Source organism: Lepidochelys kempii, chromosome 3, assembly GCF_965140285.1.
Source record: "Lepidochelys kempii isolate rLepKem1 chromosome 3, rLepKem1.hap1, whole genome shotgun sequence".
NCBI classification, from domain to species: domain Eukaryota; kingdom Metazoa; phylum Chordata; order Testudines; family Cheloniidae; genus Lepidochelys; species Lepidochelys kempii.
Window position 1 is genome coordinate 207,505,851 of NC_136382.1, and position 72,089 is coordinate 207,577,939.

Below are 72,089 nucleotides of genomic sequence, written 5' to 3' on the forward strand. Positions count from 1 at the left end.
ACTGCCTGTTAACGATTTGCATATATACAGATGTCTCTCTTTTCTAGAGCGCTCTCGTCACAGCACCAGCCCGCTGAGAATCAGGACCCTTCAAGAGGTCTTGATACGGGCACCCAAAAACCGAGACACCCCAAATCATTAGTCACTTTTGAAAATGTAGGCCTATGTTTACCTGTAGTTGTATGGAGGGCTGTCCGGAAAACAAGAATTCTGTTTCATAAAAAATGTAGAGGGCTCGATATTTGTTTTCATTCTAATGAAGAATGAAACTAGACCTTTTAGATTTACTTTTTTTTCCAGAAAGAGAGAGAGCAATTGAGAGAGTCCAGAATAGCTAGTAGCCCAATGGTTTGCACACCCATCTAGAATGCGGAAGACCGAGGTTCAAGTCGTTGTTCTGTGGGATTCAGAGAAGGAACTTGACACTGGGTCTCTCACATGACGGTTGAGTGCCCTAACCACCGGGCTACAGAGTCAGTCTCGCTTTTTCTCTGTGGTTTTTGCTAAAAATTCCATCCTGGACCCGAGAAACCTCTGCAATAAAAATTTTGTCCAAACCAATGTGTTTCTGTGAAAAGTGTTGATTTCAACAAAGTGGTGTTTTCCAGTGTCAAAAAAAAAAAAAAATCCCAACCAGTTCTAGCTGCCTAGTCTGTTATAGGCTAGCCACAACTTATACAATATGGCACATGGCCCAATTTTCTCCATACATTAAAGAACAAAACAGTCTCAGAGCCTTTGTTATGTTTACATTGTAAATAATCTATAAAGCTTCGCTCATGCAGAGAAAAAGTCTGAAAGATTATTGTCTTTCAAAACAGAAAGATGACAGAAGAGGAGAGGGAACTATAATTAGAGCCACAAACTTAACTGCACTTTAATATGCAAGAATATTACTGAAAGGCTAAGTGTTGGTTATGCAAATTATATTTACTCATATGATTCTAGGAAATCAGATCAAATGCAACTAAACATGTAATCTGTTATTCTTCGGCAAAGATATCCCCTCCCACCCCCCACCCCAGCTGGCAGGCTCTCTCAGACCAACAGTCTGGAATCATAAAACCACAAATACTTTTCTATTTTGGTAGCATTTCTTTTTTAAAACTTAGGCTTGATCCAGGCCCTGAGTCAGGTAAGCACATAACCACGAGTTTAACTTTAAGCATATGCTTAAATCCATCCCTACTCAGCAAAGATTACTTGTTCTCCGACGGGATAAGAACGGCCATACTGGGTCAGACCAAAGGTCCATATAGCCCAGTATTCTGTCTTCCGACAGTGGCCAATGCCAGGTGCCCCAGAGGGAATGAACAGAACAGGGAATCATCAAGTGATCCATTCCCTGTCACCCATTCCCAGCTTCTGGCAAACAGAGGTTAGGGACACCATCCCTGCCCATCCTGGTTAATAGCCATTGATGGACCTATCCCCCATGAATTTATACAGTTCTTTTTTGAACCCTGTTATAGTCTTGGCCTTCAATATCCTCTGGCAAGGAGTTCCACAGGTGCATTGTGTGAAGAAATACTTCCTTTTGTTTATTTTAAACTTGCTGCCTATTAATTTCATTTGGTGACCCCTAGTTTTTGTGTTAAGAGAAGGAGTAAATAACACTTCCTTATTAACTTTCTCCACACCAGTCATGATTTTATAGACTTCAGTCATATCCCTCCTTAGTCATCTCTTTTCCAAGCTGAAAAATCCTAGTTTTATTAATCTCTCCTCATATGGAAGCTGTTCCATATCCCTAATCTTCTTTGTTGCTCTTTTCTGAACCTCTAATACATCTTTTTTGAGATGGGGCGACCACATCTGCACACAGTATTCAAGATGTGGGCGTACCATGAGTTATATAGAAGCAATATGTTGTTTTCTGTCTTATCATCTATCCCTTTCTTACGGATTCCCAACATTGTTAGATTTTTGACTGCCACTGCACTTTGCATGGATGTTTTCAGAGAACTATCCACAATGACTCCAAGATCTCTCTCGAGTAGTAGCAGCTAATTTAGACCCCATCATTTTATATGTAGAGTTGGGATTATGTTTTCCAATGTGCATTACTTTGCATTTATCAGCATTGAATTTCATCTGCCATTTTGTTGCCCAGTCACCCATTTTTGCTAGATCCCTTTGTAGCTCTTCGCAGTCAGCTTTGGACTTAACTATCTTGAGTAGTTTTGCATCATCTGCAAATTTTGCCACCTCACTGTTTACCTCTTTTTCCAGATCATTTATGAATATGTTGAACAGCACCGGTCCCACTACAGACCCCTGGGGGACCCCATTATTTACCTCTCTCCATTCTGAGAGCTGACCATTTATTCCTACCCTTGGTGTCCTATCTTTTAACCAGTCACTGATCCACATAAGAACCTTCCCTCTTATCCCATGAGTGCTTAGTTTGCTTAAGAACCTTTGGTGAGAATCCGACCTATTCAAATGCCCACATCATGTGGATTAAAGTCCCCTTACATCTACCACAATTCCAGCATCTACATGGGAAGCAGAATGAATGCTGAGCTTTGAAGGTACTATAAATCCTGAGCTAGCAACTACTTTAGATGAATAAATGAAAACAAGGTCTGGGTGCAGCCTTTCCAAACTGTGCTTATATTTTCTTCTATGCCATATAAGTTCACTATATTTTAAATGGAGACCAAAGTAGCTGATTGGCCCAGCTGTCCATGAAAGTCTCCCTCCAGCATTTCCAAACACAGAGGAACCCCCAGGTTAATAGCATATAGAATCTCATCGGCATCTCTCACAAAGCACAGGACAGGATAGTGTTTTATCGTTATCCGCCTGTCACAGGACATTACTAAGCCACTCCACTGGAAGGGGTACAAGGAAAGGAAGGCCAAAGATAACTGAGGGAAATAAGATGGTCGCAGAAGATGTTCCATGTATAAAAATACTTATTGACATGGAGACCAATGTTTGGCTCCATTCTGGCTCCGACTATAGGCAAGGCAACAGTAAGACTAGGATCCTGGGGACCAGGACTATAGGAGTCAGCAGCCAAGGTGATGCTTTTTTGGGCACCAAGGGCTGTGAATCACCTTGTTACTACCTGCCTCCTGCACCAGCTGGGTGTTCGCTCCCTAACACAGCCAGCCACTCAAACACTCTCCTCTGGGCTGCACCAGCCCTGCCGGTTGCCACCAGATGCAGCCCAGCCCCTGAGTCCCTTCAAAGCAGCCCCTTGATCCCTGGACACACACGGAAATCCCAGTTCCTCTGTTCCCAAAGGCACAGTGTACCCCAGATTGCCTGTTTTACCTTAGGCAACCATTTCTGTACGACTAGGGCCCTACCAATTTCACAGCCGTGAAAAACATGACATGCACCATGAAAGAAGCCCTTCCCCGTGAAATCCAATGTCCCCTCATTCCTATGAGTGCCCCAGCAAAGGGGACTCCTATCTGAGGCTGGGCTGGGGAGGGACAGGACTTGTCCATCCCCTGCACAGCTGCTCTGGGGGTTGCAGGGGCAGGGTGGAGATCAGACCCACCCTTGGTGCCTCCCCTGCAGCAGGACGCTCTGGGACTGGGCAACAGCCCCAGAGGTTCCTGCAGCAGGAGGAGGCTTGTGGAATTGGATCCAATCTTCTCTGTGCTGCTGGGAGCACCCCAGCAAAGGGGGCTCCTAGGTGCTAGTCCAGGCAGGACTGGGGCAGGACAGAACTTCATAGAATCATAGAATATCAGGGTTGGAAGGGACCCCAGAAGGTCATCTAGTCCAACCCCCAAAGGACTTGCTCTTTCCCTGCAGGGCTGCTCTTGGGTATCTCTCCCGGCTGCAGACAGCTCCATACCCCCTCCTCCCCACTCTGCCCAGCTCTGAAGGCAGCACAGAAGTGAGGGTGGCAATCCCATGACTCTCCTACACCTCCCAATCCCCTTTTGGGTCGGGATCCCCATGGTCACAACACCTGAAACTTCAGATTTAAACATTTGAAAAAGTGAAATTTACCAATTTTCCACTCCAATGGCTGTGAAATTGACCAAAAGTGACCGTGAATTTAGTAGGGCCCTATGTATTACACACAGCACTTCATTCAGTTATGAAAACAAAAGGAAATGTATTTGAGAAAGAACAGAGATTCACATGAAAGCCGGTGCAAGAGATGGGAACAAGCGGTTACATCCAAAACCATATAACACACATTCTAAACCCAAACTTAACTAACAACGTATCCTCTTGTCTAAAGACCCCCACAATCTGCTCTCCAGCATTTTCAGCCAATCCTGGCTGAGATCCCTTTTCCATGAAGCAGACTTGCTGTCTGTTTATGGGTGCAAAGAGACACCCTGGCATCCTGGGTCACCTTACTTCTTCCTCAGAGCAGGTGAACAAGGAGTGAGCAGGGCTATAGCCCCATTCCCCCTTCTCACTGGCCAGCTTAGCTGAATGTAGAAGAGGGGTGTCCCAATTTGCTCCTAGTATAAGCCAGCAGCACATTACTGCCTCTTGGAGAAAGGAAGAGGAGAAACTGGGACACAGAAGGGTGTCTCTGAAGCACATTCCCCCCCGCAGAGCTACTCCTGGGATGGGGTGTTCAGCACTAACCCGTATTCAGGACTGTGCCTAAATGAGTAATCTAATGCTTTGAGGTGGTGTGTGTGTCAGAGTTGGTTCCAGAGGGTCATCAGGCACGCAGAGAAAGATCAGACAGACCTTCAGTAGCATGCCTATGCATGGTTCCACATTGCGTCAGCCCCTGCCCAGAGCCTAGGTACTGATTTTCCAGCTCTCCCCAATCTCATTCATCTGCATAAACATTGCCAAGCTTTATGCAGGAACAGTGACTCGACAGGCGAGTTCATTGTACAATCCGGAGTTCAATAAGACATGTCCTGGAAAGACTGAGTATTAAACCTACACAATTCCAGAAAGAGATGCCAGGGGACAAGGAGGTAGGAAGAAACGCCAGGAGGTAGGAATTTAGGACTAATCCATAAGATCTAAGAATGGGGATATGACCTTGTGGGCAATACACATTGTCACCGATCCTAGCAAGTGCCACTCTCTGCTTTGGATCCCCAGGATGTTGCAGGCTCCTGGAGTCTGAACAGAGTCCAGCCACTGTCCCAGTCTCCAGGGTCGCTTGACATGCTTGCAGAGCACAGACCTATTGACACCCTCCTCCCCCAGGTGTTGGAACTCCAGCTCTCCAGCTGCCTAGCCCCTCTGAGCACGGCATGGACCCTTCAGACTCCCTGGTACTTAAACACACCCTTCCAGCCAACAAGTGTGAAGGTTCTGGCTCACAGTTTAACTCTCAGAGGGCCACTCAGCAGTTGTGAAGCCATCAGCTCACACACATACTTAGACTGTACCATCTTTATATTTAATCGTGTGAAGCACAGGTCATACCGCACCATAAAACACCTTACATGCCATGTCTCTCGCTAGCTCGTCCTTCCCTTGGGAGATCACCTGTGTTCCATCCATCAGGGTCCTCCACCCCCTTGCCTACGCTGCTCCTGCAACAGCCTCCTTCATCTTAATCTGGTGCAAAATGGCTGTTCCCCCAGTTCCTCCAGAGTTCCTTTATAGAACAAAACAAAACAAAACCAGGAACATTTTTTGATTTCAAGGGCGGGGTGTTGGACTAAAACAACTGTAAAAAACTAGAGCTTGACATTTTCATTGACACTTTTGTTTGATGAAAAGTGGCTTTTCAACCAAAGTGGACATTTTCTCTGAAAATTTAAACCAAAACGATTTTTTTGCAAAAAAAATTCCGATTTTTCTTCAGGCAAACGGTTTCCATGAAAAGAATGACTAGCTCTCTCACAGCTTTACACTTGGGTTAGCCCTGCCGCTGGGAGGCAGAGAGGAGGACTTGAGAAATGCCAAGTGTCAGACATCAGCAACAGAATTAACTCGTTCTTATTATTGCATGTGTGACTGGCCTTTGTGTGGCAGCCATCACTGTAGTAGCTGGTTGCGCTTTCCAGGACTTTTATTAAGGCAGAAAACAAGACTTGTGCATACGAATCTAATATCCTGCCACTCCAGTCAGCACCAGAGTTGAAATTCTGGCCCCGCTGAAGTGAATGGCAAAACTCCCACTGAGTTGAATGAGGCCAGAATTTCACCCCAGGAGTGGAAGGACCGAGACCTTGAACTTGACTTAATAGTCTATAGCAAACCAGTGTAGAGAGTGGAGGACAGGTTCGATGTGCTCTTGGTTGACCATGTGCATGAGAGGTGCTGCAGTGTCTTGGAAGGCTTCGTACCCAGGTATAGTGCACTGCTATAGCCCAGCAATGACAGAGGTAGAGGAAACTGAGTCAGCATTTAGACAAAAGCCTGGTCAGTTAGAGGAGTCTGATACCGCTTTATGAGGGAAGCTGGGCTCTGCCTTAGAGCACATTTCCACCAGAAGCCTGCTGTTGCAAATGCCCCAGACTCAGCTGCCTAAAGCTTTCTCCTTGGAATGGCTATTGCCATGGGAGTGCAGGGTGTGTGTTGGGTCACAGGGAAAGAGACAGCCCAGGAGACAGCTGAGCCTAAGGCCAGATCCTGCAAGGTGCTTAACTTGAGCGGTCCCCTCAAAATCAACAGGGCTGGTCATGTGTTGAAAGGCCTTTCGTGGAGCTGGGCCAGAATGCTCAGCACCTGGCAGGATTGAGCCCTTTGGGCTTTGTGTATAGGGACCGGCATCTTCAATTTCATCCAACGGTTTGCTGGCCACCACTGCCAACTGTGGCATGAAGGTATAATGGCTTCCTTCATCCAGCTCCACGCCAGAAGCAAGAGGCCATGTTCGGCACTACCCTTAAGCTGCTGGGGGGTGCCTATAGTTGACTGCAGGTAAAGCACAATTCTGTGGATAACACAAAGGCCGAGATACCTGAGGTGAGTGTAACGTATGGGCATCATGCAAAGCTTTTGTTTTTCTCTCGCACGTGTAGAGAAAAGCCCTGCCCCTAGAAGATTATTCCAGTCTGAGAAATTCAGACCGTGAAAAGCTTACTGGTATAAAAGCAACAGCTTCCCAAAGAAATACACCATAACTGACAACATCGTGCCTCTAACAGCAGTTCTGGTGGCTCCCGAAGAAATTACAGAGAAGTTCCTATCAGAGAGGTGCAGCCATTTGGCCAGCTGAGGGTGGAGAAAGGTCTACTGTTATCTGGTTAGGTGCACCCCTGCACGCAAAGACCTCAGGTTCACAAACCACTATGTTAGTGGATGGCTAGGCACCCTTCCATTGATAGGGTGGCCAGTTCCTCACTATGCTATTCCATCCCCACCCTGACTGGGCTGCATGCGAGAAGTGGTTTTCACCCAATTCCCTATTTTTGCCCTGCAGCACCACTGAAAATCAGGCCTTCGGTCTCTCAGGTGCACGCACGCACACACTCAGCGGACACTTTTGACCAGCCTGTCTGTAAATAGATAACAGGGGCTACTGCACTGATCTTATTGCTCATTTTTGTATTTGCTTAACAAAACTCCCAAGCTTTTCGCTCAGATTAAGCTGCAGAATAATTCCCAGTCTGCTGTATCAGAGTCCATGCTTCAGACTTTAGGGACAGTTTGGGATGATTTATCTGCCTCTGACAGAGTCACCCATATTGCTGGATACTGCTAAATTATATGTGCCGGAGATGGCTTATCTCCAGAACTCAAAAATACTTCCACAGAGCAAATGCTGGCGGATTGCAATGTCAGATAGTTTTAAAGGACCTATTTCTAATGCTCTTGCTCACATTGAGTAGTCCCGGATTCCACAGGCAGTGCAACTGACTTTCACATGAGTAAGGGTGATCCGAATCTGGCCCAAAATATGTCCCCCCGAGGTAGAATATTCCCTCTCAAGTCTACAAAGCCACACATATATCCACATCCTCGCCATTCCAAATGACGAGCTGAACATCTGCCATTGCAGCATACTCTACTCAATATATTTTTCATGTGCAAATTTCCAGGGAGGTAAGACTTGTTTGCCAACTGGTGCTGCCTTCCTCCTTGCTTAGAGTTATGAGAAAACTGTTTAAATAAGAAAACAAATTAAAGAGTTCCTCCCGCCTTCTGTCTGCAAGCACAGGGTTTCTTGCAGACGCAGGCCCTGATCTTGCGAAGACTTCTAGCTGTGCTTGAAGTTAAGCACATGTGTGAGTCTTTGCCGGATTGGAGCCTAAGGGGAAATAATTTCTGTTCTTTTCTTTCCTTTTCTGTGAGTTCAGGGACCGATAGAATGCCCACCGAAGTCAATGGAATGTTAGTGGACCCTGGATTGGGCCAGTTATCTAATTGTAACTAAGGACCTGATCCTGTAAGGGGCGTTGCAGCTCCTGTGAGGTGCTGAGCACCTCCAACGCCCACTGATGTCAACGGGAGATGAAGCTGCTCAGCATCTTGCATCTATGCTGCCAGCGTCCTCGTCCCAGCATTCAAAGGTTCTCATGTAACATTTGGGGTGGATTATTTTGGGGGAAGTGAAGAAGGGAAGGGATCTTTCCAGATGATTTCAAATGCCTCAACATGGAGAGAAAGAAAAGAAAAGAAAAGAAAAGAAAAGAAAAGAATCAGGAAAATAAATGAAAGTGAACAGGGAAGCGAGAAATGGAGCTAGCAAATGAAGATGCCCTAAATCCAGAGAGCCAAATTCTGCTCTCATTCACACCCCTGAAACCGCATTGAAGAACATGTATAACACAAAGGACGCAAAACACACTTCTCCTAGGTGGAGCACAAATCCACCCTCTCACTACATGGAGAAATACAGAACACACTACCTGGGATATTAGGCCCTGATTCAGCAAAGCATTTAAGCACTTGCATAAACTTTGATCATGTAAATAGCTGTGCTCAAAGTCTGGCACGAGCTTTAAGGGTTTGCTGGATTCGGGCTTTAAGAGTTTGCTGGATCGGGGCCTTATACTATACTAGTGATCATTTCTTATGCCAAATTGTGCAGGCCTCACCTAGGGCCTGACCCAAAGTCCACTGAAGTCAGTGAAAAGACTGATTGCAATAGACTTTAGTCTTGATGCAAACAGCGAGAGTTTTGCTTGAGAATAGACGAAGAAGGAGTGCAACATAGCGGCTGTTATGGTTCATCTCCTTTATTCTCCTCCCTGTGTACCCGTGGCTCTCGGTACCACTCTGGGGTAGCATGTGAGTGTTTGGAGAGGAAATCTTGCCCCACAGTTTGTACAGAATCAAGGTGTCCTAGTTGGTTTTAAACGTGGGCTTGTGGCATCCTGTATTTTCTGTTTCCTTGCCTGGCTTCCACCGGAAAGTTCTGAGATGTCACTTGACACCTTTGCTTGCACACACATGCCCCTACTCTGAATGTTGCTCTGAGGTTGGGGGAACGGTGGTGCTTTCACAAGGCCTGAGCCTGCTCCCTTTGTCCTTAATGGAGAAACTCCCATTTGCCTGCTGGGAGAAGGCCTGGGGAAATAATGGGCATGCAACTCTTTCCCTTCATGATGAAAACAGCTTCACACCTGCCTGCTCATCTCTGGTAGGTGCCCATTGATGGCCTGCACATGTAGCTTTCCCACCTGGAATCCTGGAAGTGCAGTGAAAGAAAACTGCTCTCTTGAAAATGCTTTTTGCCAATGATTTTTCCTGTAGGAGACAGTGCAGGTCAGCTCTTCACAAGTCAACCCAACTGCATCTCCATATTAATGATGCCTTTTAGTGAAACTATTTCTGTAAACAAGCCCCATCACGTCCACTTGACAGATGTGCCTCAAAACCAAACATTTACAGAAGAGAGGCTTAAATCCATCTCTTCCTTACAGAGGCTTCAACACAGAGTGGTCATTCCAGGTCCTGCACTGGGTGTAGTGATGGACAGCTTGGAAAAGAGCAATTACCCAGCCCCTACAAAGTCTTGTGCACATGCTGGGCAGAACACCCTAGGTAGGAGAAGTCACTGAAATCAATGGAACTACTCACCTTTTCTAAAGTGAAGCAGGTGCATAGGTCTTCTCAGGATCATAGCCTACAACTGCAGTTGTCTCAAAACCCCAGCTGTCTAAAAAAGTTCTAATTTCATTACCTGGGGTATCTAGATCTGTGTACCTTTAAGCTTTCAAATAGAGCTGAAAATATTACTTTATTATCAGTAAAAAAACCGACATGAGATCACCATTGATTTCTACAGTGTTAATGCTCAAAAACTACCACCAATGGCCTGAGATTGGATGGACCAATGGTGGATTAATTAATAAATCAACATAATAAAGCAAAACAGATTTTGGTGGAAAATCAAAAAACCCTAATTTGAAATAAACAAACTGTTAAATATTAGAACTGTGCCGGTCATGTTAGTGACAGAATATTCTCTTTAGGAATATGACTGGCATTGTAATCAATATTTAATATACCCAAAAAATCGATCCATTGTTTCAAAGGGCGGAATTTAACTGTCTCCTGGCTTGAACTCAGTATATTTGATGTAGCTACAATTGCCTTTGACAAACGAAGCTAAGCCACGATTAATTACTTAACCCGTGCTTTTACCAAAATGAGATCTCTGATTAAGCAAAATGAATCAGACAATATATTAAATTTTGCAGAACGATTTTACTTTTTTTGATCTGTCAGGGGCTAGTCTTAAGAAAAGAGAATATTTTCTTTCATGACAGCAAATTAATTCAGCTCTCTAAATTTGGCCAATAGTTAATTGCTTAGAAAATGCGTCCAAACTAATTTTGAATTCTTTTCAGAATGCCAAGACAGTCCATAGCCTGTTCAGATACTATACCGCACTGCATTGTACCAAACTTTAAACTTTCTATGAGCACACGCTTATCTTAGTGTGTTCCAACAGGATTTTAAAACTGATTTCTCATAAAGGAATGTGAGCCCCCTTAACCGGGACTAAACTCGGAATAAATACCAGTTATATGAGCCATATCATTTCTATATGATTAATGAGCAACCAGAAGAGGAGGACTTGTGCACCTTGGAGACTAACCAATTTATTTGAGCATAAGCTTCTGTGAGTTACAGCCCACTTCATCGGATGCAACAACCAGTAAGTTCCATTGAAACACATGAAAACTCTCAAGGGGGTAACTGACCGCTGTTCTGACAGATCTTTTGTATAAAGATCTAGAATATTCAAAGATGCTACTTTTCTGATGTAAGTTTTGCCAAAATACGTTTTAATAGATAAATGCAAAAATTGCCCACCAAACTTCTGATGTTTAACTCTTTCTCGGAATGCACCATATGAAAACCCCTAACCCTCTGACAACGATTACAATCAGAGATTTGATTTCCCCCCACCCCCCAGTGATGTGGGGGGGGGTAACAAGAATCTGCTGTGGGTAGTGCCTGAAATTAACAGAAAATAAGGACTTTTTTACTGGATCTGTTGATCCACATGGTAAATATGAATCGTTAGGAGATGAATACGATTCGCCGCCCTGTAATGCACCATTCATAGGAGCTGTAATTTCAGCCGTATGGAAAGACTTTTCGGACACCCTGACAGCGTAGGGAAATGCCAGAAGACAGATGAATTAGCAGTTGCTTTGGGAAAGCAAATCGCTAGGGATCTACCCTCTGGCTGCTGAGCGAGCCCCCAGGGAAATGCGTGCAGCCTCCATGCCCCTGGGGGTTTCAGGGTCGCCTTCAAGCCGACAGATTTACCCACCGTTAGGCAGCGTAGTGAAGCTACACCAGGGCTCGGCGGGTGTCTCTCGTTCGTAGCAAATGGTCCGTCGCTCGATCGGCTCTCCGCCCGCACCTTGCCTTCTCCTGTTGAGCTGGATCCGGGCTCTTGCGTTTCCTTCTGCCCAGACTTCTTCCAGTCCCGCCGCTGCGGGCACTTAGCTGCTCCGCTCTGATCGCCCGTGGGACGGTCAGGAGGCAGAAGCCGCGGGCGTGGAACAGGCAGGATGAGAGGGGAAGAAGCAGGCGACGTGTCTCTTGCAGACAGTCCCTGCTCCCCTCTAGTCAGAAATAAAATCACACAGCAGATTCGGTGCACTGCGTGCGATCCCCCAGCTGTTCGCGGGGGGCAGCTGGCTGGTTTCGTGGCAACGCGCTCCTGGCCTGCCCTTTGGAAAAGGGGGGAGACAGGGGGCTTTCCTCCATTCGGAGCAATGAAGTGAACCCCAGCCGTGAAGTCTTTTGCTCGGAGAAAAACCCCGTTGGCCTCAGGATCGGGCCCCGTAGATTTGGCTGTAGGGGGCGCGCGACCATGCTAGACCCTGGCTAACAGTTTCCAGGCGGGGGCAAGGAGATCACAAACTGGCTAAGGCTGCATCCAAACCGGAGGCACGACGGGTCTCCAGTAAAACGCCCTGCCCCGTAACTGAGGAGGGTGGGGAGGAAGAAAAGCCCGATTAAACCCGTCCCAAGCCAGAAGAGCAATGACAGCGTCCGCTGGGCGCGGGGACAATTAGAACTCAGCGCGCAGAGGGACTCGGCAGTGATCAGCTGGGACCCAGTGCAAGTGACAGGGGAGGGTGAAAAGAGGAGTTCCCTGTGACAAATCGTGTAAGGGGGTTTGCTCTAAAGCGATGATCAGGAAGAAGGTTTGTAAATACAAATACAGAGGCGGAAATAATCCTTCTAGCTTCAGAAACAGTTCCAATTCCCCCCAGGGCTTTGGGAACAATTTTCCAAAGTGCTCAAGGCCCAGCTCCTTTGGAGGGATCTAGGCTCCTAAACTCAATTGATTTCAGTGGAAGTTAGGAACCTAAATACCTATGAGGATCGGATCCGAAGTGATTTGGGGGCCTGGGCACTGTGGACTTCTAACCAGACTTTGACACCCAATCTAAGCGACTAAGTCACTTTTGAAAATGGGACTTAGGATCTTTTGACATTTTGACCCTTGGTAACCTGAAGAAAGAGGAAGCTGCTTATTCCCCAAGTCAATCAGCCAAGCACAGGGTGCTGGGGTGAGCTTCTCAATAATGCAGTGGGGGATTGATTAGGCTGAGTTAAAATAATTGCCAAAGCTTCTCTGTCCATTGCAAGTAACCCGGGGAAGCAAGAAACCTCTCTTGCGCCTCCTTTAGGCTGTCGTTTTGTTAAAAAGTGCCCCCCTACCTTGGCAGGGCTTGTAACCTTCGAATTATGGTTTGTGTTCTGGAGAAAACGAGGAGCAAATGAATGGGGAGAAATCAAAGGGATATGATTAAAGGGGGCAGCGTTCTTCAGTGCAAATTCATATCTTGCTGGCTTGTTTGCTTGCTTTTGTGTCCCCACCCCCCCACCTCCAAATGCCACACACACAGGCTTTAGGGTCTGCACGGAGTGTATTTTAAGATCGTTCTGGTCACATGCTTGGTTTGAAGACTTTATCCCAGCTATAAATATTTGGAATAAAATAAACGTTGTAATCCACCCGCGTGCCTTGAAAAGAGTAAAATCGTCAGCTATGCAGCCCTTGCTCATCAGACCTGGCTGTAAATGAAGTGCGTGTTTGAGCTTCGGATTATTTTCTTAAAACCGGTTCGTGGCAATTCGGGGGCTTTGTTTTACATTAAACAGTTTTATCCTAAGACACTTGACGGCTGTCTTGGATTTTAGAGGTGAGAGTGCGGTAGATGTATTTTTAAATCCACATCTTTGAAAATACAGCACAAATATACGGATCGAAAAAGAAGCCCCTGATGCACTTGCAATGTACAAAGTGCATCTCCTGGATGGAAACATCATTGTAATCAGAGGGAAGCATATCCTACGCGCACACGAGCGGTTACCTACTGCTTGCTCGTCTGTGTATATTATATTCACACCAATTGGATGTAAATCTTAATAACAGAGGTTGCTGTTAGCTCCGCCCACACCATGTGCACAATTGCTTAGCCAGCTAGTTAGGGAGAGGGTTGTTCAGATGCGTATGTATATGTGCATTTCAATATACGTGTTGAGATACATATATAAATATATTTTGTCACCTCAATTTCATGTCACCTGTTTCTTAGACTGGATCCTGTATTTCCCCACCTCCCCCCGCCCTTTGCTGGGTAAAAAAAGGGGTTTCAGAGTTAAAGGTATTATCCTAAAGTAATAAGACACATTTCCCTGGAGCAGACAAATCCTCATGTCCTAGAGCTTCGTGAAAACAAGTAAGTCTGTTCGGTGCTACACGGATTTTAAATAATCGGTGTTCGCAGAGCTGTGTAGATTCATAGCTCTTAAGATCACAAGAGATGAGTGAGATCACCTTGTCTGACCCTCTTCCTGGATCAACCCGAGGTAACAGCAAATCATGTTCAATCTACATTTCCAAAACACTCAAAACACGGTTGCTTCTGAATTAATACCGAGTGGTTCCATTTTGTATCTTTCTAACTTCCTTACCCTAGTAACCATTTCCACAGGGCATTCATTCCCTGAGTGTCAGCAGCTAATATCGAAGGAAATTACAACACACCACGTCTCTTCCCCCCCCCCCCGCCCCGTTTGCTGACTTTATGCGGTTTTGATAATAAACCTTCCCAGCCTAGCAAAGAAAACGAGATACAAAGAGCAAAGCGAATGTTGCGTGTGGACTATTAAGGCCGAATCAAAATAAGCTGCGTCGGTGGATCTGGAGTTAGCCCGACAGGGCTGTTTATTGAAGGTAGGAATATTATTTAATATTAATTGGCAGGCTCCTCAGCGCCTTCCACTTACAATCCGCTGTGTTTGTGTGTTCAGCTTTTCATCTGCAGGTGCCCTGCGGAATAGCCCCAGGCAGAGTGTAAACACCAGAGCCCTGTCTACAAGAGACTGCAGGAGGGCCAGGCCAAGCAGCCCTGCTTCCAGGCCAAGGGGATACCACACATGCTCTGCGGCGCGGGTAATTGATGGAGCTGTCCTTACTCCTGGTTAGTGGAAGGGGTTTTCCAATAAGAGTAGCTTTGAGTTCACTTTCTCTTGCCGCTTTTCTTTGCCCCGCATCGTCCTGGTTTTTCAGGGATTGCGTTGCAAGGGACCAGCTCACCCCCTCTGCGTTCTCTTTGGCAATGTGCCTCCTGGTTTTATTTCAACACCGAGCGGCCAGTTTGCTCCCTCGCCTTTAAATCCCGGCCTGTTTCGCTGGGTATGCAGCCCGGTTAGCCGCTGAGCGTCCCTCCAGCAACCCAATCGCCCTAATCGATACACATCAAAATAGCTCAGCCCCGATTAGGGGCTTTACTCCCCTTCTATAAGAGTTGCCGAGGAGTTTGATTCAGAGACAGCTGTCTATATACACGGGTGGAGATGGGGAAGCGGTTATGTACATTGGTAGGTGTGCGCATTGGGAGGAGGGAGGGAGAAATGGAATCTGAATCGCTATGAGATCGAGTGATATATTGTATTTTACTCTAGAGTTTGTCTCATATATCATGAGATGAGATAGATCCCATTTAATGTATAGATAGATAAGTAATATATCAACTATACTTCTCCCTCAGGATGAGGGAGAAAGATTGATGCATATCTCGATATGCAGAGAATCGATTTAATTTCATGCCCTATAAAGACAGACTATAGAGAGAGGGAGTAGCTTGTAATATATTTCTCTCTCTCTCCATATATACGTATCTATATTTATATCTAGCAGGGGGTTAGCCCTGTTAGTCTGTATCCACAAACACAACGAGGGGGCTCCCGGTTATTTATATCTATGTTACTCTCTATTTCATCTGTCTCATTCTTGATCTACAGCCCTGCCTGGAGAAAGGTTTCTCTAGGTAGCCTTTGACCAATTTAAAACTCTTTAGTTGAAACCAGCTATGCAGCTAGCGATTGGCGAGGGTTTTGCAGCTCCTGGCTCCGGAAGCTTTGATTGATACGGGCTTCGTTTTCGCATGGGAAGGGAGGCGATCCCAGAGGTTAACTAGGAAAGGGGAGGTTTAAAGCCGCCGGGGTTTAAGTACTCACCTCGACCTCTATTTGTGGGGGTGGGGAGAAAGAAGTGATCAGAAGGTTTTCCCAGCCACTCAGCCGTTGTCACCCCCCTGCCCCTTAGCTTTGCCTTCTGATTCCCCCTGCCCCCCCATGCCTTATAAAAACCAGCCTTATAAAAACAACTGGGAGCTTCGGGGACATTGAGATTTCTCTTAGTAATACACCTGCGCTGGCCAGAAAGAAACGAGTAAAAAGAACATAAGAGCGGCCACACTGGGTCAGACCAAAGGTCCATCTAGCCCAGTGTCCTGTCTGCCGACAGTGGCCGATGCCAGGTGCCCCAGAGTGAATGAACAGAGCAGGGAATCCTCAAGTGCTCCATCCCCTGTCCCCCATTCCCAGCTTCTGGCAAAAGAAAAGAAAAGTCTGTGGGGGAGGCTATATGGCTGCAAACGGGGGTAAACCGGGAGGAAAGTCCCCGTAGGCAGGAGTTTATAAATCAGACAAGCTCACTTTTGCTCTTGGAAACAAGGAGAGGCCAGAGCAGCCGCCCGCATCTGGCCCGAGCATCAGAGGGCCCGAACTGGGAACCCTTTACTACGCACTAACAAACTGCCACTGCAAGGGGAAGGAGAGCGGGACTAGCTCCTGGCCTTATACATATAACGCTTCCGCTGCTCTTTATTTTCCCGATATATGTATATCTCCTGCCTTTCACCTTCACTGTTATCCTTCCTGATTGGGACAAAAGAAAAAAGGCCAACGGAGAGGTGTTCTCTAAACTATGATCTTCCTAGCAAGTCACTTCAGAGTTTGGCCTATTGTGGCTTGTAAGGTCCCTGGTTTTCTTGCCCCCACCCGTACCAAAGCAACAATAACGGCAGCAGTCAATGCCTCTCTCCGTCGAAAGGATATACCCAGAATACCGTACCGTGTCCAAACCGGCGTGAAACGGACCGGCCTTCGCTCGGGTCGGTCCTGTGAGAACAACGCTCCCTAGCTGGTTTCGGGGGGGCAGCCCTGTTGGTCGGTATCAGCAAAACCAGCCAGGAGTCCTTGGGGCACCTCAGAGATTTACACACATTTCTGCGTGAAACCGTTTCAACGCCTTCTTGAGTTGCCCAAGGAACGGTAAATTGGTGTCCATTTCCGCCCAGCAGAGACCCCGATCCTAGCTCGGTTGGGTGGGTCCCAAGGCGGCATCTCACTATTATTAGTTTATTATTTGATTTGTATTTTATAATGTATTCTTCCTCACACAAGCCATGCCCTGCCTTCTTCCCCAGTCTTTGCCTACATGACAAACTCAATGGCGCCTTTCACCTCAGCGGTTCCTTTTGCTTCTTTACCTTCCCGTCAGGTAAATCTCCGGACAAGAGCGCTGCCCCGACCCCTGTCAAATCGCTCACTTCGGTGGGCTGAACTATCCCAAATGTCCAACAGAGGGAGACAAAGGGTTAGCTTTTCCTCCTCGGGGTTTTGTGTGGTCTCAGACGCAGCTCCCTGCTATAAGCAAAACTCGGTCCCCCGTCCCCCCGCACAGAAAAAATGCAAGTCTGATTGTTTCACCTTGTGCTAACTTACCATTTGCTCCTTTCAAAATGCTCACGGCTTAGAGTCTGCCTTTCTAGTGGAAACTGTACTAAAAAACGAGACATATTGCCAATCGGACAGTTAATCGTCCTTCCTTTGGGCAATTCAATAATCGATTCGTTGGTGATAAAGGCCCTTATCATTTTCACCAGCAAATATTTGTTCTTCTATCGTGAAAACCTGATTTACCCATCCCTGATTATAATCTGCAAAAACAACAGGAGGATTTGTGGCACTTTAGAGACTAACAGATTTATTTGAGCATAAGCTTTCCTGGGCTAAAACCCACTTCATCAGATGCATAGAATGGAACATAAAAGTAAGAAGATATAGAGAGAGAGAGATAGATAGATTAGATATATATACAGAGAGAGAGAGTATGCCAGATGGCAATTTCCACCTTTTCATGTTCTCTCATCTTCTTACTATATGTTCCATTCTATGCATCCGATGAAGTGGGCTTTAGCGCAGGAAAGTTTATGCTGAAATAAATTGGTTAGTCTCTAAGGTGCCACAAGTCCTCCTGTTCTTTTTGTGGATACAGAGGAACACGGCTGCTACTCTGAAACCTGATTATAATCTACCCTTTTAGGAGAGAGAGGGACATTATAAACTCAGACGCCAAATACCAACGAAAAGGGTCTGCACCCCGAGCGAAGAAGAAAACGTTGACCAGAGAACTGCACCAAGTCTGAATAAAACGGTCCGTTCTACTGTGAGCTGCCCTCAGACATGACCCGAGAGATTAATAGCGTAGTCATTAAAATAAATCCTAGGGAAAGGTTCTTTCTCAAATCCTCTGATTAGATTTGCCGAACCTTACTCTTTCGTTTGTTTTTCACAGCCTCTGGAGCAGCCAATGTCCCTGCCTCAAACTACACCGGGAAGCTAAACACTTTGCGAATGAGATTCTGACTTTCAAACCCTTGAATTAAATGTTTACATTGAAGTCAATTGAATTAAAATTCCTTTTAACCAAACCATGATTGGTGGCTTTAGTTTATTTCGTCCTGTTCTGATTAATTTCCCCCACTTTTAATCTCACCCCGGCATCGGGTTCACCGGCCAATATTTACTCTAACAATCTGTGTTCACACAACTTCTTATTTATCTAGGGTGGAAATATACCCCTACTCCATCGGGTCCCTGCTAACGATTCGTTCTTTCTCCTCGCGGTTCATTGCCCTAGACTCGAGATATCTAGATCGATACAAAGATTATATTTTCTTCAGTTGCGCTCTGTGTGTGTGTGTGGGGGGGGGGGGTTCCTCCCCCATTGATCTGAAAGCTCCGATCGTGCATTCGTAATTTATTACTCCCCTTCGTATTAATTGACATATTAATATATGCTGCTTACTAGCTAACGATTCTTTTTGGTCAAGCAAGTCAAGGTAAAAGGGTCAGAGAAAGGCTGTTATCTTGCTCCGTCCTGATCTTTTCCAGCTGTGAGCCTCTGCAGGCAAAATAACTGCATCTGTTGTACACAGTACCTGAGAAATGGCACTTGCTGTTTCGTTAGTGGCCCTATTAAAAGCGCATCGGAGGAGTAAGCAGGACGCTAAAAGTGTGTTTGGTTCCGTGGAATTGTGGATTTAGATCGTTTCAGAACTCTTACATTACGGAACAGTTGGTTACCCTGGTTAGGCTCCGTATCAGGAGTCAAACAGGATTTATTGGCTTAAAAGTCATAAGTGCTGGTAAGAACCACACTGGAAATGATTCATAGATCCGGATTCTGTTTGCAAGCCCTTTCCAGTGCTAAGGAAACAGCCGGGAAATGGACTCTGAAAACCAGCGTAGCAATTAATCTGCTTTTGGAGATCTGACTTTGGTTTTGAAGAGCAATCTCCCAGCCTAATTAGCCTCTGCCATTTTCAAGGACAGATGGAAAACGGCAATATTTGGCTGTATCTTTTTGGAAACTCTCTCCATTATTTACCCATATCCCAACCGCAATAAGATGGGTGTGATGAATATTTTTAAATACAATAAAATAAAAGACGGGGTTCAGTGTGCATTCTGAAAACTATGTTCCCGAAGGGGCTCAAAGGAGCCTGAAGGCAACCAGGGTTTCTGACTCCTCCGTGAGAGTTCCAGCTTCACCGGCTGGATTTAACAGCCCCTTTGGCCAGGCACCATGAGACCTCCCTACTTCGATAGATTATTTCACACCCAGAACTGTCTCCACCCTACTGAACTGATGTCTCAAAACGACCTTCCTCGCAGCAGGTGATAATCGGGTTGAGACTGTAAATGGCTTGTGCCTCTTTATGTTGTAAAGGTCCCGTGCCGGTACCGCGCAGCCAGGCAAAGCCAGTTCAAGCCCTGGGAGTTTTGCCTGAGTGAGGACTGTGTGATCTGGGGACAGACACTGAACGTGACGGGGGGGAAGGGGGCGGCTTGATCCCCAAACGCTATCGATGGAGAGGCGCCGGCTGGCTGTAAAGGATCGGCCCCTCGGTAAGGCTAAAAATGAACCGGGTGTGATTCCTCGGTGTCACCTGGTTTTTAAAGAAATCGACTGCAAACACCTTCTTCCCTCCTCCCCACATGACCCTTAGCAAAAAGATTCCCGTCCCGGGGGAGAGGGGCTCTGGCAGAAGAATGGGGCTGGGGAGGGGAGCGAATCCAGCCTTGGGCAGCAAAGCCCCGCTCCAGACAGCTGTGTCGCTCGCCCTGTTGTTACAGGAGTAGTTGAGGGAGAGGAGGGCGGAAAGGGGGGGAAAGTCCCGCAGAAGAAGCAGCCCTCTGCCAGTTCGCAAGGCCGGGAACCAATGAAATGCCAACTCCGGCGTGACCACCGAGATTGACGTGGAAGACACGTCAAATTGATCTGAGCAAACGGCAGGCTCCTGGACGGGCTGATCCCCCCCCGATCGGATGAAGATCACTTTGGGCGTGAGTCCCCGGCCGCCTTTGAAAGTGTTCCGGCCGCAGCCGCGGAGAGACGGGCCCGGAGCAAGGGCAGCCCGCCGCGGCTGGGTTTGTCTCCGGAGGAGCCTGGCTGGTGCTCGCAGGCAGCCCCCCTCTATGCATCCGCGCCTGCCTCGGGGAAGAGGGAGCCCGCGGCTCGGCTAGCGAGCAGCTGATCGCGCACGGCGCGGGTCTCTGCGGGCGATGGGTAAGGCGCTGCAGGGGGGGGGGGTCTGATTTCTGCGAGGTGGGGGGATCCTTGGGAAGGAGAAAGCGGCCGGGCTGGGCGTCGGGCAGGCAGTTTCGCTTTGCTATCCCGAGCCAGCGCTGCAGCGGGGGAAGCCAAAGCCCCAGCCGGGGGAAGCGCACCCCCATCCCCACGCAGCGAGGCCTGGGGCGAAGCCTCCACTCGCTCCCCACACCCCGCTCCGGCACGGGCATGAAGGATAATAATCGCAATACTCCGCGTCGCGTCACAGACCCCGTCCTTCCCCCGACGCGGCCCCGGCCTTCCTTCGCGGGACCCAGTGCGCCCCTGGTGTGGGGCGCGGGGCTGTTTGGGAGGAGCTGGGGAACTGGGGCGCTCCATGTACCGTGCAGGGCGTAGACTGCCAGAATCTCTCTCTTCCCCTTGTCCCCTTTTATTTCTGAAATCTTGGGGTGCTAACCCTTCCTCCCCCCCTCGCTAGAGCAAACCTACGGCGAAGTGAACCAGCTGGGAGGCGTCTTTGTCAACGGGAGACCCCTGCCCAACGCCATCCGCTTGAGGATCGTGGAGCTGGCCCAGCTCGGGATCCGACCCTGCGACATCAGCCGCCAGCTGCGGGTCTCTCACGGCTGCGTGAGTAAAATCCTGGCCCGCTACAACGAGACGGGCTCGATCTTACCCGGAGCCATCGGCGGGAGCAAGCCGCGGGTCACCACCCCCAACGTGGTGAAGCACATCCGAGACTACAAGCAAGGCGACCCGGGGATCTTCGCGTGGGAGATCCGAGACCGGCTGCTGGCGGACGGGGTGTGTGACAAGTACAACGTGCCCTCCGTCAGCTCCATCAGCAGGATTTTACGGAACAAAATCGGGAACCTCTCCCAGCCCAACCCCTACGACAGCACCAAGCAGCCTCCCCCCCAGCCAACGCTGCCCTATAACCACATTTACCAGTACCCCTACCCCAACCCCATGGCCTCCTCTGGGACCAAAATGGGCCATCATCCGGGCGTGCCGGTCACAGCTGGACATGTCAGTATCCCCAGATCCTGGCCCTCGGCGCATTCGGTCAGCAACATCCTCGGTATCCGGACCTTCATGGAGCAAACAGGTCAGCGAGTGCAGCTTCGCCCACTCGCACTGCAGTGGGCGCTGGGTTTGGTTGGTTGGGGTTTTTCTACCTCCCAGGGGCCCAAAGAGACCCATGGTTTGGGGTGCTTGCATATTGGGGTGCTTGGGTTTTTTTAGCAGGTGGGTGCTCAGCGCTTTTCGAACACCAGCCCCCCTTGTTGGGCACCCAGAAACGTAGGCACCTAAAATCACGCGTGGCTTTTGCAAAATCACTTTTAACCATATATAAACAAGGGCGGAACAATGGCTGAAAGAGCTGCGTAAATAACCCGGTGCATTTAGGGCGGATCTGATGGGCCAGCTGGAGCAAAACAACCGACATCTTGAACTTTTTATGAAAAATGTGGAAAATATTTTCGTGGGGATGAGAGATTGCCCGTCACACATGCAGAGCTCTGAGTTCCACTCACCCCCTCTCCAAAAAACCAAGCCCAGCACATTCAGATCTCGATTCCCTTTTGCCAGATCTAAGCAAATGTCTCAGACATTCACCTGATTCGTTGCCAGAAATTTGCCTGCCCTCTTAGCGCTTTTAAAAGAACTTTCTTCTACAATCCTTCTTTGCTAGAAAATACAAAATATAGTGTAACTGGCACACTAGCTAGAATGCATCCTTCAGTAGTGATCAAAACAGCTGATTACTATCAACACTATATATACCAGGCAGATCTTTGGCTGGCAAATTGGATCGTGGTCAGGGTTTTTAAAATTTCTCTGTCAAGCTTTATTTATACAAAGCCGAGTTGAATAAATTAATACCCGGTTCCACTTTTGTTCTGAACAAGTCGTTTGGGGGAAATGCCCTACTTTGATCCTTTCAAATGCTAGAGGTAAATAAATCAACCGCATGCGTTTCTGTCTATGAATTATACCTTTTAAATTATAAGAAAGCCTAAAAGTTTCCTAGTGCAACAGACAGACCTTTTGGGGGAGGAGAATGTGTTTCAGCTGAATTGTAAGCAAGGCTGGTCATAATTTAGACCGTCAGAGTTCGTGTTTTATGCTCCCCCAGACTCTTTTGACTTTGTACACAGTTTTCATAAGCAGGCAGGCCAATTTGAGAAGCTAACCTATTGCCCCGGGTTCCTGCTAACGTTTGCGTGAGGGATTGTCACCATGAAGTGAGCTGTAGCTCAGGAAAGCTTATGCTCAAATAAATTGGTTAGTCTCTAAGGTGCCACAAGTCCTCCTTTTCTGTTTATAAAGCGGGCTCCCGAATGCGTATTCGCTTCGGATTCAGGCACATTCTGGAGCCAGAAAGAATTTTCAGTCTGAAAACGTTTCCCAAATCTGGATTCTGTTTTGTAGCCTCTGGACGATGCTGTTTGAATAGGGACATCAGAGTTTTCTGTTAAAGGCCAGGATCTCTATCAGATCATTCTCGATCGCAATTTTGAATGATTCTCATACAAAGCTCCACCCCCAATTGGCCCGTGTCGAAAATGCCACCCAGACAGTGCGATTTTTAGCCGGCTCGAAGGTGCCCAGTGACCAGGCTGACTTGAGCGAAAACGAAATAAAGCCTGACTCGATGCTGAGCTCATTGAAACCAAGGGCAAAACCCCTTGCTGCCTTCGTCCCGGAGCAAGACTGGGGCCCTGCGTGGCTTTTCACAGCGCTTAAAGATCCCGGGTTATGGGATAGGACAGCAAGGGGGGTGGCTAGGTTGCATGGTTCTAGGGAGAGTCTGAATGCGGATCAGTACATCTCCTGCAATCTGTTCCCATCCCAGGGCCTCTGGCTGGGACAGAGGGGTCTGCCTACCCACCCAAAATGGAAGACTGGCCTAGTGTGAACAGAACGGCCTTCCCTCCCGCCCAGGCAGCCAATGGGATTGATAAAGCTGCAATGGAAGCGGACATTAAGTACCCCCAGGTAACATCTTCCAGCCAGGCGTTTGCAGCTGGGGGACGGGGGGTGGGGGAGAGATAGCCGTGAAGAAAACGCTTGGCTTGTGTGTGTGTGTGGGGGGGGGGGATTTGGGGATCACCCCTTGAAGGAAGATTAAGAGTTCCAGTTGGGAAAATCGCGAGCCGAGGCTGTGAAAATGCGGGTGCAGTTCATAACTTTACATTTAACACACCAGATTGTGTGTGTACGCAGGCGTACACCAGAGCATAAACACAACCGGGGATGCCTTAAAGGAATCCGTTTGGGTTGAACAATTTGTTTTGTATCACCTCAGCTCAGAATCGGTGTGTATTTACACGGGCAGACCTAGGCGTGTGTATCCCCCCGCTGTCTGATGCATTGAATGTGTCCATTGTAAGTGCATCAATATTTTCACAGCCCCAGCTGGGGATTTCCTCCGGTTTTGTTGCCGTTGTAATTCAACGTTCCCCTCGCTTTTCTGTCCCCGCCTCCCCGTTCTCTCGGTTAGTCGAAGAAATCGAATCCACCCGGTTCCCGGAATCGAAGGGGGGACGGGGGCTGATTTCAGTCTCCACGTAAAAAGGCGAACCGGAGCAGGGGATGTGCTCGGCGAGGCCCGGGGGTTGCAGACACTGGAGCTGTGTCCATGGAGAGGCAGATGTGCAACCTTCCCGGGGACGAGGGCGGGCCGCACCTTACGATCCCGTTCCGGCCTCAGGCCCCTAGCAGAAGCCGGGAGTCTGTAATGCCTGTAACAGCCTGTCTCCCGCTTCTCTTCGCAGCCTGCCCCTGGCCTTTCCAGCTTCCTCCCAGCCTGCGCCTACCCCTCTTCCAACCAGCACGGGGTTTACGCTGGCCCCGGGGCGGGCTACATCACCCCCGGCCACCACTGGCAGGCGCAAAGCAGCCCCCTGGCGCACCACGGGCCCGGAGTGACGGTCCCCGGAGGAGAGCTGGGCACCGCCATGGCCTTCAAGCATCCCGCCCGAGAAGGTAAAGCCCAGGAGCGCGGGGAGCCGGGGGGGGGGGATGCGGATCGCACCCAGGCTGGGTGGGTGGGGAGGGAGGTAAATCTTAGTGACCTGCCTGGTGACCTGAGCAATGTATCCTTCGCTTCTGGCCGGCCCGGCGGCTGGGAAAGTCTCCCTGCCCTCGCCGAGGGGCCTGTGGAGGCAGGAGGTGTTCCCTCGCCCGCGCCCACGCCGGCTGGGGTCCTTTGGCACCAGCCACTTTCCTCTCCGCAGCCACACAGGTGGCCGAGTCTCCCCAGCCACTTACACACCGCAGGAGACACACGCTGGCGTGTCTGTCCCTGCAGTGATTTACGGAGGCCTGAGCTCTGCGCTGCTTGGGAGGGGGCTCGGTCACCACCAACCACAGACCACTTCAGAAACCGTGGGAACGGGCTGCTCCATGGCACGCATGATGTGTGGAGAGATACCTGGAGGAAGTGTACATATGTATGCCTGTAATAAAGAGAGAGCTGCAGGGAACATTCCCACGTTTCTAAACACTGCTCTGTGCTTTAGTAGTTATATAACCTCCTCCGAATGAATTGCGGGGTACAGCAATGATATCCCTCAATCAATCCTTGGACAGACACATTGGTCTCTTATTTATAGTATAATAATATCAAAATAATATTTTGTTCCATATATATACGTGAAATATATAGAGCTGTATGGATATTCCCATGTTTATTAAAAATGCTCTGTTTGCAGTTATATAACATCCTCAGAATTTATATTATATATAGAGAGATAGATTAGATATATTCACTATATAGCTACAATAGAACATGCCTCCGTTTAATATATATATTTATAGTCTATTACACTATATAGCTATAATGGAATATGTCTGTGTTTATATATATATAACAGGCATTTCTATTATAGCTATAAAGTGTCATACACAATTATATATGTGTATATAATACAATATATATATATATATATATAATAGCTATAATAGAAATGCCTGTTATATATATATATATATATTACACACACACATATATAATTGTGTATGACACTTTACAGCTATAAAAGAACATACTTGTGTGTGTATATATATAATATGAACACACATATATAATTGTATTTCACATACATGTGTGTACATAGAATTTGTAAAATCAAATGAAATATAGAACGTTTAAAATTTAGATATAAAATTATTCTGTGGAAGAGAATATATAAAAAGACCATCTCTCTCTCTCTCTCTCTCTCTCTCTCTCTCTGTTTTACAGCTGCACACACACATATATAATTGTATTTCACGCACACACGTTTATATAGAATTTGTAAAATTACATGTAATATAGAACTTTTAACATGAATAGATACAATTAGCCTGTGGAGGAGAATTAGTCTCTCTCTCTCTCTCTCTCTCTCTCTCTCTGCCTGGGAAGCAGACTTCTACACGATTTCATAGATGCAGGATCGGGCCCTAAACTATCCGATTTGTCATTTCTCAGTTGTGCCCATGGAGGGCCGGCCCCGCAGGTCTAGTGTCTTTCCACTGACTTCAGCCGGAGCTGGATCGGCCCTTGGACTTTAGTATTCTGGAGGGTGGAAAGCTCAAAGACGATGTGGAGGAATTACTTAATCTTTCGTTTGTATTCACGTTAAAAAAAGTGCAAATAGAGATAATGCCCCTTTCCATGCGCTTATCTGGAGGTGGGCAGCACTGAGCGGGAGCCAGTATTTGATAGGAAACAAATTATACGTAGCAGGCGCTAGGGCTGGGGTAATTTGTAAGCTGTGGGTTATGATCCTTTCCCATCAAATAAACCCCTTGCAGAATGCCGCTGGATAGTCACTGCAGTGTCCTGCCTCAAACCAGCTACAGTCTGCTGGTTACTAAACCGAAAAGGTGGTTTAAGTCCTAGCACTTCTAAACTTTTATGGAAATCTGAAAATACATGAAGAAGGTCCCCCCCCCAGCCCCCAAGAAGCACCTAAAATAATTGCCGGTTATGTCCTTGCGAACATATCTGCTAGTCCAGAATTGTACAACCCTTGCGTTTAACACGTTTCATATCTGTGACCAGTAAAAACATAAAGATTCAACGTGGAAACCATTTCCCCCCTCTTAATGTTCAATCGTGGGAGATGGAAATCTCAGAGGAAGCAGAAAGATCTGGGGCAAACATCCAGCTTTTAATTCTTTAAAACAAGGATCTCTTTCTTAGAGGTAATTATCTGTGCCTGGAGTGTGCATTGTGTGTAATGAAACAGAAAAGAAATGACCCAGTGATGTTCGGTATCATATAATAAATACAGCGAAGTGACAGAGGTTGAGCATTAGAGACCTTCGTTTTTAGTAATAATAATTTTAGCCATATTAAATAAGTATTTTTCCTGGATACCTCCGACCATAAATCTTGCAGAAGTGCTGGTGGATAATCCAGATCTAAGAAAGACACACTCATTCGAGGAAAATGACTAACATTATAAATCGCTTATACTAGTTATTTCCCCCCCTCGGGGAGTATTTAAAGTAATACACCCTAGGAGTATAATAAGCGATCACATGTTTCTGATGTGAACCCGTCTCTATACTGTAGTATATTTTTTAACGGTGAACATTTGTTCTTCTGTTAATCACATTGGTCCATTTGGGGACGTTTTATTTCTTTGATATGCGGTTTCATTTAAAAAATGTCAGGTTTCAGAGCAGCAGCCGGGTTAGTCTGTATCCGCAAAAAGAACAGGAGGACTTGTGGCCCTTAGAGACTAACCAATTTATTAGAGCATAAGCTTTCGTGAGCTACAGCTCCAGCCCACGAAAGCTCATGCTCAAATAAATGTGTTAATCTCTAAGGAGCCACAAGTCCTCCTTTTCAAATGCTAACTCATCTCTTCTGCTTCCATTCTTTGCCCCCCTTCTGCGTTGTTCACTAGCATGCGTCTAGTCTTTTTCACATTTGCAATTCATTTTCCACTTATCAGCTAATTTATGTGTGACTGTTTTAATATACGACCCTTCACCGTTTTTGCCTAACTCATGTAGCCTTCTGAGAGTTGCAGCTTCATTATTACCGCTAACAACGAGTGGTTGTGTACAATAAGGGATAACAATTAATAGCCATAAAAGGATTTTAGAAAGAAAGAAAGAAAGAAAGAAAGAAAGAAAGAAAGAAAGAAAGAAAGAAAGAAAGAAAGAAAGAAAGAAAGAAAGAAAGAAAGAAAGAAGAATTTTGTTAAATATCTATGCACATTCTAGTTTGACTAATTTTTTGGTCCATTATCATCTATCTATCCCCGTAAACCCTATCTATCTATCTATCTATCTATCTATCTATCTATCTATCTATCTATCTATCTATCTATCTATCTATCTATCTATCTATCTATCTATCTATCAAATGTATTGTTTACCAAAATACAGTACGTGTGTGTGTGTGAGAGAGAGAGAGAGAGAGAGATAACCCTTCAATTTTAATAAAAAAGTCCGAGGAACTCTTTGAACACCTCAGAACTGAGAGTATAAAAACCATCCCTGCACTATTACCTTGGGAAAGCATAGCTTCCTCTAGCTCATGTGCGTTATTTGACTGGATAAGTGATGATTGTCTCCGATAACTCAGCGGTGTGAGATGTGTCTATGTAGACACACGCGGGCTCTGATACTCAAGGCCCCCCCCCAGCCACCCCCTTTAACCCATCAAACAACATTCACTCATCTAAACGGCGCGCGGGCACCTAGTCCATTTCGTATAGTCTCAAGCTAGCGGCGACAAAGAAAGTTTCATTTTACCTTGTACAGCCGGTGTAATCGTACTAAACCCGGTACATAAAACAAATCCCAAGTAATAATTGACAAGGAAGTAGATTCATTTATGGACAGATTTTCTAACATAATAATAATAATCAACGAGTGCTCAGCACCTTGGAAAAAAATCACCATTAAAGAATTTGGTTAAACCTTTTATTTGATCCTAATGAAACCCCAGGAACTCGATGGCCTAGGAAGCCTACCAGGGACCGGAAGGAATAGTGAAAGATCTGGGCACCTCCGACCCTGTATAAACAGGCGAAGGAGGAGACAAGTATGATTTGATCACAATTAACTTACAGGAATTTCCCATGCAAGGATCCATAAATCTTACTCATAGTTTATAGATTTTCTTCTTTTAAAAGACCCATTTGCATTTGCTCAAGTTCTTATTACCTGTGTATTTATTTTGTTCCCGTTCCAGAAATAGGAACTATCCATTGTCAAAGCCCACTCCACCCTGATCTAAGCCTCTTAGGTGCGTCCCAGAGCTACTGTGAAGTTAAATCCGCATCATTACAATCAGTTTTACCCACTTCGACATTTCCTCCCCCAGTTACAGCTCTGCGGCCCCGTTTTCCGACCACTCTAATTGCATACCCCGGTAGAGATCATTCATTGCCATTGAAATCTGACTGCAAAAGCCGCCTTCGGCTACGTTTGTGAACGAGATGGCTCCTCACGGGACAGGACTGGGTCTGCATAATGATTTTGCAACGATAATTTACCCTTCGCACTCAGGACAGCTTTTGCACATGTGTGTGGGGGGGGGGTGTAGCAATTTGTTAAGCCGGCCAATTCTCCCCACGCTTAAACTCCACATAAAAGATCACAGGGTGTCATGGGCAAAGCGTGCTTCGAAACTGCCATCTGCAGCGACGCCCACCCCCAACTCAGCGAGGGTGGTGTCATTTTCTTGCAGAGGTCGGTCCGTCTTTGGGCTGCGCAGCGACTGGGGGAATACCTACCGGTCAAAATAACCCAAACGTTGCCTTAAACCAAAGACATCGCAGCGCCTTTACCTCGAGCGTCTAAACGGATGCATGCAACGCCCTCGCAAAGCCGAACCGCTGGGTTGATTTAGGGCCCGATCCCGCTCGCCTTCTGAGTGTAAACTAGCTTTAGCGAGCACGTACATCGCAAGGGGCGCTTAAAGCCAGGGAAGCCGAGGGGCTGACAGCGATATCCCCTGGTTTAGACCTGTGGTAGATTGCCTAGATTCGGGTCTTTCTCTTTCTCTCTCTTTCAATACATACCTGTCTCTGGGGGGTCACCTGTAATGCTTGGGGCCCGATCTTGCTTGTTTCAGCCAGATTGAGTCCGGAAAATGGATGCGTTTTGCAAAATAAAATAAAATAAAATAAAATAAAATAAAGACCCCCCCACACACACACACTTACACACCCGCAAAGCGGCACCAGACTGCAGTAGCCCCGCGGCCGATCTGACTCTACTTCCCTGCCCTGAAGGGAGCATTTCATATCTAGCCACTGGGCCCTTTAGGAAGGGAATGTGTCTTGTGACTAGCGTCCATTCGCACGCCCAGCACAGCCGGGGGGACCCTGGCTCGGGCTCCAAGCCTCTGGCGTGCGCGAAATCGCAGCGAATTAAAACAAGCCCTCGCTGCCTTGAGCCGGGAGGGGGAACATGGCGCAGTTGGGAAAGGGGGGGGAAAGCAAATCCCCTCTCGTCCCTCCAGACGGGAAGGGCTCTGGCGTCCCCCCCGCCCAGCCCTGCAGCTGGTTCCTCGGGCTGCGAGAAGCCAGGCGCTGCCGGCGCGTTGGGTGCGATATCTAATACAGATGTGTGCGGCGAGAGGGGAAGTGAAGTGGATTTAAAATGCACAAGTACAGCGCGCAACCGGGAAGGGACCCCCCCCGCACTCACCCCAAAAGGACCACGGAGGTAGAGCTTTAAGACAAGAAGAACCGCCCCCCCCCCCCCAATCCTTGCAGGCGATTCCTCCATCGGAGGTGGGGAAGGAGCTCACTTGCTTCTAAAATGATTGTGCCTCCCTAGGCAAATAGGCAGCAATCGGCTTAAGGTCGGTCACTGACATAGTCCCTGACAAAGCTGGGGTCCCTTCCCGAAGCCCCCCCCCCCCCGCCGCCGCCCCCAATAGCCAGGAAGGGTTAAAGAGCGTGTGTCCCTGGGGTTGAGCAAAATCTCCGAGGCGGATGTTTGCAACTATCAACCGGGAAGAAGGCTAGTCAGAAACACGGATTAAACCAGGAACGGGCTTCATTCGGTGCACACGAGCTTGTGTTTCCCAAGAAACAGGATGGCAGCCCGATTCGCCTTGGGGGGGAAATTGCTCTCTTCTTTCAGATGGGCTGTGCTTCCAAGGGTCGGTTATTTCAAGCCCGGAGGCTTCAGCTATTGCTAGTGAAATTATTCGACGAAAGATCTTGGGAGGAGACTAGTCACTGCTTCAGGGCAGAAAATGTCTTGCTTGCAGTGAAAGGGAAAGGTTCTTAGAGGATTTTTTTTTTTTTTTTTTAATGAGTAGCGACTATTGCTCAACAAGTGTGAATGGGAAATTAACATGGCAGATTCTTTGGGCCATAGGTGAGTAAACATACTGGGAGTGTCAAGCAAAGCTAATCATAGAATATCAGGGTTGGAAGGGACCTCAGGAGGTCATCTCGTCCAACCCCCTGCTCAAAGCAGGGCCAATCCCCAATTTTTGCCCCAAATGGCCCCCTCAAGGATTGAGCTCACAACCCCCGGTTTAGCAGGCCAATGCTCAAACCACTGAGCTATCCCTCCCCCATCAGGTTCCATAAGAAGTCTCAGTCTGATGCCATATAATGAAACAAACAGAGGTGTTACTGTCTATGTATTAGGAGTATGCCAACCTACTTGCTTCTCTTTCTTTCCCTTGCTACAGTTGTGGACAGAAAACCTTCCAGTCCTGTAGGCAAACCTCAAGAAACCCTAAATAATATACATGGACTTTCTATCCCAGCCTCATCTTCCTAGAGCTTGCAGTGAATCATCCCAGACAGACAGACAGAGAGAGAGAGAGAGAGAGAGTTTTGGATCAAACACCTGCAACTTCGAAAATGAAACAGAATCTAGAAGCACAACTGCATTCAAAGAGGTGCCTTTGGAGAGGAAGAGGCTGTATTTGAAAGAAGCCCAGGCAATAAAAAGAGACAATGACTTTTTAATGCACAAGTGAATGAGATCTGGACATTCATTGACCCTGTGCCTTGAATGAGTGATTTCCTCAGTCAAGTTGGAAAGTGATGATGGGAGAGAATTATTCTCTCTTTCTTTCTTTCTTTCTTTCTTTCTTTCTTTCTTTCTTTCTTTCTTTCTTTCTTTCTTTCTTTCTTTCTTTCTTTCTTTCTTTCTTTCACACAAGAGACCTCTGGATATAAAGCAGTCACAGATTTTTCACGACCTACTACCACTGTTCATTGCTTACAATGCCATAGACTTTATTCTGATGTCTCTAGAGAAGAGGATTCATTCAGTGTCTCCAAGACCTTAGCCCAAGGATCTGTGCTCTGAACTGGTTTCTGCCCGTGGATAATGTCTCTCTCCCAGACTGTAAATGGACAAATATGCAGCAACATTTTATGATATATTTTTATAATAACAAACCTTAATAAAAAGTGACTACAACCGATGTGCATGTTTGGATTCCTTCCCTGGGGCCCGTGTCTTCTCTTTGCATAGCAGCAGACCGTGGCCTCTAGTCATGCAGTTCTCCTCCAATCCACCGGAGCCTCAAGTACCCTATTTCTGCTTCTCCTGAAGAAGCTTCACCAAAAATGACATCTTCCCATGCCCTTTGTCCAATGTGCTGCTGGAAGCAGCTAGCTGTTAGACTCTTTCTGGGGCCAGTTCTAGACTGTCTCTCTAAAATGAGTCTCTTTGCATTCATTGTAAGGATGATTGTGTGGTTAAAAGGACTGGACTGGGACTCAGGAGACCTACATTCATTTCTAAGCGCTGCAGCCAGCTCTGTGAGTGGCTATGGGCAGGTCACTCAATCTCCCTGGGCCTCAATTCACCATCTGTAAACCTGGGATAATAATATTTCCGTTGAGTTGTCTATTTAAATTGCATGCTCTTTGAGGAAAAGGCTGTTTCTTACAGTGTGTTTGTACAGGGCCTACCTCAAAGAGGCCATAAGTGTGGCTGGAGTCACTAGGTGCTGCCCTAATACATATAACAACCCTAAGGAAGAACTGAGTTCCAAATGGAGATTACAGAAGGTTGCAAAACCTGGGAGACCTTTGCTGACCTTGCACTTGAGTATAAAGCTTAGGGAGAGAAAAGAAAAAGTATTTTAAATAGGGGAGAGCTCTGCCAGGCTCACATACTCATTGCACTAAACAGACTATAGTTAAAAGAGAGGAGGCCAAGTGGAAGGCAATGAAATTACATCAGAGAAGGATCTGGACTCCCTGAATTCAGTTAAATATATCTTAATGGCCATCAGACCTTCTGAAATTGATCACTATTGGCCATATTTAGTTCCATGGAATGTCTATAGATTTAGGACTGATCTAGAATTCAGAATGGGAACTGCTTCAGAACAGAAGAATGATAGCCACACCCTCAAAGCATGAATAAAATGAGTGTAACCTTTCTCAGACAGATGAGTCCAAACAAAACATCACACCAAATATAGCTAATGAGATTCTTCCTAGAAAGGGAAATGTGAAAGATGCATACCCTCTTTCTAGTGGGTCTCTCCTGCAGGCACATGTATTGCATTTCGGTGGTCTGTGATGTCAGACGGGCACTTCTCGTCCACATAATTCAGAACTCATTACATAAGATGTATAAGAAAATAGCCCCGATCCTCTAAAGCATTGGTTTCAAAAGAAACACATGTAGTGCTCAGTGAAAGGGGATTGCCAACACTGAAAACCAAGGGCCTTTATGCACCGAAGTACAGGGCAGGCAGAATCAAAGCAAAGACAAGCAGTGCAGAGCGTGTAGGGAAAAGGAGTGGGTGTCAGGAGAACTAGGATATGTCTACACTGCATTTTAAACCTGGGTCTGTGGGACCTGGGCTTGTAGACTTGGTGCTTTCAAGCCTGTGCTTGAGCGTCCACACTGCATGGTAAATCTGGGTTCACAACTGCTGTGTGGACATATTCGCAGGTCTCAGCCATGCGAATATGTCCACACAGCATTCCGCAGACCTTCTGACTCATGTCTGCAGCATGAGTGGTGTCCACATTGCAGAATGACAGAGCTTGGACCTGGGTCACAGTGGGACTTAGGCAGTGACGCCCCCAGCAGGGTCTGAGAACCCAGGTCCTGAGCGCTTGCTGTCCCGAGTCAGACTGATTTGTCTGTGGCCAGAATGGGGGCTTGGGCTCAAACCTGAATCAGATCCCTGGGCTTAGTGGGAAGTGTACATGGACCCCGGGAGTCTATTCCTGGCTCTGTCACTGACCTTCTGTGTGGCATTGAACAAGTCACTCCTACACTCTCTGTCTTGTCTATTCAGGTTGTACACTTTTAGGGGCTGGGACCTTCTTTAATGATACATTTGTACAGTGCCTAGCGCAATGGGACCCCAAGCTCTGCTGTCATATAAATAATAATAAAGTTTCCTCACGCTGCCCCAGTGATATGCCTCCTGCCTGAATTAAAGGGAAAGCCCCCACAAGGGGAAGGATAGCTCATGCTCTATGTCCGTTCAGCTCTGGTGGCTTCAATGAGGCTGCCCACAAGGCGTGCTGGATAATGGGTACAGCCAATTCCGATGGTGCTTTTAGTGGCACGAATACCTGGGCCCAGATTTTCAAAGGTATTCAGCTGACAGAAGATGCAGGTGCCTAGTGAGATTTTGAAAAGCACCTAAGCAGGCTAGACACCATACTCCCATGGGAGTTAGGCACCTATCTGTATCTTCAGGTGCCTAAAAACTTTGGCTCTCTGCAAAAGGAATGCCCTCCATCCCACATGGAAGGTGAGGCTCTGCCTTTTGCAGCAGCATTCCTCCTTCTCAGGGACCCACACAGGGCTCTCCATGGGGTCCATGAGGACAGAAATGGTAGGGCCTGGGTGGGCCTGGGATGGCGAATGACCAGCCCCATATTGGATAGAGGTGAGGCTGCGGGGAATCCGTATTGCTTCTCCATTGGCCTGGGGCTCTATTACCTTTTCCATGAAGCCCTCTCCTTGGAGCGCGTGAGAGTGTGTGGGTGGTAGCCAGAGGAATTCCTGGCAGCTCAGCTCTGCAGGAGTTGCGCTGGCAGGAAGCCGGCACCCTCCCCCACCCCCTTGGACCTATATGGACCTCTCCATGGTCCCCTTGACTTACTGAGCAGGGGTAAATCCTGCCCCTACCAAGGATCACTGTGGAGTCTTCCTTCTTTCATCTGCCTCTCGCTGTGGGTTTTACCCCCTTATCAGCCACCCCAGCTTTCACGTGCTTCACTGTGGGCTTTGAGATCTACATGGCCCCAGAGGAGCACTGCTGTGGCAGGGATGAATAGATCAAACTTTGGTCTTGTTGGAGCTGGGGCCCGATCCATTAATGGTTTTGCAAATTAAGCCCAAAGGCTTATGCTGGCATCAGAAGCCAACAGGGTGCCCTTGGAAGGACTTGAGGATGTGCCTGATGTGCTCACAGCAGCCTGAGCCATGGAGAAGGCGGGCGGCTGGCTGGATCCTGAGCATCATCTTGCCATTCAGCTTCAGAAACGGTGAGTTACGGCGATCCAGCCTGGAAGTGGCAAATTGGCCAGGCCCCTGGCTGGCGGGAAGGGGTGAAGTACTCCCTGGCCTGAGCAATTATTCCCATGAAGGTGTCACCTTCACTCTGTGGTACCGGAGACCCAATGTGACAGAGGAAGGTGGGAGGATCACTGTCCCAGCACTGCAAGCCCCAAGCATTCAAAATCATGAGTCAGGGCTCCCCAAACCAGGAGACTGGCTTAACAATCAGATTTAAAAAATAACAATTCATGATCTATTGGCTTCTGCTTTCTGAGCCTTCAGGGCTCACGTTTTTGAGCCATTCTCCAAAGCCATGAAGGCTAGACATTTTTTTTTCTGATCAATGAAAGCTGAGATTTGCATGTGATCACATGACTTCTGGGGCTGGGGTGTTAAGGAAAACCCAAATATCATAAGACCCATGATAAAATCACGAGAGTTGTGAACACTGTATGTCCCTTTAGCATTCATGCAGGTCAAGATATGCCTCACGAGTCTGTTCCAGTGAGCAAATATGTAAGTAAATAAATAAGACATTCTTGGCTTGATCCTGTAATCCTAGTACATCCCAAACCCCAGTGAATTGATTGGCTGAAGCCCCATTTTGGCAAGGTACCTAAGCAGGTGCATTTAAAATTAAGTACCTTGCTGAATTGGGACTTGAGGGCAAAAGGCATTCAGGATTCAGCCCTAAGTCAGTTTACCTAAAACACTGAAAAAATAAATATACAGGGCAAAGTTTTGCCCTCAGATATGTGCATGCAATTCCCATTGAATCCAAAGAGCACCGGGCATGTTTAGCATGTGAGAATTTAGCCTATGAATGAGGCTAATCAAAATTACATTTATTTTAAAAAACCCTGAATTACTTTACCACATCCTAAGAAATTTGCTCGTCTTAGATCATGATACCGTCAACCAGAGAGCATTTTCAATGCACACGAAAGGCAAATTTTCTGAGATAAGGCAGTGGCAGCTGGTTCAAAGACTTTTGACAACTCTAATTGTTGAACTAATTATTAGCAAATGGATAGAAAAATTTTTACATAAACCTTTACATCTTACATTCTAAATGGAACTCAAATGTTTAAGCCAAAGAAGAAACCTGTCAAAAAACGATGGTTACAAAATGAATGAAATGTAGGTTTTAAAAGGACACCATCTACTTGAACTCTAGTTTCAAAAAATGAATGAAGTGGGTTTCAAGTATTGTCTAACTGAAGCGCATATCTGGCCCCGGATCATCACAGCGTCTAATGCGCTTATCCTCACAACACCCCTCTGAGGCGGGGAAGTGGTACTTTCCCCATTTTCTAGCTGGGGAACTGAACTAATGGGGACTAGATGAATACCTAAGATAAGTAGATAGAGCACACAGGGGTGTGTCATTTCTGTGTGTTCTGGTGAAGCCTTTTTAGGAGGGCCCAGGGTATCTTCCTCCAAGATATTTTTTTTACAAATATTTTACCTGACACTTGGTGAAATCTGGTCCTTTCCAAAGGCAAATATTTGCTCTTCAACTGTGTTTTCCATGAACCCCAGAGAAAACGCCCCTAAGGCAGGAATGACTTAACAGTATTCAGAGAAGGGTAAAATGGATTGCAATCCATTTTCAGTCTGGTGGTAGAAGGTTCCCAAGAACATCTTCCAGCCCATCAGCAGTTGACATCCATGGACTTGTAAAGGCTATTTTTGCCACCAGACGGAGCCCCTGTTGTTCCAGATAGGTAACAGCAGCTTAGTGCGAATTGCAAGGAATCTTAAATCTGAATATTCCCTGAGAGGGCTATAGACCTCACGCACAAAGTACCGCCCCACCTCCGCTTCACACCAAAATCTACCTGACAGAGGAACTTGGTTTTTCTTTGCGTGTGTCCCATCCAAGCATCGAGTAGCCTGAAAATCTGTGGGAGCTGGTGCCATTACAACCCAAACAGGTATCAAGAAGCAGCATAAGTGGGAATAAAGCAGAAAGTGGAAGTTGGGGAGCATTTGTGATCATTATAGGAATTTCTCTTGACTGTCCGAGCTCAGATGGAATTAAGAAAAAGTATGATTTTCGTTTTGTTACTTACGGCATTGTGTGTTTGCATGTGTATTGTTTCAATCAATTGAATCTTAGCTTAGGTTGAAGGGTTATAGCTGCCTTAAATTCTTTCACTGAAAGAATGGCTTTGTTTGCTCTGCTTTCTGAAATGGCAGTCTGATTTTATAGTCTCTTTCTTAATATCAACATAAAATTATTAATATTAATAATTAAAAACCACCTACGTGAAATTTACAAAACAATGCTTGTGTTATTAGATAATTAGCAGTATGACTGGTCATTATTAAGCTGCACTCGTTGAATTGGCCCCAACATTTTCACTCACTCTCACACACACGTTAAAAAGAAGGTCATCCTCTTCTGAGAGCAATTAATTGCACGGAGGCCTATCCTGTAGGGCTCCCTGCATGACAATGTTCAGGGAGCAGGTTGGGCGGCTGAGTTGTGAAACCAGATCTGCCCCGTGTGGGTTTCTATCCTTCTGTCCTGCAGTGGGATTGTATGAGGGGCACGAGGGGCTATGTTAGTCATGGGGCTGGAATAGCCTCGACAGCTCAGGAGATAATTCCTGTGCCCCCATGAAGCTGCCCAGTGCTCACCCCGGCTATTCTGAGGCTGGGTGCTAGCATGAGAATGCGGCCCTCGGTGCTCAAGGTTTGTCTTGTCAGTTGTTTAAACAGAGACTTAACGCACAGACACACTTAGCACAGCTCCACCAGGGGACGCTCCCTGTTGACTTGTTTATTAGACAGAAACAAGGATCCTGGTTCAACTCTCAGCAACAGTTACCAGTGCAAGACCCAGGCTGACTACAAGTCCAGCCATTGGCTAATGGACTCCAAGAATGGCTGGCAAACCATCAGTAGGCAAACAGCAGCCACATAAATACCATTTTCCGCGCCACACCCCCTGGAATACACCACTATGCAGAACTGCATGGGTATATTACAGAGAGGGCTAGTAGCACAGCCTATGATCGAGGTTACCTGACACTTCCCATTCTGAGACCCTGTTTTCAGTTGTTTATAACTTGGCCAATATTTAACTGCTCTGGCTGAAATTTTCTATGCTGGGTGTTTGGCTCAGGCTGAAATATTTTTGGAACTTTTCAGACAAACTGTTTCAGTCCTTTATGAGAAGGCAACTAGGGCAAAATACATTGTTTTAGCTGTGCTGAAAAGCTCTAGCAGAGCAGGAAGGGCCTGGAGGCTCGTAGATGTGTGTGGGGGAGAATGCTGGGAGAGGGATTTGAGGTACAGCAGGAGACTGGGACTGGCTAATCAAGGAGATTGGGGCTAAGACCCCCAGTGTGGGGAAGAGGGAAGGAGGTGAGTCAGGTGGCGACACTGGCCTGATATGGAGCCAGAGTGTGGGGTGAACTGGGATTGGCTGGGCAAAGAGACAAGGACCTGGGGGGAGACTGAGACTGGACAAGGAGCCGGGGGAGGGAAACTGGGACAGAGAGATGGTGGGGCTGGGGAATGTGTGTGTGTGTGTGAGGGGGGAGGGAATAGAGGGTGAAAGGTGAGGGAGTGAGATAGATCAGATGAGGAGCTGGGTAAAAACATGAGAGGGCTCTTATTAAAGGAACTGCCTCATGAAAGCAACTAGTCACAGAGCTGCCCCATCTGCAGCTGCACATTACAGCCATGGGCATACAGACTGACGTCCTGGTGCCTCCTCCAGGCTCTTCCCTTCAGCAGCCTGTGCTCCAGGGGCATAGCCAGAAGGGGAACCTATGGGGGACACGCAATGACCTGTCCCTGGGGCAAACCTGGGGGGTCTGGAGACCTTCCCTACTCCTGCATGGCATGGGGGTGGGTGTGTGGGAATTTTCCTGTTTGTCCTTGGGGTGTAGCCACTGGTGGTCCTGGGAAGGCAGCGCAGGAGAGGGCATCGGGGACAGAGAGGGGATAGGGAAGGAAAGTGACCTGGGTTGCATTCCTGTGTCTAGAGGCAACTGGGAAGCGTCTGCCCCACGGTGAATCCTTGACCCCAGGACAAGTCAGGGGGTTGGAGACTGAAACCCTGGCCTGGCTGTGCCTTGCACTTTGCTGCTAAGTGGGTGCTGCATGTTTTCTCCTGCCCCCGCAGGCAGGACTCCTGGTGAGCTGTTCATAGGCTCCAGCCAGGTCCCTGGATGGGGCCAGACTCTTCTTCTGGCCCTGACTCCACATCTTCCCACCAGCCACACTCCAGAGCCTTCCCGAGCCTGGCTGGGCGCATCTGCCAAGGGAAGGGTGCTGGGCTGGGCTGGGGACAGCAGCACTGGGATACGTCCATATAGCATCTGGGAGTGGGCTGCTGCTTCCCAGCTGGGGTAGACAGACACACTGGCTCTGCTCCAGCTAACAGGCCTAAAAGAGCAGCATAGCCAGGGGGCTAGCATGGGCGACAGCTCAGCTTAGCCACCTGAGCGCAACCCCACCCAGGCCCTGGGTATGTCCTCAGGCGGTTCACTCGAGCCACCATCCCTGCTAAGTTAAGTCCCAGGCAGACTGCGAAGAGCTAGAAAAGGATCTCTCAAAACTGGGTGACTGGGCAACAAAATGGCAGATGAAATTCAATGTTGATAAATGCAAAGAAATACACATTGGAAAACATAATCCCAACTATATGTATAAAATGATGGGGTCTAAATTAGCTGTTACCACTCAAGAAAGAGATCTTGGTGTCACTGTGAATAGTTTTCTGAAAACATCCACTCAATGTGCAGTGGCCGTCAAAAATGGGAACAGAATGATGAGCATCATTAAGAAAGGGATAGATAATAAGACAGAAAATATCATACTGCCTCTATATAAATCCATGGTATGCCCACATCTTGAATGCTGCGTGCAGATGTGGTTGCCCCATCTCAAAAAAGACATATTGGAACTGGAAAAGGTTCAGAAAAGGGCAACAAAAATGATTATGGGTCTGGAACGGATTCCGTATGAGGAGAGATTAATAAGACTGGGACGTTTCATCTTGGAAAAGAGAAGACTAAGGGGGGATATGACTGAGGGCTATACAATCAGGACTGGTGTGGAGAAAGTAGATAAGGACGTGTTGTTTACTACTTTTCATAACACAGGAACTAGGGGGTCACCAATTGAAATTAATAGACAGGAGGTTTAAAACAAACAAAAGGGAGTCTTTCTTCACCCAACACACAGTCATCCTGTGGAACTCCTTGCCAGAGGATGTTGTGAAGGCCAAGACTATAACAGGGTTCAAAAAAGAACTAGATGGAGGGTAGGTCCATCAATGGCTATTAGCCAGGATGGGCAGGGATGGTGTCCCTAGCCTCTGTTTGCCAGAAGCTGGGCATGAATGATGGGGAAAGGATCACTTGATGATGACCTGTTCTGCTCATTCCCTCTGGGGCACCTGGCACTGGCCACTGTCGGCAGACAGGATACTGGGCTAGATGGACCTTTGGGCTGACCCAGTCTGGCCGTTCTTATGTTATGTTCTAATGTGCTACCCCTGGGCCTGCAATTCTCAGCCTGCTAGCTCACCCTGAGCTAGCATGGGTCTGTCTGCAGGCCCCCAGCTGCAGTGGAGATGTACGTTCGAGCTGGGGTGCGTGCTTCCCACCTAGGCCTAGTGCCTAAAACCAGAGACGTAGCCATGGCAGCGCAAGCAGCAGGAGGGGCCAGCCGCTCCAAGTACATAGCTAGCATCTCCGACGGGCACGCACGCACCGGGGACAACTCGCCCCTCCCACCACGGCGCTGATGTGGCTGCAGCTCCGTGTTATTTTCCGCAGGCTAGCTCAATGACGGGGGTTTCTCTTTTGTTTTTCTTCCCTCTCTCCCATGTGAAGCTAAGGAATAAGTAAAATCATTGGTGTGATTTGGGCCACATTCTGTCACGTGCAGGTCCTGAGCTGCAACCGGCACTGAACTGCCTGCTGGGGAGGCTGGAGGCAGCCTCTGGCCTTCGCTGCTCGTGCAGCATCCTCTGAAATGTACAGATCTGAATTTGCGATGGCGGCTGGCCAACGCGCGTGTGTGTGTCGGGGAGGAGGCATAATTTAGACAATAGGCCGTGGATTTAGCAAAACGCATGCATTCTTTTTTCTGCTATCCTCTGAAATGACAGCTCTGGAGACGATTTATTGAGTGGAAGTTACTTGCTGACTTTAGCTGGAATAATTTATGCTTTCGAGCCTTTTCAGTGTTATAGTCAAGAAGAAGCTGTCTGGCCCCATGCCCTGATGAAGGCCTACTGAGGCTGCGACTTTGGCTGAATGCCTTGTCTGTTTAAAAAAAAGAAGAGTTTTTTTATATCTTAAATGCCTTGTTATTGGAACGATTTATTGAAAAGCTTTAAGAAATGGCGATCAGTAGAGCTGCCTCCAGGTTTAAATGAGTCCTTACGCATCTCAAAGCGGAACTGGAGATGTTAAAGCGAACACTTTGGGGCATCTTGTGGGGGGATTACACTCCCTCGGAGAGTTTAGGTCAATCCACCGAAGAAAATGTTTTATCTGCCTGCCTAGATCACACCCGATTTTCAGGAATTCCAAGCACCTGCTGCCGTTGGAGTTGTGGGTGCTTGGAACTTCAGAAAGTCTGCTTGGCAGTTTGCATCTGTGACAGCTATAATAAGACGCATTTAAATGCTTAGAAGCCATCATCTTTTCAAAAGTAATCAGAGTATAACTGGATACAAGATTACGAACACAGGGTTTGGTCCTGTTAAGGCTGGTTCTTGCTGCTCTGGCAGTGAAAAGCAGCTGTAAAACTGTAGTTCCTGGCTAGGGAAGGATTCTTCATGCATAGTTACAAAGGGAATGGCCCGGGAAAAGGGGGTGTGAAGCAATCATGCCTGCACTCTGCTGGGCTCCGGCTGATTCAGTTGCCTTTTGGGTTGTGGCCAGTCGGGAATAATGTGGAGCAGCTCTGATGCTGCTCTAAGTTAGGGGCTATCTACCCGTAAAATACTACAGCTGCAGTCCTGTAGTACTTCGGCGCAGACACTGACTACAGCCACGGGAGGGGTAGTAAATTCACCTCCCCAAGAGGTGATAGCCAGGTTGATGGAAGAATTCCTCCGTCTGTAGCACTCTCTACACCGGGAGGCAGGTTGGCTTAGCTCCGTCTCTCACGTTTTTCACATCCCTGAGAGATGCAGCTAGGCTGATGGGAGTTTCCAGTGTAGACCAGCCCTTAGACTGGTCAGTCCCCCAGTTGACTGACATGTTAACGTGTCTTAAAACTCCTCCCTCCCAATTTTGTCCAGCTCAGCTGCACCAGTTCGGCTTCAGCTGCAGATGGGGATCAGAGCCATAGTAACTGCTTTGTGTGGGTCAGTCCCACAGCTCTTTGCCTTGGAGTAATTCTAGTTGGTCAGGGCTGACTTTGGATGATGTACTTGAAGTCATTTGAGACCCCTGTAGTATCTTCAGTGACCGTTTCTTTAATCAGCTTCATTAAAAAGCTAGGGTTTTCAGTGTGGGTCCGTTCAGCAGGACTTGAAACGTTCCGGGCAGGAGTCTGAAAAGTGCTCGAATTGCTTAACACAAAAAATGAGCGGACAGAGCACCAAGCCTGCACTAGCAATCTGAAAGGACATCCACCCATCCTTCAGCTGGGAAAGCTGCCGCACGTCAACACAAGTCCTGCTTTTGGGTAGAGTGGGGCAACTCTAGTGCACATGAACTTCTGTCGACCGGTGCAAAGGAATGCAAACAATAGGAAGTTAGTCTGCCTTCGGGTTGATGCTGGGTTGGAGGCAGTGGGTCAAAGTTATCCCTGGTGTAACTCCATTGTATCATGCACACATTTGGGCCAATTCCTCTCCTATCACGTACAAATGAATAAGGTTACAAAAAGTGCCCCCCCCCCGACAAATTACTCTCAGACAGGGCAGTGTGAAAAGCACTGATGGCTTCCAGCAAGCCAACACATAGTCCATTTCCCACAATAGTGGATAAGGAAAGGTAGCTTTGTGGTTAAGGCACTGGTCTGAGACTCAAGAAATCTGGATTCAATCCTTGGTTTACCACAGACTCAATGAGTGATCTTCGGCAAGTCATTTAATCTCTTTGTGTCTCTCTGTGCCACCTGTAAAATGAGGAAACGCAGCCTTTCCTTCATGGGCCTTGTCTAGTTAGATAATAAGATCTTCAGGGCAGGGGGATGTCTTTCACGATGTGTTTGTACTGGACCTAGAGCACTGGAACCCAAATCCAAATTGGGGCTCCTAAGCTTTACTGTGTTACAAATAATCCATATAACCACAGCAAGCAGCCCTCACAAGCCAGATTCTTATGATGAAGTAGAGTACTGTGAAACAGCTGATAGGTGAACATAGGGTGTGAAGACAGAAGAAAGTGTGAATGAAATGCAGTTGCAGAATTCTCCCTCCTCATCCCTGGGGAGTGCCATCACTTGTCTCTCCCATTTGTCTGATGATTACCTGTTACTAGAGCTGGTCACAGAATTTCTGTCCCTTAGGAAAATCCAACACTCCCAACTGGAACAAAAAGTCAAAATTTAATTTCCCGCACCCCCCCCAGAACAGAAATTCCCCCAAATTACCATTTGGAAACATCAAACATCAAACATTTCTTTTTTGTAATGTTCAACTGTTTTATTCTGATAATGTCAAAACATTCAAATGCAATCAAAAATATGAAATATAATATCTGCCAAACGTGTATAAAACAATGCATATAATACAATAAGCTAAAAGTCAAAACTAAATTAAAAGGCTAACGTTGAAATGAAATGTTCTGACTTTATTGAAACAAAACTTTCTGACATCACAATGAAATGAGAAAAGCAAAATGTTTGGCCATCTAAAATTTCACTGAAATTCCCACAGAATGTTTTGATTTTGATGCAATTGCATTTCCCAGTGGAAAACTGGTCCGTCTAAAAAATTTCTGACCATCTCTACCTATAATGAGGATCTCTAGCACTGTTTATTTTGAGAGTCTACTGCAGAGTGGAGAAGGTTACGGAACTTGTTCAAAGAATTGCACTTTGTTATTGGATTCCCACAGCAAACCACAGATTTGTTTTTGTCTGAGTACGTTAAGACTAACGAACATTTTTACACATCACACTGGCTAGAAATGTTGACACATCACACTGACTGTGCTCCAGAAGTGGGATTTTCAAACATCTGGAGATTGTGGCTATATTCAATGGGCCTGATTCTCCAACACCCAAGCGAGTGTAACACACTACTGGACCAGAATGGTAGCCTTTTAGTCCCACTTTGTCCTGGTGTAAATGACTGCATTAGGAGCGGGCCAATACAGAATCAGGCCCAATATGTGTGGGAAGATTCCCTTAAAAGGAATCAGATGCTAATGCCACTCAATGAACTCCTGTTACGTCAGAGCACCATATGAATAACCCCTGATATACCTCCGCTAACTCATGTGGCATGTTTTTGCCTCGGAAAGGTGGGACAAGCTAGCGTGGCAAGCTACCTTGGTAAGACTTTCCCTGTCTGCTGTATAGCCAGGAAAAGATAGTTTAATGCTGATCATCTCAGAAAGTAAATAAAGAAGAGAAATCGAGCTTTAGCTGATCAGTTGATTAAGTGTAGATTTAACATGTGAACAGTGGCTACGGGAACTGTTTGTGTTACAAGACCCCAGGACTCTCATATCTTGGGCCAGTGAATAAAGATCAAGAAGCTCGTTTCATTTTCCTGGGAAAGGCACTATGGCTCTGCTAGACATCCTTCTTGCAAGCACTCTGATATTCTCCACTGATGCCCCCCAAACACTGCATTGATAATCATTGTTAATTTGTTGGGGGTTCCCGGAAGGGATGGGGAGGTTCCATTAGGCAGCCGAAGGGTGATGTTTTAAAGCAAGAAATACCTGTCAACATCCTACGATGGCCCTCAGAGCTGATGGCACAAATGACAAGAGGAGAGATCAGATTACATATGCGGCTACTTCAAAATGTAGCCTGAAAAACTGGAACTTAGACGAAGAAGCAGATTTTCCTTTCACACTCACACACACACACACACACTGCTTGAAAGTGAAAATAAAACCCTCTTTTAATGGAACTTGATCCTTTGCTAATTCTTGGCAAGATAGATGGAAATATCCTTAATTTAGTGCTCCGTGCCCAATTCAGCAATGCGCTTAAGCATTTGCATAACTTTAAATGTGATGACTGCCAGGTTGGCCAACACATCAGGGATTGAACTGGGGGACCTTCAGAGAGAACTAAAAGCATGAACTGCTACATCTTGAGATAAAAAGCCAGTTTTCCTTTGCTGGTATCTGTCAGTCACATCCAATGTGGATTGGCACTGACCGAGATCTGTATAAAACAGCCACTGGGGGGCCATGTGTATGTGTAAATAAGTACAAGAGTAGTCCCAGTGGCTTCAATAAGACTGCAGGTGTGCTTGAAATTAAGCATGTGCTTTGCTGAATTGGGGACCCTACTGGATGAGCAGGACTCACAGAGATTTAGAGCTAGAAGCATCCTCAAAGTCATCACATCCAGCCCTCTGCAGTGAGTCAGGACCAAATAAACCTAGACCATCCCTGGCAGGTGTGTGTCCAACCTGTTCTTAAAAACCTCCAGTGATGGGATTCCACAACCACTCTTGGGAGCCTATTTTGGAGCTAAACCAACCTTATATTTAGAAAGTTTTTCCTAATATCTAACCTAAATCTCCCTTGCTTGCTGACTAAACCTGTTACTTCTTGTCCTACCTTCAGTGGACAAGAAGAAACAGTTGATCACCGTCCTCTGTTTATTAGCCCTTAAATAAAGCTGGCATAATAAATATGCTGGCACCCCTGAAATAAAGGCCCAGAATATCTGATTCTAACCATAGCCATTTTTGTGACTATGTAAGCTCTTCAGGGCATGAACTGTGTTTTGGTATATTTGTATGGCATCTGACACAAAGGGGCCCTGATCTTGATTGAGATCTCTGAGCACTGTTGATATAAATATTCAGAAAACAGGATGGTACATCACTGTGACCCAAATCCTTAGAAGATAAAAGGTGATCCTAGAAAGCCTAGAAGCAAAGTGGAGTCCATAAGAATGAGACTGGATTGTTGGATATCTGGAAGAATCAAGGATGTGGACAGTCGAATCTCACCCCTAACCAGAAGACCTATAATGGATACGTCCTGCAAGTTAAATCACAAAGAAACGGTCCTTAATTACATATGTGTGTTATGGCAGGAGTTACCAGGTGACACGTTTCAGAGTAACAGCCGTGTTAGTCTGTATTCGCAAAAAGAAAAGGACTATTTTTGGCACCTTAGAGACTAACCAATTTATTTGAGCATAAGCTTTCGTGAGCTACAGCTCACTTCATCGGATGCATACTGTGGAAAATACAGAAGATGTTCTTATACACACAAACCATGAAAAAATGGGTGTTTACCACTACAAAAGGTTTTCTCTCCCCCCACCCCACTCTCCTGCTGGTAATAGCTTATCTAAAGTGATCACTCGCCTTACAATGTGTATGATAATCCAGTTGGGCCATTTCCAGCACAAATCCAGGTTTTCTTCCCCCTCTCCCCCAACACTTTACCTCACACATTCTTTTTCTTAGTGTGTGAGCAGTGTTGTTAATTTTATTATGCCAATTGCAGGTTGAGGTTTTTTGAGCAAGCTGTTGCAAACAGCAAGAGTTTGCTCTCTGCCTTACCTTTTAACTACAGTCAATTATTTGGGCAGAGTTGCTTCTTGGGAATCAGGGGCAGGTGTTTGGGCTGAAATTTCTGGAAGAAGGGATCACCTGCATGCTGTCTGTGAGCACCTCTCTTCAGGGACTGGTGCATACTGTGTACTTACACAAGTGAAGCTAAAAAGATACCAGTTATGTGGATTCTGGGTTTCTTCTCCAATGGGAAGTTCACCTGCCAGGTCTTGATATCTGCTATTGCTTGGTGGAAAGTATCTTGGTAATTAAGATTAGCAAGAAGATGGCAGCTTTGAAGTTTTCCTATGTCATTATAAATAGAATTGACTAATATAAAGAGACACAGATTCAACATTGATTTGAATGAAGGCCAAAACATGGAAAGCTTAGCAGAGGCAAACAATATACCTGATAGGGAAGTGAAATATTAATGTGGGTGGGAAGAACATGGTTGGGAAGGAGCTTGGAATTGTGGGTCTAGGAAAGACGGGAAATATTTCATGAAGTGAGTGATGTTTCAAAAGGAAACTGAATTTAAGGAGCATGTTTCTAAATCTGCATCATAATTATGCTTACCTTAGCTTGTCTGAATGAGCCCAACCCTGCTGTCCTTATAACGGGAAAACTCCTACTGACATAAATTGGGGCCTCATTTTCACTTGTACTAAGGCCTCTTTACACTACTTTGGCAATATGAAAGAGCTCTCAAGGTGGCTGTTCACTACATTTATACCCATTTTAACACTGCCATGGGGCCTTTACGTACATGACAGTTTTGACTGAACAAGGACTGCAAAATCAGGTCCAGCGTTGTAGCTGAAGTACAGGAAAGCAGTAATATAAGGAATCCTGTTGAGATACTACTTCAAGTCTCTATCCTAGACTACACTGCTGCAGAAAGTCAGATATAGCCACCGAAAAAGAGACACAGAAAGAACACGCCATAAGTGAATCCAGACCGCGCTAGCAAGAGCAAGACAATGCATTGGGTGGGCTCGTATTTGACAATTATTTTATGGAGAACAGTTGCATAGAAAAAATTTTTTGCATTGTAAAATGATTAAAAGGCAAATGCTTTTACAGATCTCTGGTTCCTACTCTTAAGATTCCTTCCACAGACATGTCTACTTAGACAATTTACTGGATGACTTCACATAGAGACTGCTCCCAACCAGCCTGAACTCCTTTTTTCATTTTTTCCTTTGAAATCACATGAGCATGCTGCAATCTACAGCTCTGTGCTGTGCAATGGGATATTTATATTTACACATGGCACTCTGTGCTTTGTTTTGGCCTGTAATTTTTCCCGTGCTCCGCCCCTTGTTTTTGATGGCTTTGACTTTCTCATTCACACGGTTGCGGGTGTCTCAATTCAGACACCTCCACTTCGCAAAGAGGCTTGTTAGAGCTCGGTGTTCTTTCCCATTAAAATCAATGTGTGAGCGATTGTGCAGAATTCAGTTTCACCCAGAGTATTGTAGGTTTTGGTTTTGCAATCTTTTCTTAGCTGGATTTCATCCCATTTTGAATATAATTGAACTGTCTAGATCCAAAGCCCATACAAGTGGACTTTGTTCCATCTAAATCAATAGAGCTTCACCCCTCTATACCAGTCAAGGATTGGGCCCTATATCTTTAGTGGACTCATTAATACAAATGTAACCCACACACATCCTGGGTGGTAAAGCAGACTCACTAATCTCTAAGTCAGGGGGGGCCAACCTGTGTCTCTGGAGCTGCCTGTGGCTCTTCAGAAGTTAATATGCGGCTCCGTGTCTAGGCACTGACTCTGGGGCTGGAGCTACGGACACCAACTTTCCAGTGTGCCGGGGGGTGCTCACTGCTCAACCCCTGGCTCTGTCACAGGCCCTTCCCTCACTCCACCCCTTCCCATCCCCTCCCCTGAGCCTGCCGTGCCTTCGCTCCTCCCTCCCCCCCCCACCCCGAGCCTCCTGCACACCAGGAAATAGCAGATTAGGAGGTGCGGGGAGGGAGGGGGAGGCACTGATTGGCAGGGCTGCCAGTGGGTGGGAGGCGCTGGGAGCAGGGTGAGGTGGAGCTGATGGGAGCTGCTGGTGTATTACTGTGGCTCTTTTGCAATGTACATTGGTAAATTCTGGCTCCTTCTCAGGCTCAGGTCGGCCACCCCTGCTCTAAGTGGTCTCAATGCCACTAGAGGGGACAAAACACCGCACCCAGGAGGTGTCTGGGTTACACAGATTAAGTAGCTAGATGACCCTTTTCCTTTCTCCATCAAAAAGTACCCAAATCCAAAACTGTCCAATCGTGTCTGACACTGAATCTGAATTTCATCTCAGCTCTGAAAACAATTGATTTTACACCAAATTTTCAAAAATCTAATAGTTTTGCAAATATTAGAGATACCTCTTTGGTTTTGAGTAACAAGTGGTGTTGCTTTTGGTTTTGGAAGAACTGAGTAAGCATGAAGGCTTCCAAACTTGCTCAGATACAAAACACTATTGTTACATGGTACACGGAAACAGCTGTGGTTTATAAGTACCATTAATGTGAAACTTTAACAAGGGGGGGAAAAACCCTTAAACTTAAAGGAGCAGAAAACATTTTAGCCGTACTAATGTGAGGTTTAAACATATAGGCTTTTAAGTGAATTGCCCATAACCACAACAATATTCTGGATCTGACCAGAGCATATATTGTATACAGATGTTAATTTGGCATTTGCATGCACATGCAAAAAAAAAAAATCTTTTTTTTGTCTTTCCCTCCAGCATATTGGGATCATTTTAGCTTTACAAACTGATTATGAACACTAATTCCCCGAAAATATGCCTTTTGGCTTAATATGTGGCCTGTGGATTTAGGTTTTGATTAGTAAAAATGCAAAATTTAGCCAGTCTTTGCCCACTTTAGTAAAAACTGAAGGACATGCTGATTGCATTAACCTTTCTCCCATTCGTAAATGTCCTTTATCAAGTGAGTGTGTAATGCCCAAAGTTATACTTTGAAATTTTGGGAGATAAAAAGCATGTTTCAATGAAAGCTAATCCTAACTTCTGCTTTGGCCAAGTGCATGAAGGTCCTTTACATGATTATATCCGATATTAAACCCATGAACCATATTGAAGTTGCGAGATATCAGCCGAACATAGCAAGTGACGTGTTAGACAGTTACTTCACAAGAAGCCCGCTTGCCAAAATATAATGGGAATTGTTAGAGTTTCCAATGATTTATGAAAATAGAAGTGTGTTTCCAAACTGCCCGAATGTGCCTTCTCGTTCCTAATGTTAAATTGCTGAAGTTTCTTAACTATAGGCGGTCTCTTATTGCTGCGTGACCGTACAGCGTCCCATGTTGGGTTAGCACAAGCCCTGGCAGAGTTGCTGGAATTATGACACAAGCGCAGGCTTAGTAAAGAACAGGGCGTGTATAACCTCTGGCAGCTGCTAAAACCAGAACACTTCCGCTTTTCCTGGGTAGATCTGCCACTTGTAGCTGTGCCCCACACAGACCCATCCCAGGCTCCCCCTTTAGAAGACGGCACATCCTCATGGCTATGGGATAAGCGGCACTCAGAAGAACCAACCGAGCAGACACAATCTTCATGCCAAACTGGCATCCCTGTATATTGGCTGCTACCCTACCAAAGGAAATGTCAACTTCTCCTAACCATGGGTGCTCTGGGGTGGAACCTGTCCATTTCCTGGCAGCTCCCACAGTCCAAGTAGGGCGCCATTGCTCCACAGCGGTTCTCCATCCTGGCCAATAGAGCCTGGCTGTTACCTGGCCGTGAGCTTCTCTTCCCTAAGATGTCTCCCACCTGGGAGTATTGGCAACAGCTGGAGCACTATCAAAAGCCCAGTGAGGGGCTTACCTGGTGTATTTGGCCAAATAGCTAAGAGATCCCCTTTGACAGGCTCTCTTAGCTTTCATCACCATCACCTGTCCCTTTTCCCCGTCAAGGATAACCGAGGCAACGTGGCAGCATGCAGTGGCATCTCCTCACATGTGGATAGACTCAAGATGGATGCAGCAGATGTGGCAATTCTGCATTCCCATAAACTGTTACTAGATTTGCCTGTTACTTTGGGGTTCGCTCATTTATTAGGGTTCCCCAGGGCTAGGTTCCTCCAGCCCCAGAATCAGATGAACACACACACACACATTAACAGAGCGCGTCTGAGAGGACCGGGTTAATCAGCACTCCCAAGCTGACCCCTTATATGTCTTTGGGCACAGCAGACTGGGTGGAGCAGCACGTCCAAGTTGCCATCCAGGTTCAGCACATCCCTATCTCTACTTTCTGGTCGTAACCCACTTGATGAGCAAACCCCCCAGGATTTTTGGGCACTGCAGGGATCTTTAGCTTAGGTACAAGGAGCGTTGCTGCAGAGCGAATGAGGAAGCCAAAAAACACCCAAAAGGGGGAGACAGAGAGAGAAGCAACCAGCTTAACCATGAAAGTTATTTATTGCCAGGTAATAACCAGAGGGGAGCCAAACAAACAAAACAGGGATAATAATAAATCTAACTTAAATTTGATTACAAAAGTCAGGTTTAGAAAATTCTAACTGATCCCACCAGTCAGGGTCAGAAGGCTACACCGAGAGAGAGAGAGAGAGAGAGAGTGCCGGGTTCTCACCACTCTGTGAAGCTGGAATCGATCGGGGGTCCCAGGTGATGGTGGTAGCTGAGGGTCTGGAGTGCTGGAGACAGGCTGAGCCCCCAGCAGGATCAGTCAGGAGAAGATGAAGTCCCAATGGAACTGTCACAGAGTTTGGATCCAGGCATCAGAGCACTTCCTTGAGCGTGGGTCAGGGTTTTTGTGGGGAAAGAACAGTGGTTCAAGGGAGAACACTAGGTTTGTTTATGGTATGGCTCAAGGGAGTATACCAAAGTTGTTTTGTTCAGGCTAGACAATAGGAATGCTCATTCCTGGCTGAGGGGGGTGTTTCTTCTAGGGAGCCAACACTGCAGTTAGATAGCTTCAGTATTTTGGATACCAATAAAGGATTTATTACTAGAATTGGTCTGACAACTACTGATCTGGGTGTGTGCAGGGGTGGGTTCATTAACATCTGGAGCAGAGATCCCCCATCATGCCGTGCTTCCCTGCTTTTCTGGTCCCAGAGTTCCGTGCGGTTCTTGCCTTGGAATCTCTGTTCTCCATTCTGTATGCTAATGGGGATGCCTCCCTGTCCCATCTTCGATGCAAATAAGGTGAGGGGAGTTGCCTTAATCCTGTCACCCTTGTCCGGAGGGGTGTCTTCCACTGCCTTTTCATTGCTTTTTGTAAGTCTTTCTTCTGATTGGTTTTGGTTCAAGCAGAGGCTGGGAGGGGGGGTGTCTTTTGCGAGAGACAGGCTGGGTACTGCGCGCTGGTTCCCCAAGAAAACAGAGCCGACAGGTAACAAAGCCTTCTCGGCACAACTTGATGGGGTGTGTATGGGCACCTGTCTTGGACTCTTTTGATAGGTTGGCCATTACTTGCTTTGTCACTTACTTCATTTACTTTCCAGAACAAGGAAAAAAAAACTCCCTTAATTTACTATGCTGCTTAACAATCAGAGGTTCTCTTGCTGATTTAGCTACCTGAACAGGGTTAGCACCCTTTGGTTTTGTGGTTCCAAGAGAACGTGCCATCCGCAGCTCAACCCTTCCCTACCTCCCTCCAGCCGGCTCTGCAATGCTCTCTAGTTTGTGATGATTTGCAATGCTTGTTAACTGGGCTGGACTCACCCCTTCCTCCCCTGAGGAGGTTATTACATCCTTCACTGGAGGATACTGTAGGTACAACGTACACCACTGTCGCTATTTCAGCAAGTTATAGGGATGCCTCTTCCAATTATAGTGCGTGTTTTATCCCCCATACTGAGGTTAACTCCATGCCACATCAGAAAATCAGCCCCAGCCCATCTCTTGATCAGAGACCCCTGCCACGACAGTCTGCTGCAGCTCATCTGTTAATGGGAGGGCTTCATCTACGGTTTGCAATGTTGCGCTCTGCAGCTGTGTCCGGATACCCTCTTGGCCTGCATTAGCAGTGAAGTGGTCTTGCGCTAGGCCGTCCTGTACTGCTGTGACCCATCCCAGGTAGGCTTTTGCTGCTAGCTGCCTGGGCTGATGGCAAGAAACACCTCCAGCTGGGTGTCTGTGGTCTGCAAATGCTGCCTGAGCCCAGTCTTCATGTGAGGGAGCTCCAAGATCTCTTGCAGGGCTTGGTTATCCATCAGTACCCAGAGGGGCTGGCATGTACCCTGTCTTTCAAACATGCGCCTTCTCTCCCTCAGGCCATTGATTCACCCCTGCCACCCATTCAGGATCCTAACCCGACTCTTCATGTCAGCATTTATGGCTGAAAGAAGGGACAGGTAACTTTCCCCCCGGGGGGCTGGTGCTGCTAACTCAAACACTCCCTTTAGTACACTGGTTTAGTAATAGGCAGCTGGGATAATGGGGACAAATTCTGCTAACCTGCATGACGTTAGGCACCCACTGGACAACCTCTACCTAGAAAGAGAAGACGAGGTTTGGAGTCCTCTGCCCCAGCCCTGGTTGACTAGACTGATCATTATAACAATCCCTCGCCCATACAGGGCACTTTTCATCCATAGCTCTCAGAAGCGCTTGACAAAGAAGGTCAGGCGGTGTGGAGACGTAATTAAACAGTGCTTCTAGAGCAGGACCTTCAGAAGCTGCTTCCAGCTTTGTATGGCTGCGGAGCGCAAGGTTTGGCAGCATGGGTATTTCTGGCCTCAGTTCGGCAAAGCACTCGTGCTCATTTTCAGGAAGTGGAGCCGTGGAAAGGTAGAATATGGCCTCCTATCAAGGCCTTGAGCCTGCAAAGACATATGCACGTGCATAACTTTATACACTGTGAATAGCCCCATTGCGGGATTGGGGCCAGTGCAGCGTTTGCCGCGAATCTGGATGTTGGTTTGGGGAGTTGTTTCTGCTCTGAGATACCCTTTGGAGTAGCCTCTATTCTTTCCAGTGTTCTATGTTGGTTCTGTATGCAGAGCTCTTGATTGATCTTTGGCATGCATCGAAGTGACTGGAAAGACTCCCGTTGACTTCAGTGGGAGCGGAGTTAGGCCAATGCTGAGTACTCAAATGAAAAGGCAAATTGTGGGCATGATTCAGACTTCCTGGACTTCAGACCTGGCATGTGTGGTCACCAATGCGAATAAGGACTTTACCACAAGGCCATAATTACTTAGGCTTCACAACATCCATGTGGGATAGGGAAGTATCATCCCTATTTTGTGTATGGGGAAACTGAGGCATAGAGGTTACTTGATTTGTCCTCAGCCACCCTATTTGTATAGCGCTCAGATTTGTTTTGAACGGATGGCGCTGGAGGAGTGCAAGGTCTTATGCTGCTTGTTTAATCATTCTTTATTTGATTTTATTTGAGACAATTAGGTATTCTTCTTAATAGCTAGTAATTGCCATATTTTTTTATATTGCCCTGAAAATTTCTGCTGGGAAGAGCCCCACACTATGGTAACCCTGTACTGTAATAGGCCTATACTTTTCTCATGATTCCTCTTGTGGTTGTGGCGCAGAAAGCCAAAGGTTTATTTAGGCACTTAATTGCTATTGAAATAAACAGGATGCAGGTGCCCAAATACCTTTCAGGATCTGGGTCTGTTTAATTCATTCCATGCTATTCAAGTCCACAAACCATTGCACTCTTGAACTTCATTCTACCCCACAATGTGTTGCCTCCTTTGGAGCATAGAACAACGTGGATCTTTGTCATATTTACTTCCTTAATGACATCAGCATTGTTTGAGAGACAAGGTTGGTGAGGTATTACCTCTTCTTGGAGCAACTTCTCCACCTTGTCTCCCTAATATCTGGGACCAACACAGCTACAACTAAGCTGCAATCAGCATTATTGACCTTGACCTTGGAAGTGTCAGCATGGTAGAAGAAGGCTCCTTGAAAAAGAGTCGCATGCATATTTCCATGTGAGTGCGTGTGTATGAGTGAGAGAGGGGAGGAGGCGTGAACTGTCCCTTTAAGGGAGGTTCAAGGTCCAGCTATGCCCTTTTCCTGATTTCAGCCCAGGAAGGAGGTATTCTGGGCACTGTAATTCCCTGGACTAATTGTGGCTGGGCATCAATGCATGCTGGGAAAGGTGGCAGGAATATATTAAAGCTCCCTTTCTCTCAGTAAAGGAGAGACCAAAGGCAGAGGAAGGGCAGGATAAGAAGAAGCGAAAAGAGTTTAGCCCTTCTTCCAAACCCAAAAGATTAACTACTCCGAGTAAAGGAAACTTGCTTCAGTTTCCTTCACTCTGGACAGTTCACGCCTCCTCCCCTCTCTCACTCACACACACACACTCACCTGGAAATACCCATGTGACTCTCTTTCAAGGAGCCTAGTCCTATTTACTCTGGGCTGCATTGTGCCCCGAGGTGAGTTTGGACGGAGTTAATCTGTATTGTATGCTCAACTGGGGGCAGCGGGGAACATGAACCCCAAAGCAACTGGTGACCTCCCTGATGCTCTTACAACTCTAGCAGAAGCTGACTCCAGGTTTTTGGGAGGCTGCTTGTTCCAGCCTCTCTCTTCTACTTATCAATACACCCTGATCAGGGCCTTGGGCAAGAATTGCACTAAGTACGCTAATTGTGATTCCATTCACTGCAGTGAAGTTGCACAGAATGTCCGTCATCCCGGAATCAGAGCCCCTGCTGTCCTTGGTCTACATTCTGAACTCCCACTGTTGTTCGCGGGGGTTCTACATGTGGACCAAGGGAGGTATGTATCTTTGAGCTGGCTGGGGCTGTGGGGGGAAATGCTTCAGGGATATTTTGCAGTTCCCGCAGGTATGTTCTTGAACGATACCTTGTCATTAAAGTACAAAATATGCGTAATTCATGTACATGTTTCGGGTTGAATTTCACTCCGGTATGGTGCAAAGCCTTCTATGCAGCTTAAGTGAGTGTCTACAGCTTTGATGATCAGGGTATCAGATGACACAACCATGTAGGTGGATTCCACATTCCCTGTGTGTTGTGGAAGTGGATTCTGAACCACCTCCAATTATGGAGAAGGGTTTGGAGCAGATTGGCAAGAGGTCACTGGACAAGCAACTATGTGGATCTCAGAGGTGGGGAGCTCTGAACAGGGGCACAGAGGCCTCAGCAGTTCTAACCAATATCTTTCCACGCTCAGGCAGTGGATCAGGTGGAGAATTGTGTCTCCTTAAATTCTGTCATCTTCTCTGTGCAAAGCCCATTGGCTGGGTGGGGAAGAGGTGACTTTCACCCCAATATTAGGTCTCCAATTTGGAATCACTCAGCAAATAGTTTGTCATGTTTGTGACAAAAATAAATGCCTGGAAAATGACCTAAGGGGTCTGTAAGCCAATGCAATTTTCCTATTCCTGTGGGTTTGAGTAGGCATTTGGGGTGCTGAGCATCTCCAAAGGCCCCTCATCATGGGATCAGATCCAAACAGCTCCATTGAAGTCAATGGCAAAATTCCCATTGACTTCAAATGGTTCAGAATAGGGCCCTATAGGATTATGGTCTGTCTCACTGGGCATGATGCGGAGTTGGACCATTTCTGAAAGGCAGTAACCAAAAGCCACTGGAGAAAAGGAGCTGTAAAATTCTGCCATGAACTGAACAGAAGAGATGAAGCTGAACACCAAAGTTTTTGTGATTGTGCATTCTTTAGGGTTGATTTGTTAATGGAGTTATGCTTTAAGACTGTGATCCTGAAGGGGAGTTTAAAACACAATGGGAAGGAAAAATAGATCCCTAACAGATAACATACAGAAGAGCATACAACAAACCAGAAGAGCATACAAAATGGGACATGACTACCGAAGTAGGAGTACTGCAGAAAGGGATCTGGGGGTCATAGTGGATAAGAAGCTAGATATGAGTCAACAGTGTAACTCTGTTGCAAAAAAAAAAGAAAAGCAAACATCATTCTGGGATGTATTAGCAGGAGTGTTTGTAAGCAAGACACGAGAAGTAATTCTTCCTCTCTACTCCGCACTGATTAGGCCTCAACTGGAGTATTGTGTCCACTTCCGGACGTCACATTTCAGGAAAGATGTGAACAAATTGGAGAAAGTCCAGAGAAGAGCAACAAAATGATTAAAGGTCTAGAAAACCTGACCGATGAGGGAAGATTGAAAAAAAATTGGGTTTGTTTAGTCTGGAGAAGGGAAGACTGAGAAGGGGACATGATAACAGTTTTCAAGTACATAAAAGGTTGTTACAAGGAGGAGGGAGAAAAATTGTTCTTCTTAACCTCTGAGGATAGGACAAGAAGCAATGGCCTTAAATTGCCGCAAAGGAGGTTTAGGTTGGACATTATGAAAAACGTCCTAACTGTCAGAGTGGTGAAGCACTGGAATAAACTGCTCAGAGAGGTTGTGGAATTTCCATCACTGGAGATTTTTAAGAGCAGGTTAGACAAACACCTGTCAGGGATGCTCTAGATAATACTTGGTCCTGCCATGAGTGCAGAGGACTGGACTCGACCTCTCTCAGTGCCTTTCAGTCCTATAATTCTATAAAAACCTTATAAGGAGACTACACTATCTTCTGACACAGTATATGCAAGGTTTAGTCTTAATATTGTATGCAGTAGTCTTTATGGGCCTGATCCAAAGGCCAATGGCACCGATGGAAAGATTCCCAATTCACTCCAGTAGGCTTTGGATCAGGTCCTTGTCTAACTATTCATTTAATATTCTTTCAATTTATTTTATGTGATTGAATTCAAGTTGGTTTCAGCAGGAAGCTTGCAGAAAAGGTGAGTTGATTTAAAATGGAACGATTTGCAAAGGGTTTAGAAACACTGTTGTTGGCTTCTCTTTAGATCACTGGTAAAGCATGATAGGTATTTTAGGCTGTTTCAAAAATATTCATCTTCTAAGTCATTTTTCTTGTCAGTTCACGCTCAGCTTTCATTTGTCTACAGGGAATCATGCTGGAGTAACCTGATACACAGCAAATATCATGATTTAAATAGAACCAATCCATTGTGGATGAAGACTTCTGCTAGTAATGGGAAATGAGCACTAAAGGGCTGTAAAGTAAACACTCTTAGGTGGTGACATTATACAGGCAATGGTCTTTTGAGTGGAAAAGATTTTTTCATTATATCAGTGTTATTAATTCCATCAGCTTGAAATGGATTGGTGTACGGATGGCTGTGTGTTTCCCAGGTTCATAAATATACATAGGCTTATTGTTCAGAAAAAACCCTATTTCCCTCTACAAATGGCCACGAACATTAGGGATTAAAACAATTTCTTGCAAAATGCCATATAACCAATTTTTTTATTGGTCTCATAGGAAACTCCTATGCCCAATAACACAGGAATGTAACCTTTATCTGACTTTAAAACAAAATCTGTTATCTTTTGTGGCCAGTTTCATATAATCCCCCTATCAATTTCTATTCAACAAGTATTCTTTATTTTGTATTGCAAAATCAATGAGTTGGTTGAAAATTGAAAATCTCTTTGTAAAATTTTTTTGAAATTACCCCAAGTTTTGTTCATTTTTATGTGTTTAAAACTCAGTGATCTAAGGCAAAGAAAAAAAATCCAGTAATTGTTTATGCTGTTTTCTATTTAAATAAAATAAAGGTAAAATGGAAATTTTCAACAGTCATCAATTCTTAATTTCATTTAAAAAAAGGCCATTTTCAATTATTTTTTTCATTTTAAAGCAAAAGCTTGGACCAGCGCTAATAATAATAATCTGAAGGAAATCAATCAATCAATATACAGTTTCAGTTTTTCCTTGGAAGTGTTATTGATCATGAAAAAAAATTGAAATGAACAAAGTGGTTTTGTGATTTAAAACACAGGACTGAGACTTATAAGGTTTGAGGACCCTTCTCTGTCCCCCCAGTTCTGCCACATACTTCCTGTATGACCGGGGGCAAGTAATTTAATATCTTTGGGCCTCAGTTCCCCATCTGCATAATAAGAATAACTTTTTTGGTCTATTTAGGCTATTTGTCTACATTTAAAAGTTATGCTACTTTAATGCTAGCATCTTTAAAGTGGCAAAAAAACCCAAACCCTCATGTAAATGCAGTTTTATTGGTATGAAATCTCATATGCTGATATAGTTCATTTTGGTTCAGCAAAGGGAAATAAACTATGCTTTCTACTGGAATAACTAGGACCCTACCAAATTCACAGTCCATTTTGGTCAATTTCATGGTCATAGGATTTTAAAAATGGTAAATGTCATGATTTCAGCTATTTAAATCTGAAATTTCATGGTGTTTTAATTGTCGGGGTCCTGACCCAAAAAGGAGTTGGGGGGGGTGTCACAAAGCTATTGTAGGGGGGCTGTGGTATTGCTATTCTGACTTCTCTGCAGCTGCTAAGGGCGGCGCTGCCTTCAGAGCTGGGCAACTGGAGAGCGGTGGCTGCTGGCCGGGAGCCCAGCTCTGAAGGCAAAGCTGCCCCCAGCAGTGGTGCAGAAGTCAGGATGGCAGGGTTTGGTCTTGCCACCTTTACTTCTGTGCTGCTGTCTGCAGAGCTGGGCCCTTGGTCAGCAGCCGCCGGTCTCCGGCCACCCAGCTCTGAAGGCAGTGCAGATTGTCGCAATACCGCACCCCCCCTTAAAATAACCTTGTGACCCCACCCTTCAACTCCCTTTTGGGTCAGGACCCCCAATTTGAGAAACGTTGGCCTCCTCTGTGAAATCTGTGTCATATAGGGTAAAAGCACACAAAAGACCAGATTTCACGGGGGGAGATCAGATTTCACAGTCCATGATGTGTTTTTTCATGGCCATGAATTTGGTCGGGCCCTAGGTATAACTGTCTGCACCAAAATTTTTACTTGCATAACTCTAGTCTGTTAGCAAAAAAATCACACCCTAGCCAACACAGCTATGCTAGTAAAACTTTCAAGGGTAGGTCTTAGGGCTTGTCTACAGGGAAAGTGTCATCAGTTACACAAGTCTAGTTAAACCACTATAGTTATATCTGTGTGTAATTCCCTGTGTGGGCACTCTTCTATTTTGGTATGAGAGCACCTTTTTGATTTTAGCTTAAAACTCTTCCAAAGTGACACAAAAGAAACCAAATACAGGTACCCTTATACGAAAATAAGCGTGCCCACACTGAGACTTCTGCCAGTATGACTACGGTAGTTTATATTCACGCCTCAGTTGGTTTTGTTATAACTTTCCTGTGTAGACAAGCACCTAGACTGCAGACTTCTAATATAATATCTCTGTATAATGCCTAGGCCAAAGGGCCCTTGATCTCAGGTAGGGACTCTGAGTGCTATCATAATACAAACAGTGGGGAAAATCCTGGACCCTCTAAAGTCCATTGGAGTCTTGTCATTGACATCATGGAGCAGGTCCTCAAGGAATCAATTCTGAAGCACTTAGAGGAGAGGAAAGTGATCAGGAACAGTCAGCATGGATTCACCAAGGGCAAGTCATGCCTGACTAATCTAATTGCCTTCTATGATGAGATAACTGGCTCTGTGGATGAGGGGAAAGCAGTGGACGTGTTGTTCCTTGACTTTAGCAAAGCTTTTGACACGGTCTCCCACAGTATTCTTGCCAGCAAGTTAAACGAGTATGGGCTGAATGAATGGACGATAAGGTGGATAGAAAACTGGCTAGATTGTCGGGCTCAATGGGTAGTGATCAATGGCTCCATGTCTAGTTGGCAGCCAGTATCAAGTGGAGTGCCCCAAGGGTCGGTCCTGTGGCCGATTTTGATAAATATCTTCATAAATGATCTGGAGGATGGTGTGGATTGTACCCTCAGCAAGTTTGCAGATGACACTAAACTACGAGGAGAGGTAGATATGCTGGAGGATAGGGATAGGATACAGAGGGACCTAGACAAATTAGAGGATTGGGCCAAAAGAAATCTGATGAGGTTCAACAAGGACAAGTGCAGAGTCCTGCACTTAGGACGGAAGAATCCCATGTACCGCTACAGACTAGGGACCAAATGGCGAGGCAGCAGATCTTCAGAAAAGGACCTAGGGGTTACAGTGGACGAGAAGCTGGATATGAGTCAACAGTGTGCCCTTGTTGCCAAGAAGGCCAATGGCATTTTGGGATGTATAAGTAGGGGCATTGCCAGCAGATCGAGGGATGTGATAATTCCCCTCTATTTGACATAGGTGAGGCCTCATCTGGAGTACTGTGTCCAGTTTTGGGCCCCACACTACAAGAAGGATGTGAAAAAAATTGGAAAGCATCCAGCAGAGGGCAACAAAAATGATTAGGGGACTGGAACACATGATTTATGAGGATAGCCTGAGGGAACTGGGATTGTTTAGTCTGCGGAAGAGAAGAATGAGGGGAGATTTGATAGCTGCTTTCAAGTACCTGAAAGGGGGTTCCAAAGAGGATGGATCTAGACTGTTCTCAGTGGTAGCAGATGACAGAACGCGGAGTAATGGTCTCAAGTTGCAGTGGGGAGGTTTAGGTTGGATATTAGGAAAAACTTTTTCACTAGGAGGGTGGTGAAACACTGGAATGCGAACCTAGGGAGGTGGTGGAATCTCCTTCCTTAGACATTTTTAAGGTCAGGCTTGACAAAGCCCTGGCTGGGATGATTTAGTCCTGTTTTGAGCAGGGGGTTGGATTAGATGACCTCCTGAAATCCCTTCCAACCCTGATAGTCTATGATTCTAGGATTTCACCCACTGACTTGATTTTTCTAAGCCTTAATGAGTTGGCCAGGATTGTAGTCAAACATAGGTCAGGCCTACACTACAAAGTACTGTTGACAGACGTACATTGGTCAGGGGTGTTTAAAAAAACCCTGCTAGTTTACACTTCCGTGCTGGCAAAACCCACAGTGTAGATGCAGCTTTGCCAACCGATGAGTGCTTCTGTCAGCACAATCTGGATCTAGACTAGCTATACCAGCAGATCCCCCTCTACTGCACTGGATTGTAATGTAGACAAGGCCTAAAATAAAGGAGATAAAACCACTTGTTAATTTCGCTCTACGTTTGAACGGCGTATTCCAATTATTTTGTACTACTTCATGGAGCTGGAGCCTGATCCACGGCCCCTTGAAGCCGATGGAAATACTCCACTGGGCCTAGACTCTGGCCTTTGATACTCATCTTTGTTTCTGTAGTCAGTGTCACAGCACACGCTAAAAGATAATGCACCAAGAGACTTCCATGAGACTATCAAAGTCGATGAAGATTGATTTGGAAACAAACCATTCCAATTCTGAACGGAAAAGGCACTTCTTCAAGCAACATCAAATACTCTGAACGAGTCTATTTTGCAGGCATGCGTTTTCCTCAGAGGAGGTGGAATTGATTTTTTTGCAATCAAAACAGAAATATTTGGGCTTGGACTAGAGTCTTCTCCACCTGTGTTCGTCTATTTTGTTTTTGAAAAGGGACAATTGGGGAAGGAAAAACTAATTAGTAGAAAAGGTTACAGCTTAATGGGGTGCGTTTTAATAAGGTCAGTGTAGCCACTTGTACACTTAGCAAATCTTCTGACTCATTGTTTAACCACATCTGTTGTAAATCATTTGTCTTAAATAGCTGGAGAAATTACCCGTACCTGTGGTAGAGAGGATGGTGACTTACTGCAAAAAGCTTCACGTTTCGGAAGTTAGAAATATGACAGAGTGGGAAAGGTCAAATTCATGGTGTGTAAAACAATTAATCGATAGATAAAATGGTTTGACAATGGGATGAAAAATACTGAAACTGAACTCATGAACACGCTGAACTATATGGTGATATTCTTTTGCTAAGTGCACCGTATAGGAAAAGCAATACACTGTTGCAAACTAAAGTTTGTCATCTAAAATGATTTGATAGACAGTGAATCTGACAAAGCCATAAACTGAATCAATGGCTGGAAGAAAAAGCTTGGTAAATTCAGGTTGGAAATAAGGACTGTGTCTTTAACATGTGGCTAACTAACTATTGGAACAATCTACCAAGGGATGTGGTGCATTCTCCATCACTGATGGTTTTTAAGTCGGGACTAGATGTCTTTCTGAAAGATACCTCTAGCTCAACCCCAACCTATGGGCTTGATGCTGGAATCACTAGTTGAGGTTTCCTGGTCTGCATTGTGCAGGAGGTCAGACTAGATGATCATATTGGTCCCTTCTGGTCTCAAAGCCTCCGAATCTATAGTCATATTAAAAAGCCTAGCAGACGTCACTTTCACCATGGAGCAGCAAAGTCGTTGGGTGATCGCATTACTAGAAGATGGAAATCTGTTTTAGGTGGGGACATGGACTGTAGGACAATGATCTGGTCAAAGACACCGACAAGTTTTGGCCGGTGGTCTAAAAAGCCATCCACACCAATCTTAATACAGTATGTCCTTTCCATGGCTCCCCTCCCACCCAGAGCCTGTAACAAACCTATTTCTTGTATGCACTGACTACAGGAAATCAGTAGTCATGAGCCAGGATTATGGTGGAGAGGCTGCAGCTCTTTCGGAGATTAAGCTTATCGGAAGGGAATGGGAAAAAATCCTACCAGGTAGCCCCTAAGAGAAAGTGCTTTGCCAATGCACTTACTGAGGGTTTGTCTAAAATCTGACTTTAAAAAAGATCAGCTCTTGCTAGTTGCAACCAGGGGCTCTGGAACACTTGTAATAGTGGGGGGTGCTGAAAGCCAGCCCTCTTACCCCTGTCCACCCCCACTCCTGAGCTGGGGCTGGGAGCAGGGCTGTGTCTCCGGGTGGCAGGGACCCGGACAGGAGTAAGGAGGCCTAGGCTGGGTCCACAGCTGGAGGCAGGCATGGGGCCGGCAGCCAAGATCCCAGGCATGGGGCTGGCAGCTGGGATCCTGCATGGGGGGCCAGAAGTGAAGCCCTGGGTGCAGGGCTAGGACCCTTCATGCGGGGCCTGGAATACAGCCCTGCGTGAAACCTGGGGGTGCTGCAGCACCCCCCGCACCCTTACTTCCCAGGTCTATGGTTGCAACTGGACTCACCGTCGCTGCAGCCAGGCACATGCCAATTTGGCCACATGCTGGTGAACTGTGTGTGAAAACACGGGATGTGAGCACAATGGGAAAAAATGCCACATACCTAAAAAAGACATACGTGACTAATTTGGCCATCTGGCTGCCTTTTATTGTATAATTCCAGACCCTCCTTCAGCTAGTAATCTAGGGGACTTGGCTTCTTTCAACTGTTGTCTTGAATCACCACAAAACCTTTCCCAGAGGCAGTGCCCACATCCTGCCCCTCCCCTCCACCACCGCAACTTACCTTCCTGTGCTTTTCAAATTCTCTTAACAGTAGCAGAGCAACCAAAACAAAGCTATATTCACAATGGGCTAGATTGCAACCTTACCCTTTTCTCTGACTACTGCTGGCCAATGGCAGAGTTGGGAATAGAACCCAGGCCTCCTGAGTCCCAGTGTGGTGCATTAGCCATTAGGCAGCACTATCCCTCCTCAGGGGTGGCACAGAGCAGAGGATGAATTGTGACTCAGTCTAGATTCTTCCCCGGCTCCCCTACTCTCTCTGCCCTAGGGAGGGAATAAGTTATTTCATCCCTTTTTGTGGCCCTATGGGCTCCTCTCCTTGAGCCCTTCTGGCTGGTGAGTAGGGAGGGCAGGTGGAGCCAGGGCTTGTTCTTCTTTCCCCCTCTCCACTGCCCCACCCAGACCATCGCCTCCTTGCTCATTTGCTTGCAGAGGGAATTTTGAGTAAGCAGCCCCTGTTCTTTGCAGCTGGTGCTGCAATCAAAGCTGGGGCATTTCCAATGTGGCTGAGTAAAGGCTGTGATAACCTGGCCCGATGTAGGTAGGGATGGGTGGACCTCTACAGATCTGGAGATGAGGTGCTGTCATGATCAGCACCCAGAAGTTTGGCTACTTCTGTGAAGCTTCTCAGAACGGTTTCCACCAGCAGAACTGAGCTAGAACTCGGTCACGTTCTGGGGTGAAGTCCAGCCCAGAAAGGGGTGGTCACTGCCTGCTTTGTAATCTTAGGTGGCTTAAATTGCTCGGCTGCTGTTGCTGCCTTGTTTGGCCACTACCAGCCCACATACAAGCATGCGCGGAGCATCTGTGTCAGAAGCAGCCCTGGACTCACAACTCTGATTCCAGCAGTCTGTTTGTTACACCCCCACCGCACTGTGGTTACACTTGGCAAGATGACCCCAACACCCGTTACCCCGTTCCGGATATTCCCCAAACTGTGTCCTCTGCAATGTCCAGTCCTTTCCTGGGCCATTTTGAGGAATGGTTAGGTTCATGTGCTTCTCTAAAAAGACAAACGGAACCGCTTATCACTGGAACTGGAGTTACCTCACTTCAATTTAAGCACAGCCCTGGGTTGGCTTAGATTAAAAGTAAAACAAGTTTATTAACAAAAGGAAATTAAACTCACTTAAAATCCTAAGTAGAAAGGATAGAGTTAGAAATGGTTACAAGCAAATAAAAGTGAAGAACCCTTGCTAGAGACTAAGATGCAACAAAACCATAGTCTTGGTTCAAGGTAAGATTTTTACACTTTATCTTCCAGCAATATGGCTGACCACCTCTTTGATTAGGATCTTCACAAAGTCCAAAGTGCTCAGTTCCTTGGTCCTCTTAGGTGAAAGACAACTTGAGGTTCTTTGCCCCGTCCCATGAACCTTTGAAATGGATTCTTCTGAAGGTTAGCCCCCACAGTAAAGTATATTCAAGCTGTGAGGAAGGAGACATGGAGTCTTGTGGGAAAGGAAGTTCAACGCAAATTGATCTGTTCCTGGAATCTCCTCCCCCTGCCATGATGCTGAGTGGTTATCTCCTCTCCTTGTTAGCTTGGTGGATTTGTTTACCTTTTATGTAAATTGCATTGCCATTGTCTCCTAGTGTATCTTGGAAGTACCTTTGAAGTGGAGGGAAAAACATACCTTTGCCTACAGTGGAGTAACTTTAGCCTTGCCTGGCAGACGTGCTTTAAGAACATAAATTACAAATGTATTGGAAATTTGCATTTGTTCTCTGTAAATACGCCATGCAATAAATTAATGATCAACATGTCATTAGCTTTTTATTGATATCTTACATGATGCCTTTTGGATACACATTACGACAGTGACAGTGGGGTACACTGAACTGGTCAGGCCAGCTTAGACTCACTACCAGATACCAGTGAGCCCCTTGCCCTCTTGCGCTTGGATGCGGCTAGGTTCACACTCTTACAAAACCCGGCCATCTCATGATATTTCCAGGATTGTCCTTGCAGGAAGGCCTGTGGGAGCAGAGTGTCTCATGGTATTTTGGCCCCTTTCCAGCTAGATACTGAAAGTAAAAGAATCAAACCCTTCTGCTAACCACACCCTTTTGGGTCATGGTGCCCACCATACCACGGCAGCTGCTGCACCAGCACATACCCCTTATTCCTGTGTGCATGGCAGGATGCCCCCCTCTCCTTGACTTAATTTTAACATCTACGATGCTCCCTGCATAGGGATTTATTGCTGCCCTTGCCCATTTTGCATGTTTCGCGGTGTATAGCTCAAAGCAAGATTTATCCCTTAAATTTGTAATTTCAACCACTGCCAATACATTCAGCTTAAGAATTTAGGCCCAGATCCACAAAGGCCCCTAACGTGCATAGATTTCAGTTGGAACGCATGTGCTCTCACTACAGAAGAGAAAAACTTCAGTGCAGTGGGGAAAACCATTTGGAGCTGCGCAGAGAGAGATGAGGTGCTCACAGTACTTGCTAATGATGAATTTCAGACAGCGTGGTTGTTGTGAACTAGAGATTCACATTCCCTTCTGGATGGATAGGAGTGGGGCAAGATTGCCTTTATCGAGGTCAGAAACAAGGCTAAAAAAGTTAAACAAGAAGTAAAATAATAGAGGGAAACTCTAATGGTGAGTGATGGTTGTGCAGTGAATGTCTGGAGGTGGAATTAGGCTTGTAAACATGCAAGTTATTTTTCTGCCAGTGCATCAGGAACAGGATACTGAGCTAGATGAACCTTGGCTCTGATCCACTCTAGCGATCCCTAATGCAACCATTAGATTGATGGGTCATCGTCAGTAGCTTTAATAACCGTTTTGGACTCCTATCAAAGGTAGGAGTGATGAATGACCTGCTTCATTTGCAAAGACTGAACCAAAGAGGGGCTTGGAGTCATATCGCAGCCCCCCAAAATTGCCAGTTGGTACAAATGGTTGCTCTCCAATAAATCGGTTTCTGTTCTCTAGGGGGCCAGTGGATGTTGCCCATCTGGCGAGGCTCAGCAGAATATTGATCTTTATGCGGACACCTGCAATGGGATTGCTGCTGAAGGGGAGAAAAAGGATTCTGACCTCTGTACTGGACTTCTGTCTCCAGAGGGTGGTGTTTCGGATGATGACCAGGGGATTGATCGGGTAGCACTTTTGCATTTGCTTTCCACCAAGGTAAATTACTGTAGGTGGTGCAAAGCAATAGAATATCAAGCCCTTTAAACTTGTCGATTACCTGTTCATCATATACTATAATGATCAGTTATTATGTGATATTAAATGTGAGCCATTAAAACCCTTATTTTTCTTCATCTTCTTCTTCTATATTACAGCCCAGAGTGCCCTACCTAGATCAGGGTCCCACTGTGCAAGGCACTAACCTAGCTATATGTAATAAGATCTCCTTTGCCTCAGAGCACTCACAATCTAGGTTTATGACAAGATGCAATAGGTAGATGAAACAGACAATTGGGGAGGGAAGACAAGGAACAGTAACAGGATCAAGTTTTGCATAATAAGCAAATGTCAGTTGCCAAACCATTATCAACTGGCAAAGTTCAGTAAGCATTATGGAGAGCTTATCACTTATATAAGGGCCAGCATGGCAGAAAGCCCCAAGCTGTTCATGGAAACAGTGGATGATCAATGCTGGTATTATTGACAAAACAAAGGCAAAGCGTGACAGAGAAATAAGATAATTAGGCTTGGCAGAATTTGGCGTGAGGGTTTTCTTTTTTGTTTTGTAATTTCAGTGGATAACATCAGTGTTTATTTTTAAGCATTTTTTCCTATTGATTTAAATTTTCACAGTTGCTGGCAATTATGGCAGAGTCAGACAATAATTATTTCAGGACACTCACCACATTCACTTTGCTTCCTTTCCTTAGCTGTAAATGTGGATTATCGAGAGAAATGGTTTTGTCATTTTGGGCGTATCTGGTGAACTATGTTTACTGACATTTACTGATAAAAATCTATTTCTTCCAATCCTAAAGATAAGCAGGGTGGCAGTGAATCATAAAGGGGCTTAAAGGTGAAGACAAAAGCAGAATCAACTGTAAGTCAAGGTGAAATACAGCAACCACTTTTATGGTTTTTTTAAAATACTCTATAAAAAGGGGCCATGAGAACACTGGAAAAGCAGTCATTTATTTTAACTGCTTCTTTAAAATCAGAAATGATTTTTATTAAATCTGACAACTGAATGCAGCGGGGTACTGTAGATCCTAACTCAGTGTTTTTATCTTTGCTGATTCAAATGCCACAGCTGGAGTTTAAAAGATTTGTAGACAAAAGAGTCTGTCCACTACATGGAGCTCTTCTTGTCTTACTTTTTATAGAATTATAAAATGCACGTTAGTAAAACTAGGATGTTGAGGTTCCTAGTAAAACTGCTTGAATAATTGAAGCTTGAGGTACTTTCTGAAGTGTGAAATTGCTTCAGTGAGATTATTTGCACAGTAGGCCCCTATCATGCAAACACTTATACAAATGCTTAAATATAGGCCCAGGAGTAGAACCACTGAAGTCACTAAATTAAGCCTCTGTGTAAGTGTCTGTAATTTCAGAGTCCAAGGGTATTACTCAACAGGAATGGCAGAAGTGGGCTCAGGATAAGTCTACATGCCTGTGTGACACTGGCGGACCAGGTGCCACCTCATGCCAAGTCCCCTAGGCCTCATCTCTAGCCCATGGTATAAAGTTTATCCTGAGTGTTTGCATTGTAAACCTCTGCAATTGTGTAACTCACCAAACAGGAAAGTAGCATTATTTAATGCAAAGTGCTGGTCCTACACACAAGAAGGCCCACTGAAACCAAATGAATCACTGTGAAATATCAAAGGACAAAGACTTGGTTGATTGCCCCCCACCCACCCACGAAAAGGAGACAGGTGCCGGCACTTGTTCCATCCGTTGGAACTCTGGGGGAAGGGACTAAAAATGCCTGACCAGGAGGAACTGTAACTCTGTGCTGCTTGGAATTTGGAGAGGGCAATATTTCTAAGCATAAACAAGGGATCCCCAAGATGCTGAGCTTGGGTTAGCCATAAAGGTCATATAGAGCTTGCACATTACAGCAGTTTCTATTACTTTTTGAAACCTAAGACTGTTTCTCATTTGTGGGTGTATGCTTAACCTGCTTTCACCTTGTAAATAGCTCTCTAATTTCTTTTTCCTAGTTAATAAACGTTTAGTTAGTTTATTGGAGGATTGGTTACAATTGTTGTCTTTGAGAGATCTAAGGTGTAATTGACCGGAGGTAAGTGACTGGTCCTTTGGGATTAGGAGTAACCTGAATATTCTTGTGATTTTTGGTGTAAGGGACCATCTATCACAAAGGCAGGCTTGCCTGGGTGGCAAGAGAGATCAGAGTGCCCAAGGGGACTCTGTGACTCCCTTATAAGGCTGTCATAGTGCTTGAGGTTGGTGAAATCTAAATATAGAACACACTACCACTTTGGGGTTTGTGCCCTGGTTTGTAGCCGTCTGCACCCCTCTTCATGAGCCTCTCCAAACTGCGTGATGGCATGAATAAGCACTACTCAATGATTAAGAATCAGCAGGATTGAAATTAGGTTTTAAATGTAGTATTTTTGCTATATTGAGCTATAACGTGTATTGTATTTGATAATCATCTCCAGTGGAATTCTACTTGGCGATCCATTATGGGGATTTCCACAGAGCCGGGAAGAGAAGGATGAAAGAAAGGACATCTGCTGTGTAACACTCAGATTAGAATGGTGCCCTTCCAATGATATATTGTTTAATGGAGCAGAAGGGGCTTCATACGGCGGGGCAGATCCTGATACCCATACTCACAATGAGGAACATTTTTCTCTGCAAGTAATCCTCACTGATGTCAGTGGGGCTCTTGGTGGAATAAGGTGCTCTGCAATGTCAGAGTATGAGAATCTGGCTCGGTGTAAATGACCGTCGCCTTTGTAATTGACGACTTTAATGAATGTGCTAGCCCAGTCCTTTTCTGGTCGCAGAGCAATACTGGAGGTGAATAATGTTGTTATGCCAGTTCTCAGTCCGTGACCCGTTAGAACCTGTGTGATTCAGGCATTTGGATTCTTGTAAGCACCTGGTAGAAGCAGGTCTCCAGCGTGCTAGATATCCTGATATCAATTTGTTAAAAGCCCCATTTAAACAACCTGGTGGCTTCATGGGAAATGCTAATAACAACTGTTAGTACACCCACTGCATTTTGTTATCTCTCGCGGTTTAAATTACTCCATTCATTCATGCTTTTGAAGACAATGAGCACAGATCAGCACCGACACAGTAATCCTTTTCCCCGGCCCTATCTGAAGTGACATTGGAATGAAGGAGAACTTTTTAGCTGGGTATCAGTTTCCATGGTAAACTCTACAAACAAGCAGACAGATCGGTAGCTTAGGAATTGCACTTCCACATCAATATAAAGCACATCCAGCCTTACTTGTCTCTTTAGCAAACAGATGAAAGGGCTACTGCACACTTAATAGATGGCTCTTATTGTGAGTTATTTACCTACCAGTTCCTTAAACCGCAAATGTGGATTAAAGGGAGGGGTGTTAGAATCGAGCCCACAAGAGTTATTTGTAAATGTTTCAAAATTATTTAAAGAGAGAGATTTACTTCCTTCTGGGCTGAGGTTCCAAACCATCCGGGGTCATCTACTCAAATGCACTTTGCCAGGTAAGAACAAAGGGTGAAATCCTGGACCCATTGAAGTCAATGGCAAAACTCCCCTGGATTCCCAGTGGGACCAGGATTTCCCCCTGGGTTCCTGTGGCTAGAGGTGCCTGGCCTTGCCGCTGCAATAGTATACGGAAATAAGGCACAGGATGTTCAGAAGTGCTCAGCGTGGTGGTGTCGATTTCAATGGGAGCAGAGTTGGGCAATGCTAAGTGCTTTTGAAAATCCCATCGCAGGTCCGATCTAGATGGGAGATGCGGTTTATCTTCTGTTCTCATATCTTGAGCTCTATTTTCACTCCCATTCATCTCTGCAATTGTCCATTTCCAATCCACTCCATTGTCCACATACCTACTTTGCCTGTTGTCAGAGGTGCTGCAATTCCTATTTGCACTTGTCTGTCAATTCAGGTAAACCCCATAATTTAAGGACCATCATTATTATTTATATTGCAGTAGTGCCTCAAGGTCCCAGCTCAGAACACACATAGGTGCTGTACAATGCAAACACACAAGACACAGTCCCTACCCTGAGGTGCCTGCTCTACAAACAGACCAGGGTTTAACAAACCCACGGAGATGTACAGTGACTTGACCAAGCAAGTCAGTGGTAGAGCTGGGAATTTAACCCAGGCTTCCTGAGTCCCAGTCCAGTGCCCTCTGAAGTTCCCATTAATGCCTGGACCCAAAATTCCTTGAGCTCCATCAAGCATATGGAGCATCCCAACTGCAAAGGGAAGAGTACCCTCTACAGCAGCTGTGCTCAGACATCCTTGAGGCTATAAACAGGTGTAGGATCTTCCATGGCTGAGTGAATGCTAGTCAGCTGGGGCAGAACTGTAAAGTGACTGTGGCCTAAAGATACGGGAATCTTCCTGGATGAGCTCTCTCTTGGAGGACAAGCAGGGAGAGGAAGAAAGTGAATGAGCAGCCCGAAGATTAAGTCTATAAGCCGGCAGGCGAGGGCAATTTGGCAGGCTTCTCTAATGCTGGGGGAGAATTAATCAGTCCAGCTGCATGTGGGCCTGCAGAAGCCTGCCCAGAACATGGCGGGGATGGGAAACTTCTGCCGTATTTCTTGACTATGGGCATGTTGGAGTGGGTGCCATCTTGGTTGATGCATCAGAGATTGAACTGGGAATCTCCCAGGTTAAAAAGGATGCACTAGTACAGCTTGGGCTAACGAGCTGAGCCAACCTGACCTGAACACACTCCTCTCCTTCACAGCCTGGGCACGGTAACTTTTAACACGCTCCCTATGAATTACAGGAGCACCTCACTGCTAGTTATTTTTCATCAAAATTTGAACTTTTTGTTCAGTTGTATTAAAAATTGACAAATCCGCCCCCCCCCTTTTCTTTATGTGGTCAGCTTTAGTTTTTCCTGGCTCATAAGCAAGACCTATGCATGGGGGTTCATGGGGGTTAGACCTACAGCCATAGTAACTCCCAGGCAATGTGGCTTAGTGGGGAGGGATAAGAAACTGGAGCTGTGAAGCCCAAGGG

The 72,089-nt window shown here is 46.1% G+C and overlaps 1 protein-coding gene across 1 annotated transcript; it reads left to right on the forward strand.

Annotated features, from left to right (window-relative positions):
* Positions 1–20,532: 20,532 nt before the first annotated feature.
* Positions 20,533–31,303, forward strand: PAX1 (paired box 1). The gene is made up of 5 exons (XM_073336763.1): positions 20,533–20,536; positions 21,018–21,647; positions 23,400–23,542; positions 24,322–24,532; positions 31,212–31,303. The coding sequence occupies exons 1-5, from the start codon at positions 20,533–20,535 to the stop codon at positions 31,301–31,303; spliced, it is 1,080 nt and encodes a 359-aa protein (XP_073192864.1).
* Positions 31,304–72,089: the final 40,786 nt, after the last annotated feature.

Bases quoted from the DNA above. Each gene is read 5' to 3' on its own strand.
- PAX1 (XM_073336763.1), top strand. The intron at 21,648-23,399 runs GTCAGCGAGTGC...TTCCCATCCCAG, and splicing joins GACCTTCATGGAGCAAACAG to GGCCTCTGGCTGGGACAGAG. The intron at 24,533-31,211 runs GTAAAGCCCAGG...CCCTTGCTACAG, and splicing joins CAAGCATCCCGCCCGAGAAG to TTGTGGACAGAAAACCTTCC.